This window comes from Carcharhinus amblyrhynchos, chromosome 22 (genome assembly GCF_965287045.1).
Source record: "Carcharhinus amblyrhynchos chromosome 22, sCarAmb.v2.hapA, whole genome shotgun sequence".
Taxonomy (NCBI): domain Eukaryota; kingdom Metazoa; phylum Chordata; class Chondrichthyes; order Carcharhiniformes; family Carcharhinidae; genus Carcharhinus; species Carcharhinus amblyrhynchos.
In genome coordinates, this window is record NC_137345.1 from 37,966,844 (window position 1) to 38,038,932 (window position 72,089).

The following is a 72,089-nucleotide window of genomic DNA, read 5'->3' on the forward strand; positions in this document are numbered from 1 at the left end:
TCAAACCTATACATCTTTGGACTGTGGAAGGAAACTGGAGCACCCAGAGCAAACACATGTGCAAACTCCACACAGACAGTGACACAAGGAGTTGAACCCGGCACTGTGAGGCAACAGTGTTAACCACTGTGCCAAAGTCTGTTCTGAAGGCGAGTGAAATTTTGAGCTGAATGTGCGACTGGCTGGCTGATTGCTCTGAAGCAGAAAATCTGCTAATTTAAGTTTCCTTAACAATGAATGTATTTTGTTTTTACTAAAAGATCTCAGACACTAAATTAATGGAGTCAGTGACCGAAGGCCATGTCAATGACTGCCATGCCCCTGCTGAGAGTGTCCTCAGTATGAAGGTGAGTGGTCTGAAGCCCAGGAGAGTGGTTGAAGTCTATATCAAACGCAGTTTAAGTCTGAGAGAAGGTGGTGCGAGGCAGAAGGAATTGAAGTGGCAATCTCTTCCAACAAAGATCCCAATAGGAAGGGTGATCCACAGAGAAGGGACTGTGACAAGTGAGCTGGCAGTCCATAGCAGTGTGGACCAGGCACGTGGAGATGAGCCAGACACTCCGGTTAGCAACACACTGACTGTTGAGCCAGACGTGGTGAAGGAAGCCAGCAAGGGAAGGAGCAAGGACAAGAAAAAAGGGAAAAAGTCGCAAACATTCTGGGGAAAGATTGCCAGTTTCCTGTGGAGAAAGAAAGGTGAGGAAAAAAGAGATGAGGGATATAAAATTTCAAAGGAGTCTGATCCTCAGCAAGGGGAAGGTCCTCTGGAAGAGACGAGAGATCAGCCTGACACCCAGGAGGCCCCTGAAGGCTTGGTCACTATTCACAAATCCAAGAGTAGACGGAAAAATAGTCTCCGGAGAGTTTTCTCCTTCAAGAGGAATAATCCTGAAGTTAAAGGCTTTGGATCTGGTGGCTCAGGAGCCAGCAAGAGTAAAGCAGTGCGACCCAAACATCTGGATCTCCGAGATGTCTCCAAGCCCAGGCCTAGGACAGCAGGTAGGACATGTTTGAGAGCGCTTCCTGCCGGATAAATATCCTGGAGCCAATCAACATCTAAAGCTGCTAATTAATCAAATGAACTTTTTTGATGATCTCTTCTAATTTGAAATATTATCCCTGGTAAATCATTCTCTGAGTCCTCTTGTGTTAACATTCAACCTAAGTTCCCTTCTGACTCCAAATGTTGTCCTTGTATCTGGTGTCCTTTTGTCCTCAGATAGTGAATTTACATTCTCTCTGAATTTCTTAGAATCTGGAAAAATTGGGTTTGGCCACAGGAGTCAGTCCCTCGAGACCGCATCTGTTGTTCAACCCAATCATGGTTGGTCTGTACCTCAGATCCATTTGCTGCACGTTCCGTCAATACTGACAAATATCTCTATCTCTGTCTCTCCTCACTGAACCCTCCCATCACCCCTTCCACTGCCAACACTCATAACCTTTGGAGAGAGAGTTCCAGCTACTGTTCCACTATGCTTAGCAGTCTAAATTCTGATGTCACATAGTTAAAATCCAAAATCTTTCCTTATCATTTAAATTGCTGATCCTTTCGCTTGATCTTTGTGGCTGTTGCCAATCTTTGTCACATCAGGTAGCCTCTGGTTTTCCCAGATCAAGAGCTTGCTGATTGATATCCAAAATATGAAGGGTAGATACTCTCCTGGGTTTAGTGTTGTCATTAACTGTCATCAACAGCCCAAACATTTGAGGGGAAGTGAAGCATTGCTGCATAACCACAGGATTTAAAAATACTAATCCTTCACACATGGACTTTCAAAATGTTAGCAAAATAAGGGTAGGTTTAAGGGATTTCTATTTCTATTGGTAAACAAAAGAAATAAGGCATAGTTTTAAGTGGATTTAATTTAATGTTTCTGTGCCTGGAAGGGTAAAATCTGTTGGATATGTGGGGGTTAGTTTCAATTCTAGCTATGATTCAATTGTGCTTGGAGAGGGCTATGGTGTGAAGAGAAAATAAACCAGCAGGAGATGCTTAGTAACTGGTGCCTTGTAAAATAGAGAAACTTTTAAGTTTTAGTTTGGCAATTTGATTGTAATTGGAACTAGGTAGTAAGAGAGAAGACACCTCTCACAGCTCTGCTATAAGCAGTTGGTTTTAGAAGGCTAAAAAGGAAGTGTCTCTCTCTCTCTGTCTCTCTCTCTCTCAGTCTTGCTAGAAGAAAAGTCATACTATGGAGTAATGGTTAAGAAAACAGAGATCAAGAAGGGGAGAGGGAAATGAATATCAGACCTTGGGACATAAACATCTTAAGGCACAATTTTCAATTGCAGAGGGCTTAAATTTAGAGATGATCCAGAGGCCGGATTAGCTCAGGGAGCTGTGATGCCTACAGAGAGTGAGGGAGAGAGAGAGAAAGATCATGAAAGGATTTGAGAATGAGGATGAAAATTTGTTAATGGAGATGTTGCTTGATCAAGGTCAGTGGGTTAGTGAGCAGAGGGGTGATGGGTGAATGGTCTGAGCAAGAACATCACCCACAGAGTTTCTGATGATTTTGAATTGATGGAGGTTGAATGGGGACTGGGAGGCTGGGAGAGACCTGAGCGAGTGCAAAGTTCAGGCAGAGGGCAGCATTAGAGGCAGTTTGGCCAGGTGGACAAGGGGAAGAGATGCAACTCATCAGATTGTCTCAAATTTAACAACAAAATAAATTAATTAGCCTCCTTGCCATTCCTGTTGGAGGTGAAAGTGGACAATGCAGAGTTGAGGAATTTAAGAAGGCAGATTGCAGAGGAGAATAGATGTCAGGGGTTATCTTGGCATTCCAGGATGATTCAGTTTTGGCAGGTAACAGCAGGTTATGGGAGTTAGGAGCAGGAGGAGTCAGATGTTGGCAGGAGATGGGCGGAAATTCTGCTATCCCTCCACAAATTGCATTGCCAGCCTCAATCACTAATAAACTATTCGCTCCCCGCTGATCCAATCCCAATACTAAAACTCCCGAGTCCCAGCCATGGCACCCGGTGAGGTTGGAGGCACGGAGTGGTTTTCTTATTTAAAGTGACTTATGAGTTTCTTTACATCTCTTTTTAAATAGAATGGAATGTAATATTTCAGAGTTCATCTGATCACATTAAATGCCTGAAGTCAGGGGTAAGCAAGGGCTTCTTTCCGAATAAGAAGTACTGTTGCAAAGTTATTTGTGCAAAATATGTCCAATAATATTTGCTGTCGGCGCCAGTGTGAACACCTCCCTGCATACAGAGGTTGTGTACTTTTTGAAACTCAGTCAAGCATTCATAAAGGACTTAACTGTAATAATGGCCCTGGATAAAAGTCAACAAAAGCCCATTGAAATTGCAGGAACAGATGGTAATTTTTAAAAACCACACCAGATGGCCTGTCAACAATGCACTCCAGCAGAGGATGTGTTTATATACTCTAACTGTCAGTCATAGCTTTTCATGTTTAAAGGCCTGGGGGTTTAAATAACTTCAGATCATGAAACTTAAAAATAATGAATCTGCTGTTCAAGAGTGTTTATGCCTCCTCAATAAATTTGAGACTCCCACACTGAGGCTTTCTTTGAACTTAGCACTAATTTCAAATGGACCTGCTGAGTTCAAATTTCCCACCTGTGTGATTTCCCTTCCCCTGTGGCCAAAAATGGGATCTGCAGGAAATTAGGGCAGGAGTTCTATGTCGAACCTTGTCCACCATTTTTAAAAGCTTCTGGAGTCTGAGTCTGATGCTAACCCAACCCTAATCCTAAGCCATAGTATTCCATTACAGAAACCTGACTGACTATCAGTGGCAATGTGGGCTCACTGTTCACACCCAGAAGGGGAAAGATTTACCTGTACAAAGAGTGTGAGGTGTTCATTGATTAGGAAGACAAGTTAACAAATTTCTTACGATTCACATTCTCCTTTTGACAGTAAGTTTATCAGCATTGAAATATCTTTGGATTCAGATCGCGCATTTTTACGTAGCGTGAATACACAATGTGCTGAACCATAACAGTTAAAGGAACAGTTTCTCTCAGTCTACGGGAAAATGATCCCTGCAGGGTGATGATGTTCATTTGTGAGGTTTCTAACAAAATCACTCATTAGCAATCATGTAACTAATGGCGACAGAATGCCTTCTGACAAGTTTGGAGACCTATCTTGGTGGGATTGTATCAAGTTTAAGATTTGATAGAAATATATTGTTGTGGGTGGATCTTTAAATTAAATCCATTGCGCAGTTCACTTTAACTGCAGAATCCAGCTGTTCAATTCATTCCTAAAGGATTTGCTTTCTGATTGAGAACACATAAGTTAGAAATATTGAGTAAATATATTGCATGATCTTTAAATGTTTAGCATCCGTGTGTGGAAGAGATTAATTTAAGTAATCTACAATCTTCCTGACAGCAGGAATCCTGCACTGACCTCTCCTACATCTTCTAATCCTGCTTTTCTAAGTGTTTCCTGTCAAACGAAAAGCCACTTTGAAGCCAGTGTGACTTTTGTGTGTTCCAGACCGAGACTCCGAGCACTTGTATGAGCAGGTGTCCGAGGAAGTGGACCGGTTTGTCCGGACATTGGAGTTGAGTGAGGAAAATGAGAATAATCTGAATGGAAAAAGCTTGGGAGTAGAATCCAGAACAGAGGAACAAAGAGAATCTGGTGAGTGTGTGACACAGTAAGAAGTCTGACAACACCAGGTTTAAGTCCAGCCAATTTATTTGATAGTTAACTCACAAGCATTCGGGGTTTGCCCTTCGTCAGGTGAATGGAGATATATGTGTGACATACCATCGTCACCAAATGGACAAACTGAACCTCTGGCTTGTACCCAGCAAATAACTATTCATTCACCAGAATAAACATCTTGTAGGAAGCTGTCCTCTGTGTACAGTTAAAGTTAATTTATTAGTCACAAGGCTTACATTAACACTGCGATAAGGTTACAGTGAAATTCTCCTATTCGCCACACTCCGGTGCCTGTTCAGGTCAATGCACCTCACCAGCACATCTTTCAAACTGTGGAAGGAAACTGGAGCACCCGTAGGAAACTCACACAGACATGGGGAGAATGTGCAGGCTCCACACAGACAGTGACCCAAGCTGGGAATCAAACCCGGGTCCCTGGCACTGTGAGGCAGCAGTGCTAACCACTGTGCTACCAATTCAGAATGGAACTAGAAGCAAGCTCTGCATTAATACAATTACAATTCAGCTACACAAAGGTCTCCCAGACAGACCCGTTACTTCATTAGCTTCTGATCGTGATAGGAACATGAACAAAGATGTTGAAAATGTAAACCATTGGTCAGCTTAGTGTATTGATTGTCCTGCAGTTGGACGCACCTCTTTCAATAAACATCCAAATGAAACTCTGTATTTATTCTAACCATATCATTTAGAGTCATGTAAAAATTGAATGGATTCACACATTTTTGCTGTCTTGGCCATTTGCCATGTTCAACTGTGGCAGCTGTGGCTTAGTTAGCCTTGTTTTTGAGTTGTATGGTTCTGGGTTCAAGTCCCACTCCAGCATTTGAGTGCAAAAATCAAGGCTGACTCTCCACTGAAGTACTGAGGGTGTGCTGCACTGTCAGAGGTGCCATCATTTGGATGAATGTTAAACCAAGGCTCTGTTTGCCTGCTTGGGTGAAGGTAGAAGAAGCTGTGACACAATTTAGAAGAAGAGCAGTATCTTTGGGGAGGATGGTGGTAATGTCATTGGACTGACAATTCAGCCATTCAGGCTAATGTTCTCGGGACATGGGTTCAAATCTCACCAAGGTCGTTGAAATTTAATTTCAATTTAGGGGAAACAATGGTTATGATTATCGCTAGATTATTAAACTCAGATAATGTTTTGGGGATCTAGGTTCGAATCCCGCCACAGCAGATGGTAGAGTTTGAATTTAATAAAAAAAATCTGGAATTAAGAATCTACTGATGACAATGAAGCCATTGCCAATTGTCAGAAAAACCCATCTGGTTCACTAATGTCTTTTAGGGAAGGAAATCTGCTGTCCTTACCTGGTCTGACCTACATGTGACTCTGGAATCACAGCAATGTTGTTGACTCTCAACTACCCTCTGAAATGGCCTGGCAAGCCAATTAGTTCAGTGCAACTAGGCATGGGCAATAAATGCTGGCCAGCCAGCAATGCCCATGTCCCATGAATGAATAGAAAAAATCACCTGGAATTGAAAAGCTAATCTGTGTTCATTGTTGTTAAGCCTGGCCTACGATTGCTCTTAAAGGAAAGAAACCTGCCATCCTTACCTGGTCTGGCCTACATGTGACTTCAGACCAACAGCAATGTAATTAACTCTTTACTGCCCTCTGAAATTGTGTGGCATGTCTCCCATTTAACGGCAGTTAGGGATGGGCAAACACCCAGAAACCATGAAACAATAAATTAAAACATTGATGCCTCCATTAACATCACTAAACAGAATATCTGGTCATTATCACATTGCTGTTTTTGAGCGCATGCTGTGTGCAAATTGGCTGCTGCACATTCTACATTACAAGAGTGACTACACTTCAGAAGTATTTCATTGGTAGTGGAGCATCAGTTGGTTGAGAAATCAGGCATCGGTGAAAGGTGTGATATGAATACAAGTTTGAAAAATCCCCATGGATTGAAGCAGTGTAAATGCCTAAGCAGTGAGTGTCCAGAACTAGATTTGAATAATTCGTTTAAATAGTTCCTGGTCTGGAAGTGCTCTGCCAATTGTGACACTGTCCAAAATTAGTCTAAAATTATTTGTTGTTTTTGTTTTCTGGCAGTTGTCTCCTGAAGATTTCCGCTTTGTGCAGTAGCTTGCTTCAGATAACTGATCATATTCAACCTTGATCATTAATGACAGCAGAAGTCGCCATAATCCAATCTTCTCTCATTGTATCCCTTCCCACCATTTCAATGCCCACTTTGGCACAGTGCACTGACTGGTTAAACCCCAGGACTCTGAGAGCAATTGTACCTCCCCAATAGCTCCTGCCACTGAGATGAGGAATAGGACAGGTCTGGGATTGAGCCTGGGGATGTCAGTTGTTCTTGGAGTAGGGTAAGGAGAGCGTAGCAAACAGGAATAAACCATGTTCCTCATCCCCAATATATAATAATGTGAGCAGTTTTCATTTTCTTTACAGATGGTTTCAAACATATTAAAGAATTACTGTACTCCAGTATTTACCAGAGAGAGAGATCAGAAAGTGAGATTACAAATTATTGCCAATATTTACTGCTCTTCACACCGACAATGTTCTGCTGATGCTCTCCACCACCCCCCGCCCCCCACCCTGTTTCCTGGCAGTGAGGGGTACATCCAAAGGGAACATAAAATCCTGCTGCCAGCAAGCAGTGCCCTGCCCTCCGTCACCACGAAATACCCCACAGTGAGAGAGAGAGAAAAATCCACCCGTAGTATAGTAACTACAAATAAAGAGAGGAAAAGCATAAAATAAACTAAATGAAAGAAAAGCCCTACTCTGAATGGATTGAATCCATTTAGAGAATTTACAGAGATAGTGGAGGCATTGTTGGATATTTGAATGACCTGTCAGGGAAAAGGGTACTGCCAGAGGACTGAGGGAAAACTAACATCATTCCTATTGTTTGGAAGGGAGATAGAACATGTCGTCATTCTAACATAGCTGGTCTGAAAAATAATATAATGCCCACTAAAGGAAACAATAAAAAGCATCCTAAAACCAAAAGTACAATAGAGTGGGGGCCTGTTACCACAGTTGATTAAGAGAGTGCTGCAGAGAGAGACCATTCGGCCCATTGAGTCTGCATCAACTCTCTGAAAGGGCATCTTACCTCCCCCCCCTATCCGCATACCCTTTCCCTGTAACTCTGCACATTTACCACAGTCAATCCATCTAACCTACACGACTTTAGAGACTAAAGGGCAATTTAGCAACGCACCTGCACAACTTTGACCCTTGAACTGAATGGCTTGTTAGGGCCATTTCAGAGGGCAGCTGAGAGTCAACCACATTGCTGTGGGTCTGGAATCCTATGTAGGCCAGACTGGGTGAGGATGACAGATTTCCTTCCCTATAAGCCAGTAGTGAATCAGATGGGTTTTTATGACAATAGTTTCATTGTCACTGAGACCAACGTTCTATTCCAGATTTTATAAATCGAATTCAAGTTCCTCATGCTACCATGGTGAGATTTGAACCTGTGTCCTCAGAGCATTAACTGGGCCTCTGGGTTATTATTCCAGTCATATCACCATTGCGTCATATTGTGTCAGTGACCAAAGCAAAACTTCCATGACTGTAAAAAACTCTGGAATTTCCTGAGGTCATAAAAAGTGCTATCATTGCAAGTTATTTCCCCATACTCTTTATCAGATTCTAGGCAATCAATACAAAAGATATGTCATCAACATTGTCAGCGAATATTTCAATCGCGGTATTTGCTTGCATTAGGAGATTTAACCTTTCACAATCCTTAATGAGATTATTTAAAAAAAGAGAATGAGAGTTCTGAGATTGGGGTGCTTCTCCCCTTTATTATTGGTGCACAAAACAGATGCAGCAATGGGGATGGTCAAACGTGTCTGTGTTTTTGATTTGATTCTAATCTGGATTCACCCTGGATGCGACCAATGACAATCGTCTGCTTTATCTTTCCAACAGAGGACAGTTCCATTTGCAAAATCATTGAAATACTGCAAAAGGTCGGAGATAGCGTTGATACTGAGGTAAGATGTGTGAACTCCCTCTGCTCACCTTTTGGATCTGGTCAGGAGCTGCTTTCTTGAACCGTGGCAGTCCATGCGGTGAAAGTGTTCCCACAGTGCATTTAGGTAGGGAGTTCCAGCACCTTCTATCTGCTGACAATGAAGAGATAGAGATTTATTTCTAAGTCAGGATGATGTGTGGTTTGGAAACCAGAATAGGAAAGCTTGCCAGCGTAAATCATATTCTGGACCATCTATCCTGCCCTCAGAAAAGAGAATGGAAAATCCCACCCCTTAGTTTTCATTAGCTTTTTAAAATTTATAGATTTGATTCTAACTTATAATTGCAGCTTTAGTTTCTCCTGGAGTTGCATTAGATAACCGGATACGTTGAGGTTAGCAGTAATTGGGAAGGATTTGCACCATGGTATGCTGCACCAGTTCCTGATTTCAGTTCTCATCTGTCCCTGCTAGCTCCAAGGAAACCCACTAGTCTCCACATTCTTCAAGGACATCAGCTACAATTCCTTCAAGGAGCTGGCAGACCAATATATAGAATGTGAAGTGAGCAGCAAGGTGACGCAAGAGAACCCCGATTTTGCCAAGTTTGCTTTCACGCTTGACTTTACTGCGAAGGTGGCGGGGATTTGCAACCATCAGATAAAACACATTACTGGCTTTGGGAGCCAGTATCTCCAGGAGACATGTTGGCAGCTTCTCAGTTTGAGTGAACAGGTGGGTACCATCTCTATCTCGCACAGCCAATCATCTGGAAATGTGGCAATAAATTCCGAGTTATCAAGGATTGGAATATATTCAGCATGAGATTATTTAGAATTATCTATAATCATTTTGTAGTACAGAGCTTGAGTATTGCTGAGAAAAGATGCACGCTATTGAAGCTTTTCATGGAGAGAGCATCAGTTATCATGTTTACGTCAGTCAGCAGTTAATGAATGCATTCTCCATGGCAACTCCCCTATCAATCAGAGTTCACCTGACACCCAATCAGCACTCTCTTCTTGAAGTATAAATTGTTGTTTCCTTCACATTTGATATTCTTTCGAATTGTCCTGATGAATGCAAGATGAAAAGTTTCGACAACTGTCTTTTTTCAGCAATATAATTAGCCATAGCATAGAAACAAGCCATTCAGCCCATCTTATGTCAATACTTCACAGAAGCCTCCTTTTACTGTAATTACGTCTTCCCACCCTGATCCTGTAAGCCTTCGTGACTTTGTCCCTCTCATATGTATCAAACTTCCCCTTAACAGCGTCAATGCCTAACCATTCTGGTAAGTCAGACGCTCTGAGGTTTTTCAATTGCTTTGTCTGTGGCAATCTCATATTTAAATCCCATTGTCTTGAACGCATTGATAATGGAAACAATTTATCTACGTTCATGCTATCAAAGCCCAATGAAGACTTCTACCAGGTTTCCACTTAGTTTTCCAAATGCCAATCTTTCTTGATTGTTGCATTCTTTCAACTCCTTGTAAATATTTCCAACACGATCTGCAGTAATTTGATATTCTTTTTAGTGTATCCTCCAATGCCCCCAGGGACTGGGAGTGCAAAGGTCCATTTGTGGCAGGCACAGAGTGAGGAAGGAAGGGGGCTGGAGAACCCTCGATGTACACATGGCACTCCCTGAAAAGGGGTTTCTTCTTCCTTTCTGCCATTTTTCACTCAGGCAGCCTGCCCACCCTCGCCTGCATGGCCGCCTCCATTATGGCGTGGGCTGTGTATAATGTTGCTCTCAGGCCTAATTGACCTTTCATTACTTATTTATATATGGCGGGTGGGCTGCGGATATTAGGGGTCAGCTCCAGGACAGGCGGAAAGGCGGGTGGGAAAGTGGGAGGGTGGGTGTGTGTGTGTGTGGAAGGGTGGGTGGGAAGGTGGGTGAGGGTGAGTGGGTAGGTGGGAGGGAAGGTGGGTAGGTGGGTGGGAGGGTACGTGGGTGTGTGGGGAGGATGTATGGGTGCAAAGGTGCACATTCTGCGTTTCACACTCCTGGCTGACCAAAACTTCATTTCAGTGAAAGCAGCTGATGATTTAAATGACCATCTGCCTCTGGGTAACCCCATCCTATTCCTGCCCCTGGGAAAATGGGAAGAGCCTCCCTGTCATGGTGGAATTCTGCCCCGTAGATTGTTAGCCCAGTAACATGACCACACTACTCACTTTGTGAAATCTGTCCATTGTTTCAGCAAGAAACAGCAAACAACATGGAGAACATTCCAAGTCCGGATTGAACGGATGATTGGTTTTCCTGCCTGGAAATGACTATCACCCCCTGATACTGTGGAATGGCACAGGCTGGAAAATTCTTACTTTGGCTGGCTCAGCAAGATTGATTTGGATTGAATCATCCATCATTTCCTATAATGACAGGAAGTGTGATCCAGGCAGCTGAGAAAATGACTGTTACCATCATCACTTGACCTCCAGCATTCCCCAGCCTCCACACCAACTCCCACAGATTCTGTGTTAAGTCCCTGTGTTGTGCAATGTGACCTTGTCAAGGCAAGAACTTACTATGTATTTGCTCTAATTATAATGTTCAGAAGGGGAATTTTCCCACCAGCTCTGAAGCCTTCCTGACCAGAGGGTGGGATTAGGTGCAGAATGGGCCTGGAATTTCATATTCCATCACCAACAAAAGCTGAGGCAGTCCAGACTGGATACTTGCTTTAAAACGTGGTCCTGCAGTATTAACAGTGGGTTGTCTGTATGTTCACAGTTTCTGCCGAGCATTGAATGCACGGTGGCACAGTGGTTCTCACTGCTGCCTCACAGCAGCAGGGACCTGTGTTCAATTCCCAGCTTGTTTGTGTGGAGTCTGTACATTCTCCCCGTGTCTGTGTAGGTTGCCTCTGGGTGCCCCAGTTTCCTCCCACAGTCTGAAAGACGTGCTGGTTAGATGCATTGGCTACGCTAAATTTTCTCTCAGTGTACCCGAATAGGTGCCGGAGTGTGGCGACTAGGGGATTTTCACAGTAACTTCGTTGCAGTGTTAATGTAAGCCTTCCTTGTGACGCTAATAAATAAACTAGGCTTCTCATTTTACTGAGGGCTGCATCATTCCTGTAACTCGCTATTAACCCACACAACACAGGCAACAGGTAGATAACTGCATTGGGACTGTTCAGTTATTAGGGGTTATTTAAGCTATGAGTGCAGTAGCCTGTACCCCCCGATCACATGGTTTACAGATGCAGGAGAAGCTGTGAAGCTGGAACTGGTCCCTGCATCAGCAGAGCTGATGTCCTGGGTCCATATCGCCATATCTCATCTCAATCATAAGTACTGTTTCTAATTGTGTGTGTGTGTGTGTGTGTGTGTGTGTGTGTGTGTGTGTGTGTGTGTGTGTGTGTGTGTGTGTGTGTGTGTGTGTGTGTATTGAGTGGAGGGTGTGTTATCCAAGATGTTTAAAATTCTTTCTGAAGTCTTTATGTTGGGTTATTTATTGTGTTTAGAAGCACTTTCTGTTTTCCTTTATCTTGTTCATGGCTGGTTTGTTCGGTATTTATTATCCATTTCTCATTGCCCCTGAGCTGAATGTCTCACTCAGCCATTTCACAGAGCAGTTAAGAGTCAACCACATTGCTGCGGCTCTGGAGTCACGTGTAGGTTAGACCAGGTAAGGCTGGCATATTTCCCTCCCTAAAGAGCCCCTGGCTTTACAGTCCAACGACATGACCAGTCTCCGTACTGAAGGATGATGTTGGTGGATTATAGATGCTGGGGTGGCAATGTGCAGGGACCTCATAGTTACTGTGTTTGTAGTGAACAGATAGAGATTCTGTGCTGGCGTCATCAATGAAAATGGGTGAGGAAAGAAATTGCAGTGGGTGGGATTCAGACCTAGATTGGAATTGTGACCAGGGATAAGAGATTGTGGGAAGTTTTTGGGAGAAAGGAGTGCAGTTCTCTTCAAATGTGTGTGTGAATTGAAGTAGGTGGAACTATTTGTTATTGAGCATTGGTATCAGGATATTTTACTCCCATTGAGTCAAATAAAGCTTTGAAGATTGGAAAAATGTATCAGATTCTGATAGTTACTCTCCACCTCATAAACAATCTTTCATCTCATTTCTAACATGACAGAGCCTTTGGAAGTTAGATTGAAATTCTAACAGGGAATTGCTGTGACCTGCTACTCAAGGTAAACTCACTAAACACAACAGTGAAATCGAGCTGAATGAACAAAGCAGTTTCAATATTCATTACTTCAAAATATAGGAATTGAATTCCAAGCCACCATATCACCTGCTTGGCCAATGTAGGAGGAGGAAGAGGGGGAGATCTGGGGCTTGATTTACAAGCTGGTGTAGCCACCCTGATGCCAGGTCATTTCTGCATGTTATATATTTAAATAGTTGTATGGTTATTTCAAGAGCTGATCACATGATTTGATGGAGGTGTGATTGGAGTGTTCACAGGCTCTTGCTTTCATAAGAACATAAGAACATAAGAAATAGGAGCAGGAGTAGGCCATCTAGCCCGTCGAGCCTGCCCTGCCATTCAATAAGATCATGGCTGATCTGTCGTGGCTCAGTTCCACATTCCCGCCCTCTCCCCATAACCCTTAATCCTCTCTCTTATCAAAAACCCATCAACCCGCATCTTAAAAATATTTAGCAAGGCAGCCTCCACCACTTCAACGGGCAGAGAATTCCAGAGATTCACCACCCTTTGAGTGAAGAAGTTCTTCCTCAACTCCGTTCTAAACCGCTCCCCCCTTTATCTTGAGGCTGTGCCCCCTAGTCCTACTGTCCTTTCTGAGCGGGAAGAGTCTCTCCACCTCTATCCTATCCATCCCATTCATCATCTTATACATCTCAATGAGATCTCCCCTCATTCTTCTAAACTCTAATGAGTACAAGCCTAGTTTATTCAGCCTCTCCTCATAGCTCAACCCCCTCAACTCCGGTATCAGCCTAGTAAACCTATTTCAATTGTAGTTTGTACTCTACAGACAAAAGCTCCTAGAATCAATCTGTCATTATTAGTTGAATATATAGGTGCAAACCACACCTTTTCTTCTTGTTAAAACTCACAATTCCTAACAAAGTTCAGACATTACACTGGAGTTCTGGTGCCATGTTCGATCCGCTGATGCAATGCTATTTCAAAATGCAGACCTCCTTATAGGTTGGAGGTGGAAAATAGCACTGGGCGCTTCCAGGCTTCAGCAACCAATCTGGAGTGCAATGTTCCAATTTGGTGACGACCGAGACAGGGCTTGGTGTTGCTCTGCAGAATAAAGCAGACGGGAGATCAGACAGGCAGCAGCCTCAGGGCTCAGGCAGGTGACTGAATGAAGAGTTCTATGTCAACAACCTCCACTTGCCCAAAACTTTGAATCAACAGAAAGAGCATTTAATGTCCTTCACATCATTCTGGAAACTGCACTAACACAGTTAAACATTGCACTAATACAGTTAAACCGTGCACTATCACAGTTAAACCATGCACTAACAGTTAAACTGTGTACTAACACTGTTAAACCATGCACTACTGGAAGTAAACCGTGCACTAATGCAATTAAACCGTGCACTAACACAGTTAAACTGTACATTAGCACAGGTAAACTGTGCACTAATGCAGTTAAACTGTACACTAACACTGTTAAACCGTGCACTAATACAGTTAAACCATGCACTAATGCAAGTAAACTGTGCACTAATGCAATTAAACTGTGCACTAACACAGTTAAACTGTACATTAGCATGGGTAAACTGTGCACTAATGCAGTTAAACTGTACACTAACACTGTTAAACCGTGCACTAATACAGTTAAACCATGCACTAATGCAAGTAAACTGTGCACTAATGCAATTAAACTGTGCACTAACACAGTTAAACTGTAAACTAACACAGTTTAACTGTGCACTAACACTGTTAAACCATACACTAACACTGTTAAACCATGCACCAACACTGTTAAACCATACACTAACACTGTTAAACCATACACTAACACTGTTAAACCATGCACTAACACTGTTAAACCATGCACTAACACTGTTAAACCATGCACTAACACTGTTAAACCATGCACTAACACTGTTAAACCATGCACTAACACCGTTAAACCATGCACTAACACTGTTAAACCATGCACTAACACTGTTAAACCATGCACTAACACCGTTAAACCATGCACTAACACTATTGAAACATGCACTTACACTGTTAAAATGTACACTAATGCAGTTAAACTGTACACTAACACAGTTAAAACTATACATTAACACAATTAAACTGTGCACTAACACAGTAAAACTGTACACCAACACAATTAAACTGTACACTAACATAGTTAACCTGTACGTTAACACAGTTAAATTGTGCACTAACACAGTTCAGACTCCTAGCTTACTCCCAACCTGCAATTTGAAAGTCTCCTTCTGGCCTCCTCCTGCCCATTAGCTACGAGTTTAGAGGCTGTTAACAGGAGGTGGATAGAACAAAGAACAACCCAGCACGGGAAACAGGCCCTTCGGCCCAACGAGCCCGCGCCGCCGCATCACCCTACACCCATTCTACCCTGCGTGTCTACGAATGGAACCCCTAACTTAGCCAGATTCAGGGGAGAATAGTGTCAATTTGGGAAACCAATCAGCCTAAGAGCACATCTTTGGGGTGTGGGAGGAAACCGGAGCGCCCGGAGGAAACCCACGCAACCACAGGGAGAATGCGCAAACTCCCACAGACACAGGCCCAAATCCATGTATCTGCACAGCCAGCAGTGCTAGTCACTGAGCTGTTGCGGCGCCCATCTACCGGTCCAGGATCAAGCACACACACCGACACAAAGTACTAGGCCACTCCCGGAACCTCCAAGAGCAGCCCACACACGACCCATCGTGTGCATGCCCTTCGTTTGACAACAAGGTGGACCGACACCTGTGGAATAAAAAGACAAAAACGTTAACATATAAGTCTGCATTTCCAGTGTCTCCCGAGGCTCTGACCCTATTTAATACCCCCTACTGTAACCCTCCATCCTTGTTTCGCTCATGTGTCCATCTACGTAAACCTTAAACGAGTCCAACGTTCCTGCCTCCACCACCCTACTCGGTAGCACGTTCCATACCCCCACGACCCTCTGCGTGAAGAACCTTCCTTTCACATCCAAATTATACTTCTCCCCCCTCACCCTTAGATCATGACCTCTCGTAATTGTACCCAGTCTAGGGAGCAGTCTCTCACTATCGACTCTATCTATTCCCTTCAGTATCTTATATACCTCTATCATGTCTCCCCTCAATCTCCGTCTTTCCAAGGAGAAAAGTCCCAGTTTCTCCAACCTTTCCTCGTAACTCAATCCCTCCATGCCAGGCAACATCCTGGTAAACCTCCTCTGCACCCTCTCCAGAGTCTCCACGTCCTTCCGGTAGTAAGGTGACCAGAACTGGACGCAGTACTCCAAATGCTCCAACGTTCTGTACAACTGAAGCATTAGACGGCAGCTCCTATACTCTATACCTCTTCCTATAAAGGCTAGCATTCCATAAGCTTTCCTCACAACCTTCTCCACTTGTGTCACAACCTTCATAGACTTGTGAACCTGCACTCCCAGGTCCCTCTGTATTTCTATAGTCCTAATGGATGGATGCTGTCTCGTCCTCGTTTTGGAACTGGCAACTGTGGAAAAGACTGATGCACCTTCCGGGAGTGGTATTCTCAAAGTGTGTCACAAACACAGTTAAACTGTACACTAACATAGTTAAACTGTGCGCTAACACAGATAAACCATGCACAAACTCTGTCAAACTGTACATTAACACAGATAAACTGTGTGCTAACACAGATAAACTATATACTAACACAGGTAAATCGTGCATAAACACAGTTAAATAGTACATTAACACAGACATACCGTGCACTAACACAGTTAAATTGTACCCTAACACAGTTAAGCTGTGCACTAACACAGATAAACTGTACACTAACACAGTTAAAATGTGCACTAACACAGTTAAACAGTGCACTAATACAGTTAAACTGAACATTAACGTAGTTAAACTGTGCACTGACACAGTTAAGCTGTGCACTAACACAGATAAACTGTACACTAACAGTTAAAATGTGCATTAACGCAGTTAAACTGTGCACTAATGCAGTTAAACTGTACACTAACACAGTTAAACTGTGCATGAACACAGTTAAACCATGCACTAACACAGTTAAAATGTACAGTAACACAGTGAAGAAGGTTAATGAACTTTGTAATACTTAAAGATTTGTGCAAATCATTGCAAAACTTGTTTGTGCATCCCTGTAACCTTGTATGCCAGTTGAGTGTTTGTGTGAGTTTGTAGCCTTGTATGCTGGCTAAACAAACTGCCGGTGTCGAGATGCAATAATGGCTAATCACACTAGAGGAACAAAATGGAGACAGTCGCAGCCTTGGGATTACTATGATTACAACGAACTACGCAAAGGACGAAACCACTGAGGCAGCAATAGCCACAGATGATGAACCATGACAGACATCCTGGAGAACTGCAGACGTAACTGGGGCAGGAACTGGGATGTATAAAAGTTTACTCTTATGTTCTGGGAGAAGTCTAGTGAACCGCTTTAGGAACCGAGCTTCTCCCAAAAGCTTTTGTAATAAACCTGCTGTACTTTGATTCACGACTAGTCTCAGAGGTATTATTTATCTACAACAAATTGGTGCTGAAACCCAGGATCTGTTTACGGGTCCAGTTGAATGGCCACAACCGGAGCTCCGGAGTAGATCACCAAACTAAATTGTGGGGTGGGGGGGGGGGGGTGGTCAAACTACAGTAAGTGATCATCTGTGATGAGAGTTTGTGCGTGAAAGACATCTGAACTGAACACATATGGGCAAGGAGGCATCCATCTCTAACACCCGACCTTAGACTGGTTATTAAGAGGGGTAACCCCACTCCCCACCCCCCACCCACCCCCCTCCACGTGAAGGTCAGGATTTTGAAGTGGATGTGGAAACTGGAGAAAGAGATGCCTGGGGTGTAATGTTCAGGCGTGAGTGAGAAAGAGATTATCTGAGTGATCGCTGGAGTAGAAGGAAAAGCTGGCTTAACTAGTATAAGCAGTGGTACGGAGAGATCAGATCACCCCGACAGGTATCACCGGGCTCTGGTAAGAGTGTCCTCGGAGGGGGAGAGTGAGAAGGGAGAACAGAAGACTCCAGATGGTGAGTATAAACTTATCTGTATTATGGCGGGATCACAAGGACAGTGGGGACCCCCCGGGATCCCTGAAAAACAAATATATGACTGAGAGGGACAAATTCATTAAACAGATGAGAAAAGTGGGGTGGGATCCATCCCATAAAAAGGGCATGAAAAAGGAGTTGTAATGGAACTGTGATGTTTCAAAGCTAATGAATTAGTAGAATGGGCATCTGGAATTAAAGATGGGCCAGATGAGAAACCATACCCATGAATAAGACAGGAAAATGTTAGTGCAAACAGTGAAGGAACTAAACCAAAGAATACATGCCATAATTGTGGACAGCCAGGCCACTTTGCCAGAAACTGTAGGGCTCTAAAGGAGGGTAGAAGGAAGGCATTTACCTCCCAGTTTTGCAATAGAGAGGGCCACACAGAAGCCAGCTGTTGGAGCAAACACAGACGACCTAGTCAGGCTTCCCCCGCCATCACGGAAGGGGCAATGTGATGAGGGGCAGCCCCCACGAGTTTGGGTAAGAAGGAGGGTAGAATCTATGTGTCTGCACTAGTAGGAGGCTGAGAATATGAAATGCTGGTGGACACGGGAGCCTCCATATCTATCACGAACCTATCCTTACCCATAACGAATAAAATGGTCTATGTAAAAGGAATTAATGGGCAAAGGACCCCTGCTTACTTAAGCGAAACACTGACTTACGGGACCACCCTGAGGTACACCTGCTCAGGGCTAAGTGAGCCATTAGTGAGACAGCACACTTCTTCATGGTAGCCTTACCCACAGTATGGGACGGCAAAGGCAGCACTAGAACTGATATGCATGGCCACGACCTTAGAGAGAATCACAAATGAGACTAGAGACGGGTTCAAGGAGGTGAGCACAGCCATTTCTGAGGTATCAGCAGAGGTCATAGCTATTTGGCAGTCGATTATGTGCTAGCCTCCCAAGGAGGGACATGTGTTATAGTTGGTTCTGAATGCTGTGCATATATATTCCATGCTTCGGAGAATATAACTCGCTTAAACATGTAGAGAAAACAATACAGGATGAGGGGAACCCTCTGGGCTGGCTGGGGCAATATTTCGGGTCATGGGTTCATACCCGATGCATGGATTGATTGTATTAATTGTAATTGTTATTGCTTGCTGTGTTGTATGACATTATTGACCATGTGTTGTAAAACAGTAACAGTAAAACAGGTTATACCAGGCGGAAGAGTACAGTCAGAGGGGGCCGACCTCCTGACAAAGGACCCGGGCCCGTATGCTGGTAACATTTGGTTCTAAATTGGTCATGGGGCCATTCTTTGGTGTGGCCCCAACCAAAAGGGGGGAATGAAGAAGGGAACGGGTTAATGAACTTTGTAATTCATAAAGATTTGTGCAAAACATTGCAAGACTTGTTTTTGTAAACCTGTAACCTTGTATGCCAGTTGATGTGTTTGTGTGAGTTTGTAGCTTTGTATGCTGGCTAAACAAACCGCAGGTGTTGCGATGCGATAATGGCTAGTTACACTAGAGGAATAAAACGGAGACAGTCGCAGCCTTGGGACAGCTATGATTACAATGAACTACACAAAGGACGAAACTGCTGAGGCAGCAATAACCATAGATGATGAATCATGACAGACATTCTGGAGAACTGCAGATGTAACTAGGGTCGGGAACTCGGATGTATAAAAATCTTACTCTTACTTGTGTTCGGGGAGAAGTCTGGTGAACCACTTTAGGAACTGGGCTTCTCCCAAAAGCTTTTGTAATATACCTGCTGTACTTTGACTCACAACTAGTCTCAGAGGTATTATTTACCTACAACAATTGTTAAACTGTACGCTAACACAGATACACAGTCCAGTAACACAGTTAAACTCTACACTAACACTGTTAAACTGTACACTAACACAGAATCACTGTACACTAACAGTTAGACTGTGCACTAACACAACTAAACTACACTAACGCAGTGAAACTATGCACTAACATAATTAAACTGTGCACTAACACAGTTAAACTATACACTAACATAATGGGCGGCACGGTGGCACAGTGGTTAGCACTGCTGCTTCACAGCTCCAGGAACCTGGATTCAATTCCCGGCTTGGGTCTGTGTGGAGTTTGTACATTCTCCTCATGTCTGCATGGGTTTCCTCCGGGTGCTCCGGTTTCCTCCCACAGTCCAAAGATGTGCAGGTTAAGTTGATTAGCCATGCTAAAATTGCCCCTTAGTGTCCTGAGATGTGTAGATTAGAGGGATTAGCAGGTAAGTGTGTAGGGATATGGGGGTAGTGCCTGGGTGGGATTGTGGTTGGTGCAGACTCGATGGGCCAAATGGCCTTTTTCTGCATTGTTGGGTTTCAGTGAATTAAACTGTACACTAACGCAGTTAAACTGTACACTAACACAGTTAAACTGTGCACTAACGCAGTTCAGGCTCCTAGCTTACTTTTGATCTGCAATGTGGAAGTCTCCTTCTGGCCTGCTCCTGCCCATTAGCTAGGAGTTTAACAGGCTTTTAACAAGAGATGGATGGATGCTATCTCCTCCTCCCTTTGAAAATGGCAACTGTGGGGAAGACTGATGCACCTTTTGGGAGTGGCATTCTGAAAGTGTGTTACATTCAGCCTTGTCCTGAATCAGATGGTCCCAACATGGCGAGCACAACACAAAGGGTCCTGCTTTCAGCAGTGTTTGGGTTACTGTTACTCCACATCATATTCTCTGCTACAAGCTCATACAGGCTGAGTTTTACACTCCCAGAATGGGGAGTTGGTTGAGGGGGGGGGGGGGGGGGGTGGTGGTGGAGGTGGGGGGTGGGTGGGGGGAGGGGGAGGATCCTATATAATTCCCTGGTTGCCTTCCCACTTGCACTGTCTGCAGTTTCCCAGAGTTACCTCGTGGCTGGCCTGCCCTTGTCCCAGTTACATCCCGAAGTGGACAATTAATGACAATTAGTGCGTTCCCCCCGACCCTTTGAATGATGGGGCGGAGAACACCACCATCTGAAAAATCTTGCCCTGGGATAGATAGGAGAGGAAGATGGAGCATTAGCAATTCACTGACAAGCGATCCTTTAAAATCAGTGCCCGGTCCATGAATAATGACCCTAACATGCTGGAGTCAATATTGGTACTCCCTACATGGGGATAGATCCACTGCTGGTCCTTGGTGTCCTGACCAAAATTAATCTCTCACTGAAAGAAAAATTCTGTTCAGCGATGTCATTGTTTGTGCAATGGAGTGTTGCAGTGTGTCCTTGCATTAAGTATTGAATTGGGATGCGTTGAGGTTGCTCGATAATGCTAATTATTTCAATCCTTGCTGAGATATGTTCCAATCAGAAAGGAAACTTCCCTAGGCAGCAGGCTTGCTGGATACCGCCTGAGCCTTATGGAGGGCAGAGTATATCTAACTTCAATCTGAATGGAAAGATTGTGCCTCAGGACTGCTATCTGACCTCTAATAATTCCGGGTCTATCAGCACTGTCCTTAGCTTTTATACAACAGTGCCTGAATGGTTGCCTTAGGAATCATTTGTTATTTTATCAGAAGCTATGTTTCAGGAGTAACCAAGGTCTTGGTTCCCTGTGCACCCACATACAAAACATACAGGAGGCAGCAGGACATGACTGTCAACATGTAGCCTTCACATTCCTACCACCAATATCTAATAATAGAAGGAGCTCAAGGGTGGAAATTAGACTTGGCCCATTTTTAGGCCTTGACCCTATAGAAGAAATAGGATCTCTGAGATAGGACTCCAAAACCCCACACCAGTTTCATTTTCATTGTTGTTATGTTATGGTTATACTTAGAATCAGTTTACAGAGGGATATTTTTCAGAGCAACAACATTTCTTTTGACTGAATATTTCTAACCCTTTAAAATATTAATTAGCAATAATTGAACGTTACTCAATACATTCCCCAGGTGCTTACGCCCTGGGTGCTATGGTTTCATTCAAAGTGCCTGGGAGGCTAAACACATCAAATATGCAAGTGGAACAATAGCTTCCCTTCGTGCTCCCACACCCTCACCTCTGAATCAATCCTTGATTCCTTATTTTATATCTCTACGCTGTATCTTGGCAATCTAAGACATAGTGTTAGTTTTCACAAGTCTGCCAGTGACAGCCAGGTCCACCTCGCCACCTCCCCAGACTCCTCCACAGAATGTCTATTCAATTTCCTCCTGTGAAGTATTGCTAAAACTGAAGCAATTGCTTTTAGCCCCCACTCAAATTCCAATCCTTAGTTACCAACTGCATCCCCGTCCCTGGCAACAGTCTAACATTAACCAGTCTGTTTGCAAACTTGGGGCCTGATTTTACCATTTTGATTCTAAGTGCTGAATCTGGGTGTGATTCAGATCCGACTTGTAAACCTGTTCTCAAGCACCCCCATAGGCACTCAGCCTGAAAAAAAATCAGCGATTATGAATCACGCTGCACAAACCTGTGGGCCAGGCTTATTGTGCCCAAAATCCCGCAGCTCTGGTCAGAGCCTTCAACTGCACGTGCGCAGTGAAAAAAATTTGGACAACGTTCCCCTGCTGGACAAAGTGGCCCGGAAGCGATGGTCCCCACAGACATTGCTCCATACCACAACATAACTGTCCCCCTTATTCCCTCCACACTTCCCACTACCCAGACTGGTTGTGGCCCCCTAGCCCCACTTCTCCCCCACCGAGTGCCTACAGAGTGGCAACAGAGCCCCCTGTTCCACCACCCCCCCCCCAGAGAACGATCTGACCCTCCTTCCTCCTCTCCCCCAACCAGAGAATGATCTGGCCTCCCTCCCTCCTCTTCCCCCTCCCACCAGATATCCATCTGCCACCACCACAACCACCACCACCCCCCCACACCCCTGCCTCCAGAGATCTATCTGGTCCACCTCCGTCTCTCCCTTCCCACCAGAGAATGATTTGGCCCACCTCCCTCCTTCTTGTGCCACCCACCGCCCCCCCCACCGCCCCACCCCCGGCCCCCCACACCACCAGAGAACAATCTGGCCCTTCGCCCCCTCCCTCCGCCAGAGATCCATCTGACTGCCTCCCCCTCTCCTCCCCCCGCCCCACCATCACTGCCGATGGAAGTTCTGAACTTGCATTCTTAGAAGCTGGAACGCCCAAAACAGACCTTTGCTGAGCATGTCTGCTGTTTCAGGCTCAGGCCAATGGCGACCGTTTTAGCTGCTTGGTAACGGGGGAGCGGGCACAGAGGCGGGCACAGATCGCGTTATTCGCCTCATGACTGACTTTACCAAGTTTTCACACTTGTTGGTAAAATTGAGCCCTTGGTGTCACATCTGATCCTGGGATGAGTTCCAGCCTCGCATTCATACTATCACTAAGACTGGTTTCCATAGAACCATAGAACCATACAGTTCAGAAAGAGGCCCTTCGGCCCACCGAGTCTGCACCGAACACAATCCCAGCCAGGCCCTATCCCCATATCCCTACACATTATACCCACTAATCCCTCTAACCTACACAACCCTGGACACAAAGGGGCAATTTCTTAGCATGGCCAATCAACCTAACCCGCATATCTTTTGACTGTGGGAGGAAACCGGAGTACCCGGAGGAAACCCACGCAGACACGAGGAGAATGTGCAAACTCCACACAGACAGTGACCCGAGCTGGGAATCGAACCCAGGACCCTGGAACTACTGTGCCACCCATCTCCATAACATCTCCTGACGTCCCCCTGACTCAGCTCAGCTCAAGTCAGGCAACACTGACCTACACAAGAAATCATGATGTGGAGATGCTGGCGTTGGACTGGGGTAAACACAGTAAGAAGTCTGACAACACCAGATTTAAGTCCAACTGATTTATTTGATAGTAAACTCACAAGCTTTTGAGGTTTCCCTCTTTGTTAGGCGAATGAGCTCTTCATTCACCTGACAAAGAGGGAAACCTCGAAAGCTTGTGAGTTTACTATCAAATAAATCAGTTGGACTTAAACCTGGTGTTGTCAGACTTCTTACTACACAAGAAATCCAGGTGTGGCCTATGGAGATCCATCAAAGATGCCAAAAGACAGTACCGGATCAAGCTAGAGTCCCAGTTTAACCACATGGACTCCCGCTGACTACGGCAAAGTCTGTAAGACGTATCAGGCTACAAGAGGAAGGCATGTAGAATCGCCGGCACCAATGCATCCCTCCTTAACAAGCTCAATGCATTCTATACCCATTTTGAGCAATAGGTCAGCGAGAGCACGGCCTCCATCCCAGAAGCCACGGATGAACCTGTATCTGGGACTACCAGCCTGTCAGAGCAGCCTGCTCGAAAGTCAACCTCTGGAAAACAACTGGCCTGGATGGGGTAACCGGATGAGTACTCAGGTCCTGCGCAGACTAGCTGGCAGGGGTATTCACAGATATCTATAACCTCTCTTCACACCAATCTGAGGTCCCTACCTGCTTTAAGAGGATGACCATCATCCCAGTGCCAAAAAACAGCCAAGCAGTGTGCCTTAATGATCATTGCCCGCTGGCTCTGACATCCATCATTATGAAGTGCTTCGAAAGGTTACTCATGGCATGAATCAATTCCAGCCTCTCCGACTATCTGGATCCACTATAGTTTACCTACTTCTGCAACAGGTCCACAGCAGACACTATCTCTCTGGACCTGCACTCAACCCTGGAACATCTAGATAACAAGAACACCTATGTCAGAGTCCTATTTATTGACTACAACTCAGCCTTCAACACTGTTATTCCTACAAGACACATCTCCAAACTCCGTGGCCTGAGGCTCAGCTCCTCCCTCTGCGACTGGATCCTAGACTTCCTAACCCAAGGATAGGCAACAACAGCTCCTCCATAATCATCCTCAACAAGGCTGTGCCCTCAACTCCCTACTCTACTCCTTATACACCAATGACTGTGTGGCCAAATTCCCCTCCAACTTCACTTTCAAGTTTGCTGATGACACAACCGTAATGGGTCGGATCTCAAACAGTGACGAGACGGATTATGGGAAAGAAATAGAGAATCTGGTGAACTGCTGCGACGACAATAATCACTCCCTCAATGTCAATAAAATGAAGGCGATAGTCATTGACTACAGGAAGCTAAGAGAGAACATGCTCCTGCCTACATAAATGGGGATGAAGTAGAAAGAATCGAGAGTTTCAAGTTTTTAGGTGTCCAGATCACCAACAATCTATCCTGGATTCCCTGACACTATAGTTAAAGAAGCCCACTAAGGCCTCTACTTTCTCAGGAGGCTAAGAAAATTTGCGTGCCTGCTACGAATCTCACCCACATTTTATAGATGCCGCATAGAAAGCATCCTTCTGATTATATCACAGCTTGCTTTGGCTCTTGCTTTGTCCAAGATCACAAGAAACTATGAAGGGTCTTGTACATAGCCCAGTTCATTGTGCAAACCAACCTCTCATCCATTGACTCTGCCTACACTTCATAAGAACATAAGAACATAAGAAATAGGAGCAGGAGTAGGCCATCTAGCCCTTCGAGCCTGCCCCGCCATTCAATAAGATCATGGCTGATCTGAAGTGGCTCAGTTCCACTTTCCCGCTTTCTCCCCATAACCCTTAATTCCCTTGCCTACCAAAAGCCTATCTACCCGTGTCTTAAATATATTTAGCGAGGTAGCCTCCACCACTTCAACGGGCAGAGAATTCCAGAGATTCACCACCCTTTGAGTGAAGAAGTTCCTCTTCAACTCCGTTCTAAACTGCGCCCCCCTTATCTTGAGGCTGTGCCCTCTAGTCCTGTTGTCCTTTCTGAGCAGGAAGAATCTCTCTACCTCTACTCTATCCATCCCTTTCGTTATCTTATACGTCTCTATAAGACCCCCCCTCATCCTTCTAAACTCCAACGAGTACAGACCCAGTCTATTTAGTCTCTCTTCATAGTCCAACCCCCTCATCTCCGGTATCAGCCTAGTGAACCTCCTCTGCACTCCCTCCAAGGCCAAAATATCCTTGCGCAAGTGCGGCGACCAAAACTGCACACAGTACTCCAGCTGCGGCCTCACCAGTGCCCTGTACAGTTGTAGCAAGACCTCCCTGCTTTTATATTCTATCCCCCTCGCTATAAAGGCCAACGTTCCATTTGCCTTCTTGATCACCTGTTGCACCTGCAGACTGGGTTTTTGTGACCCATGCACAAGGACCCCCAGGTCCCTCTGCACCGTAGCATGCTGCAGCTTTTCACCCTTTAAATAATAATCCCTCCTACTATTATTCCTGCCAAAGTGGATAACCTCACACTTGCTAACATTGTACTGCATCTGCCAGGCCCTCGCCCACTCGCTCAGCCTATCTAGATCCCTCTGCAGACTTTCCACACCCTCCACACAATTTGCTTTTCCACTTATCTTTGTGCCATCAGCAAATTTCATCACCCTACACTCAGCCCCCTCCTCCAGATCATCTATATAAATGGTAAATAGCTGAGGCCCCAGCACCGATCCCTGCAGCACTCCACTAGTTACCAACCGCCAATCAGAATAGCACCCATTGATACCAACTCTCTGCTTCCGATTAGACAACCAATCCTCTATCCACGCTAACACCTTACCCCCAACTCCATGCCCCCTAACCTTCTGAAGCAACCTTTTGTGCGGCACCGTATCAAATGCCTTTTGAAAATTGAGAAACACTACATCCACCGGTTCCCCTCTGTCTACCGCACTAGTCACATCCTCATAGAATTCCAATAAATTTGTCAAACACGACTTCCCCTTAACGAATCCGTGCTGCGTCTGCTCTATCAAACAATTCTTCTCTAGGTGCCTCGCTATTTCTTCTTTGATGACGGATTCAAGCATTTTTCCAACAACAGACATTAAACTAACCGGCCTATAATTCCCTGCCTTTTGCCTGCTACCTTTTTTAAACAGCGGCCTAACATTAGCACATTAGCTGTTTTCCAATCTTCTGGCACTTCTCCGGAATCCAGCGAAGTTTGGTAAATAATCACTAAGGCATCTACTATCACCTCTGCCATTTCCTTCAGAACCCAAACTTCCCGCTGCCTCGGAAAAGCAGTCAGCATAATTAAGGATCTCACAGACCCCATTCTCTCTTCCATCTTCTGTCAGGAAAAAGATACGAAAGTCTGAGGCCACATACCAACCAACTAAGAACAGCTTCTTCCCTGCTGCCATCAAACTTTTGAATGGACTTATCTTATATTAAGTTGATCTTTCTCTACACCCTAGCTATAACTATAATTCTGCACTCTCCTTCCTTCGCTATGAACGGTATGTTTTGTCGGTGAGAAATAATTCTTTTCACTGTATTTTAATATATTGACAATAATAAATCAAATCAAATCAACTCAAACCAGCTGTCACTGAAACCTTCACTCAGGCGTTTGTTACATCCGGAATTGACCATTCCAACACATGCCTTGCTGCTATCCCACATTCTACCCTCTGTAAACTCAAGTAGAACCAAATCTCTGCTCCACGCGTGGTAACTTGCAGTAAGTTCTGTTCATTATCACCCCTCTGCTCACTGTTTACATTGGTTCCCAATTCAGCAACTCCCTGATTTTATAAATCTCATTGATCTTTTCAATCCCTCCATGGCCTTACGCTTCTCCTCCAAATCTCTTCCAACTCCACAACTTTTGAGATATCCACATCCCTCAAATTCTGACCCATTAGTTTTTTCCCAAACATAATTCCTTGGTGGCTGTGCCTTCAATTGTTTAGATGGCAAACTTTGGAATTCCCTTCCAACATCCGTCCACATTTTGCTGCTGTTGTTATGGACCGCACTTGATCATCAAACCAACTTAGCTCATTGGCTCCTGTAGTTGTGTGGGAAGGCGGGATCATCTCCCAAGGACCATGTGATCAGTGAGGACCCTATGGAGCGTTCCAGTGGGAAGCTGTGCCAATTGGTAGGAGGGCATAGACTGCAGGCTGAGGAGGGATTGGCAGTTGGAGCCAGGGAGTGGAGTAGAGTGGTCACATTGTAATTCAGCCTGACCTTGGACATATATCATTCTTATTGTTGGAAATAAACCCTTTGTTGATTCAAGCCAACTTGAGTCACCCTTTGTTGATTCAAGCCACATTGAGTCACCTTCAATCTGTGAGACAAGCAGTATGCTAACTTCTCGCTGACATGGGCAATTGTTTCAAGTAGAGCGGAATGAAAATATACCAGCTCAATCTAGTCACAGGCTGTAATTTTCTGACCACAGGTGATGAAGAAATATTGTCAGGACAATGTTGTCTGTCTTCCTTTGTCATGGAACTGTTTGACAAGGAGCACCAGGGTTAAGTAGCTAATGAAGTCATTCTCAAGATAGTAAGAAGTCCAGGAAGGTATTTTTATCTGTATTTACACTGCTGTATCCATTGTTGTAAGATTTCTTATTGAAAATTCTCCATCCATCTGTTTTCTTCCTTTAAGACACTATGCCTCTTTGACCTGGGGAGGGGCGTGTGGAGGGGGGGGCGAGGGTGCGTTCCTGCTGCCATTCTGCAGTTGGGATCAGTGGGGGAAGGAAGGAGGCTAAGTGATCGGGGTGGGGTGATGAGGGGACGGCCGTGGGGAATGGTCAGCTTGCTGGGGGGTGTCAGCACTGTTGGGGGGGTGGGGGGTGGAGGGGGATGTCGGGACTGCAGGGGAGGAGGTTGGGGCTGCAGAGAGAGGGGTGGGGACTGCAAGCGGGGGCTGGAGATTGCGATGGATTGGGGGTGGAGGAGTTGGGGGGAGTTAGGGCTGAGCCTCAGAATGGTTGGGGGGGGGGGGCAGTGCTCATGCTGTGGAGGGGGTGGGATGGAGACAGAGAACTGTTGTTACAGAGGTCGCAGGGCTGGCCAGTGATTGGGAGGCCAACAGTACGGGCTTACTGAGTATGTGTCAGTCTTGGTGCTGACAGATTGGTGCATGCAGCACTCAGCATGACGATTTCAGCATCTCCAATGTGAATAGGCCCTGCCCCCTGAAATTTAATAATATTCATCCTGGAGCCATCTGCATTGTACAGAGCGTGGGAGGTTCTTGTCTGAAATCCAACTGAAAAAAAAACGTGAATTACTCCAGTTTTCACACAAATTCAATCCTTAGAATTTTTTTGGGAGAATTCTGCCCCCTGTGTCTTTGTGTCACACCTTGTTTTATAATGCCCCAGCAAAGGACCTTATGATGTTTAATTTAGTTAAAGGTGCAATATAAGTATAAATTCTTGTTGTTGGAACATGCTTGATCCTCAGTTACAAGTTCAAAGCTCATTCCAGAGACTTACACACAAACATTTGGACTGAGTTTCAGTATTGTTACTGAAGCAGCCTCTGACTGGGTGTTTATCAATGAAACTGTAAAGAAAGGTTCTGTCTGCTCTCCCAGGAGAATGGGAAAATCCCATGACTATGTTTCGAAGAGGGGCAGGGGAGTTATCCCTGGCATCCAGGCCAATATTTACCCCTTAATCAACATGGTCGGGTCATTATCAGGTTACATGCTGGGTGGAGACTGACTGCTGTGAAGAGTGCAGAGAAGATATCTGAGGATGTTGGCAGGGAGTCACCACAATTCAAAAAAAAACACTTCATTGACTGGAAAGAACTCTGCAATTTACTTCAATCGTGACAGGTTCTGTGGAAATACAAACATTTCTCTCTTTGCTCTGTGAGATCATAGTATCCATTGTATCCAGCTAGAGCGATAAGTTATGATTAACATAGAGTCATAGAGCAATACAGCACGGAAACAGGTCTGTGTTCCTAACTCCAAGGGTGGTCAGGTAAATGTCACGGTCCATGGGGAGATGCTTCAGCTGCGTTAGGTGTCATATGTGGGCATTCCTGGAGACAACATGTCTCCCGAAAGTCCACATCTGCATCAAGCGTCTGAAGCTGCAGCGTCTGAGGGCCCGGGTCAGGCAGTTAGAGCTGCGTCTTGACGATGTAGTTTTAGTCAGGGAGAACGAGGTGATAATGAATAAGAACCACAGTCAAGTGGAGATCCCAGAGCCTGGGGGCTGGGGGTGGGGGGGTGGGGGGAACAGGTGGGTTACCGTTAGGAAGGGGAAAAAGAAGTGAAGTCATGGTCCAAAGACTACCCCAGTGGTAGTCCCCCAAATATCAAGGGTAAGGCGACAACTGGGGTAGAAAAGGCAAGAGAGGAGGATCAGAATGCCTCAGAGGGAAGGAAGGGGTCTGGCAATGAGATAGTGGTGGGGGACGGGAGGGTTAAAGGAATTGATAGGCGGTTCTGTGGGCAAAAGCGGGACTCCAGGATGGTAGTCTGCCTCCCTGGAGCAGGGGTACAGGATGTGTCGGAGAGGGTAGAGGGAATTTTGAAGGGCAAAGGGACCCAGGCTGATGTAATTATACACATAGGAGAGAAGGACGTAGGAAGGAAGAGCAGGGGGGATATAGTAAGCAGTTCAGGGAGTTGGGGGCCAGGCTGAAGAGCAGGGCCTCAGGGTTGCAATCTCTGGGCTGCTGCCAGTGCCGAGTAACAGTGGGGCTAGGAATACTGAGATCCTACAGCTGAATGTGTGGCTGAAGGATTGGTGCAGGACAGAGGGTTTTACATTTATAGACCATTGAGGGAAGGGCACCTGTACAGGAGGGATGGGGAACATTTAAATAGGAAGGGCACAAATATTTTAGCTGGGAGGTTAGCTGGAGTGTTTTGGCAGGATTTAAATTAATATGAAGGGGGGGGTGGGGAGGAGACCGATAGCTCAGTAGGCACTGGGATTGGGAGCGAGTTGGGTGACAGGGTAAGTCTGGATGAGAGGAAAATTCCCCGGGAGAAGGAGGATCCGAGTGGGCCTGTAGATCTTCAGTGCATCTGTTTTAATGCGAGGAGTGTGACGGGTAAAATGGATGAACTTAATGTTCACAAGGAATTTAAATGTGGTGGCAGTGACGGAGACGTGGTTAAAGGAAGGCCAGCACTGGCAGCTAAATATTCCTGGGTATAAGTGTTTTAGGCACGACAGAGGAGGGTCGAAAAGAGGAGGGGGAGTGGCGCTGCTAGTTAGGGAGCACATCACAGCGGTGCAGAGGGAGGATAATATAGAGGAGTTAGGAATTGAGTCTCTGTGGGTGGAGTTGAGGAATAGGAAGGGAGCGATTACTATGCTAGGGGTGTACTACAGACCGCCCAACAGCCCATGGGCAGTGGAAGAGGGTATATGTAGAGTCATTTTGGATAAATGTAGGCAAAATAGGGTTGTTGTAGTGGGAGATTTTAATCTCCCTCATGTGGATTGGAAGGTGCCTAGAGCTGGGGGTTCAGACAGGGAGGAATTTGTAAAATGTGTACTGGAAGGGTCCTTGGAGCAGTATGTAGATAGCCCTACTACAGAGGGGGCTATACTGGATTTAGTTCTGGGTAATGAGCCGGGTCAGGTGGTTGAGGTTGTAGTAGGTGAACATGTGGCTAACAGTGACCACAACTCTGTCTACTTTAAGATATTAATGGAAAAAGATGAGTGCTGTCCTAAGGGGAGGGTGCTAAATTGGGGAAAGGTTAGATACAGCCGGATTAGGCAGGAACTTAGGGATACAGACTGGGATAGGCTGTTGGAGGGCAAGTCCACGTTCGGCATGTGGGAGTCTTTCAAGGGAAAACTGAAATGGGTGCAGGAAAGACATGTGCCGGTTAAGAGGAAGGATGGGAAAGGTAGGATTAGAGAGCAGTGGATTACGAGAGATATTGAGGACTTGGTCAGGAAGAAACGAGAGGTGTATGTTAGGCCTAAGCAACTGGGAACGGAGAGAGTATTGGAAGAATACAGACAGAGTAGGAGGGAGCTCAAACGGGGAGTTAGAAGGGCAAAAAGGGGGCATGAAATGGCTTTGGCAGACAGGATTTAGGGAAATCCAAAGGCGTTTTACTCCTATGTCAGGAACAAAAGGGTGGTTAGAGGAAAAATCGGGCCTCTCAGGGACAGAGGAGGGGAACTGTGCTTAGAGTCCGAGGGAATGGGGGAGATCCTGAATGATTACTTTGCGTCAGTATTCACGAAGGAGAGGGGCTTGATGTCTGGTACAGTCTTGGAGGGAGCTGTAGACCAATTGAAGGAACTATCCATTACAAGGGAGGAAGTGTTAGGGCTATTAGGTAGCATTAAAACTGATAAATCTCCAGGGCCCGATGGCATTTATCCTAGGCTGCTTAGGGAGGTGAGAGATGAAATTGCTGGGCCTCTGACGCAAATCTTTGTCTCTTCTTTGGACACAGGTGAGGTCCCCGAGGACTGGAGAATAGCGAATATGGTACTTAAAAAGGGTAGTAGGGATAACCCGGGTAATTATAGGCTGGTGAGTTCGACATCAGTGGTAGGGAAGTTGTTGGAGAGGATTCTTAGGGATAGGATGTATGAGCACTCAGAGCGTTGCGATCTGATTAAGGATACGCAGCATGGCTTCGTTACGGGGAAGTCTTGCCTTACGAATCTGGTAGAATTTTTTGAGGAGATGACAAAAACAGTCGATGAAAGACACACCGTTGATGTCGTCTATATGGATTTCAGTGAGGCTTTTGACAAAGTCCCTCATGGTAGGTTGGTTGAAAAGGCTAAGGCTCATGGAATACAAGGCCAGGTATCTAGATGGATTGATAACTGGCTTGGTAAGAGGAGACAGAGAGTAGTAGTGGAAGGGTCCTTCTCTCGCTGGAGGTCTGTCACTAATGGTGTGCCGCAGGGCTCCTCTTCTTTTTGTAATATACATAAATGACTTGGAAGAGGGAGTAAGTGGTGTGACCAGCAAATTTGCAGGTGGCACTAAGATGGCAGTGTCAGGCAATACAACAGGATATAGACAGGCTGGTATATTGGGCAGATAAATGGCAGATGGAATTTAATCCTGATAAATGTGAGGTGATGCATTTTGGGAGAAATAATGTAGTGGGGAGTTATATGATAAAGGGTAGACCTATAAAGAGTATAGAAACGCAGAGGGACCTGGGGGTGCAAGTGCACAAGTCTTTGAAGGTGGCAGTACAAGTGGAGAAGGTTGTAAAGAAAGCTTATGGTATGTTAGCCTTTATAGGAAGGGGTATAGAGTATAAGAGCTGGAGTCTAATGTTGCAGTTGTAAAGAACATTGGTTAGGCTGCATTTGGAGTACTGCGTCCAGTTTCCGGTAGTAACTACCGGAAAGACGTGGAGACCCTGGAGAGAGTGCAGAGGAGGTTTACCAGGATGCTGCCTGGTATGGAAGGACTGGGTTATGAGGAAAGATTGGGCAAATTGGGACTGTTTTCCCTAGAAAGACGGCGACTGAGGGGAGATCTAATAGAGGTGACAAAGAAGGGGAATTATGCTTAGAACCCAAGGAAGTAGGTGAGATCCTAAATGAATACTTCGCATCGGTATTCACAAAGGAGAGGGACACGTTGACTGGTAGTTGACCCATTAGAAAAAATCTCAATTACAAGGGAGGAAGTGTTAAGTTTTTTAGGAAACATTAAGACAGACAAAACCCCAGGGCCTGATGGCATCTATCCTAGATTGCTCAGGGAAACAAGAAATGAAATTGCCGGGCTTCTAACAGAAATCTTTGTCTCTTTACTGGACACTGGTGAGGTCCCAGAGGATTGGAGAATAGCAAATGTGGTCCCATTATTTAAAAAGGGTAGCAAGGATAACCTGGGTAATTATAGGCCGGTGAGCTTGATGTCCATAATAGGGAAACTGTTGGAGAATACTATTAGAGATAGGATATTTGCACATTTAGAACTGAATAATCTCATTAGCGATAGACAGCATGGTTTGGTACAAGGGAGGTCATGCCTCACAAATTTGGTTGAATTTTTTGAGGAGGTGGCAAAAACGATTGACAAGGGAAGGGCCGTGGATGTCGTCTATATGGATTTTAGTAAAGCGTTTGACAAGATCCCTCATGGCAGGCTGGTGCAAAAGGTTAAATCTCACGGGATAAAAGGTGAGCTAGCTAGATGGGTTGAGAACTGGCTTGGCCCTGGAAGACAGAGGGTAGTAGTGGAGGGGTCTTTTTCCAGTTGGAGGTCTGTGACTAGTGGTGTTCCGCAGGGCTCTGTACTAGGACCTCTGCTGTTTGTGATATATATAAATGATTTGGAAGAAGATGTAGCTGGTGTGATCAGTAAGTTTACGGACGACGCAAAGATTGCTGGAGTTGTGGATGGAGATGAACATCGCCAGAGAATACAGCAGGATATAGATAGGCTGGAAAATTGGGTGGAGAAATGGCAGATAGAATTTAATCCAGATAAATGCGAAGTGATGCATTTCGGTAGATCTAATGTAGCGGGGAGCTTTACAATAAATGGCAGAACCATCAGGAGTATAGACACACAGAGGGACCTGGGTATGCAAGTCATATAAAGGTGGCAGCACAGGTGGAGAGGGTGGTAAAGAAGGCATATGGTATGCTTGCCTTTATTGGATGGGGCATAGAGTGTAAAAGTTGGCATATGATGTTGCAGCTATATAGAATGTTGGTTAGGCCACATTTGGAATACTGCGTCCAGTTCCGATTGCTACACCACCAGAAGGACGTGGAGGCTTTGGAGAGAGTGCAGAAAAGAATGTTGCCTGGTATGGAGGGTATTAGCTATGAGGAGAGATTGGGTAAACTGGGGTTGTTCTCCCTGGAAAGAAGGAGGATGAGGGGCGACCTTATAGAGGTGTATAAGATTATGAAGGGCACAGATAGGGTGAACAGTGGGAAGCTTTTTCTCAGGTCGGAGGTGACCAACACAAGGGGTCACAAGTTCAAGGTGAAGGGGGCCAGATTCAACACAGATGTCAGGGGGACAGATTTTACACAGAGTCTTGAAGCTTTCAGAGAGAGATTTTGTGACAAGGGAGTAAGTTCTTTTTTGAAAGTTTATTTATTAGGCACAAGTAAGGCTTACATTAACATTGCAATGAAATTACTGTGAACTTCCCCTAGTCGCCACATTCTGGTGCCATTATGGATCAATGCACCTAATCAGCACATCTTTCAGAGTGTGGGAGGAAGCCGGAGCACCTGGAGGAAACCCATGCAGACACGGGGAGAACATACAAACTCTGCACAGACAGTGACCCAATCTGGGAATCGAACCCAAGTCCCTGGTGCTGTGAGGCAGCAATGCTAATTGACTCAGAGGACTGTGCGTCTTTGGGATTCTGTACCCAGGAGTTGCGGATCTTCCATCGTGGACAATGGATGAGGTTTTCAGCCCATTCCACCGGATATTTAAACCTGGGTGTCCTGCTCATAAGGATATTGCGTATTATGGACTGTAAGATCATCTTTTGTGAAAGTGGTTACAAAACCTGTTAAATGCTGCGGCTTAACATGTGACTGTGGTCAGTTAAACTATGACAGCATTCAACTCTGTGGGCAATACTTAATTAAACGTGAATCCACGTAAGGGCACTTCCCAGTTACCTGTGAAATTTAGACATCTCCTTGAGTAAGGGTGAACCAGCATTTAAGAAGTATGAAATCTCCAGACTATCAGGTGTTAGATCAAACCGGAGATCAGATGATATCTGCTCTTTTCAGCTTGTATCTGCTATGTCTTTTTAGTGGAGAACACGGGTGAGGCTCTCTGATCTCATTCGCCCCACCCCTGCTGCCAGCAAGAATGGAGAATTTGACGCTCAGCCAAAACTCTACTCACTGCAGCAGGACTGGAGAATCCCAACCACAGGCGAGGTTGGAGAATCCCAACTGAGGGTGAGGTTGGAGAATCCCGGCCACCAGCAAGGTCGGAGAATCCCAGCCGCCAGCGAGGTTGGAGAATCCCAGCCGCGGATGGGGTCGGAGAATCCCAGCCACCAGCGAGCTCAGAGAATTCCAGCCGCTGATGGAGTCGGAGAACCCCAGCCGCGGATGGAGTCGGAGAATCCCAGCCGCGGATGGAGTCGGAGAATCCCAGCCGCGGATGGAGTCGGAGAATCCCAGCCGCGGATGGAGTCGGAGAACCCCAGCCGCGGATGGAGTCGGAGAACCCCAGCCGCGGATGGAGTCGGAGAACCCCAGCCGCGGATGGAGTCGGAGAATCCCAGCCGCGGATGGAGTCGGAGAATCCCAGCTGCAGATGGAGTCGGAGAATCCCAGCTGCGGACAAGGTCAGAGAATCCCAGCCACTGGCGACGTTGGAGAATTCTGGCCCATGAATTGGATTCAGTTTGAATTGGATTTTGGAGGCAGCGGGGAGGTGATTAAGAGTTTTCCCGATCCACTCTGGCTTTGTAATTCTGAGAAAGAAATAACCTAAAAAAGAATGAAATCTCTAAACACTGGACCTCCAAGTCTCATACTGAATTGGGAAGACCATTTGAGCTTAGGTTGGGCCAGGTATAAGAGTGAGTGCCCATTGTCACCTGTTATTGTATCAGGATGTTCTGGGCCTCTGAGGGGTTAATGCTGCAATTATGTGACTGAAATTAAAATGTCTGAAGCATCAGGAACCATCAGAACTGAAAGCAGCTGAAGCACTGCACTGTTTCCACGGTGACCTGAGAACAAAGTGCTGGGCTATTTGTCTACAAGAGGCTTCGCAGCTTCAAGAGAATCCTTTGTTCCGAAGAGATCTTCACTCCAGTTAAAGTAACTCAGCCATCAAAGAAAAGTTAGAAATTCCATCTTTATCATCATGACTTTAACTTTGGGCAGAATTCTTTGATCTTATTTGCCCTGCCTCACCATCAGCAGGAAGGGAGAATTTGGCACTCAGCCAAAATGCCATTCATTGCAGCGGAACTGGAAATTTCCAGTTGTGGATGAGGTTAAAGAGTTCCAGCGTTCAGCCACACCCAGCCTTGTGTTTTTGATTGTGTGAATGAGGCAGCTGATCAAAATATTCAAATGTCAGGGTTCGTGTGTGATAATAAGTAACTTCCTTCATCCTTAAAAATCACCTGCAATCCCACCCGCTGCTAAGATTTATTTTAAAATATAGAGAAATCACTCTTTGGGTAAGAAAACATACTTTACACAGAAGTATCCAGATTACAGGCTAGAAGGGGCTGCACTGTCGGGGGAAGGAGGTGTAATAATTCTCATTTTTTTCTGAACAGGAAAGACCGCAGGGCAAACAGCAGGAAAGTGATACCAAAGTCAAAGGTCAGATATGATCACCTTTGCAGAACAGACTTGATGAGCCATGGGTCTAGTCCTTGTGTTCTTCTGCCATCTACTGACAGTGTAGCATTCCTTCAGTGTTGCACTGCACTGTCAGCCTAAACTGTATACTCAATTCCTTGAGGGAGGTTTGAACCCACGCCTTGTAACCCAGAGCATGGGAATGATCCCCCGAGCCGTAGTTCACAAGATAGCTGTAAACTTATGAACCACACCTTTTTTCTCAGTAAAGGTCATTGTTTTGAAAACGCCATAAGTAAGTCTCCCTTATTCCGAATTGTAGGGCAGATTTCACTTAAGTTCTATTCCATCTCTCTTCAGACATCCTGCCTCAAGTTTTCACAGAGTCGTACAGGCTCCAAAATGACAGCAGGACCTGGACCTCTGGGTCCTGCCCCTATTTCCGACAGATCCCATGTTTGCTGGGAGGGAAAAGGGGATGGCACACTTGACGTCTCACTATGCTTACCCCAGTCCAACACCGGCATCTCTACACTCGACTTGCTCATGAATTCAGTGCTGAATTCAAACAGACCCTATTTTTGCTTTCCCAAACTACAAACTTTGGATCCTCTAAAGAGATAAGTTATCCTGCAGTGTAGAAGTTAAAAATATTCCGAGTTGTTATAAATATTCTTGAAGGGCGAATACAGTTGAACCGTGAAGCTGTGAAATTCTTTAAATCCCCAGTCCTTTAACGTTTGGCTGCCTATGTCAGTGAAAGTTGTAAGGAATCTATTCCAGCAGTTACAATAGCCATTTGTTGCTATTATACAAGGACCATCATTATTAATGCTTGGTTGCTGTCCATAGCCTATCAATATCTCTTTAGGGGATCCTAAGTTTAAGGTTGATTTACAGCTCAAGTAAGTTCTTAAAGGATGAGTTGGGGGTGAAGTGTTAGCTTGGATAGAGGATTGGTTGTCTAACAGGAAGCAGGGAGTTGGAATCAATGGGTGCTTTTCTGATTGGCAGTTGGTGACTAGTGGCGTGCCGCAGGGATCAGTGCTGGGGCCTCAACTATATACATAGACAATCTGGAGGAGGGGACCGAGTGTAGGGTCACAAAAATTTGCTGATGACACAAAGATGAGTAGAAAAGCGAATTGCGTGGAAGGCGCAGAAAGTCTGCAGAGAGATCTGGATAGGCTGAGTGAGTGAACATAAAACATAGAACATTACAGCGCAGTACAGGCCCTTCAGCCCTCGATGTTACACCGACCAATGGAACCAATCTAATGACCCTCTAACCTAAACTATTCCAATGTTATCCATATGCCTGTCCACTGACCATTTGAACACCCTTAAAGTTGGCGAGTCCACAACTGCTGCAGGCAGGGCATTCCACGACCTTACTACCCTCTGAGTAAAGAACCTACCTCTGACATCCGTCCTATAATTACCACCCCTTAATTTAAAGCTATGTCCCCTCGTGTTAGCCATCACCATCTGAGGAAAAAGGCTCTCACTGCCCACCCTATCTAACCCTCTGATCATCTTGTATGCCTCAATACCTTCTTCTCTGTAATGAAAATAACCTCAAGTCCGTCAGCCTTTCCTCATAAGACCTTCCCACCATACCGGGCAACATCCTGGTAAACCTCCTCTGCACCCTTTCCAATGCCTCCACATCTTTCTTATAATGCGGCGACCAGAACTGTACGCAATACTCCAAGTGCGGCTGCACCAGAGTTTTGTACGGTTGTAACATGACCTCACGGCTCCGAAATTCAATCTCTCTACCATTAAAAGCTAACACACCGTACGCCTTCTCAACAACCTTATCAACCTGGGTGCCAATTTTCAGGGAGCTATGCACGTGTACACCGAGATCTCTCTGCTCGTCAACACTACTAAGAGTCCTTCCATTAGCCCTATATTCTGTATTCCTGTTACTCTTACCAAAGTGAGTCACCTCACACTTTTCCATATTAAACTCCATCTGCCACCTCTCGGCCCAGCTCTGCAGCTTATCTATGTCCCTCTGCAAACTGTAACATCCATCCTCACTGTCTACAACTCCTCCGACTTTGGTGTTGCCAGCAAATTTACTAATCCATCCTTCTACACCCTCATCTAGGTCATTTATAAAAATAACAAACAGCAGTGGCCCCAAAACAGATCCTTGAGGTACACCACTTGTAACTGATTGTAACTGAGTGGGTGAGGATCTGGCAGATGGAGTATAACGTTAGCAAATGTGACGTTATCCACTTTGGTAGAAATAATAGTAGGACGGATTATTATTTAAAAGGCGAAAAGCTGCAGCATGCTACGGTGCAGAGGGACCTGGGGGTCCTTGTGCACGAATCGCAAAAACCCAGTCAGCAGGTGATTAAGAAGGCAAATGGTATGCTGGCCTTTATAGCGAGGGGGATAGAATATAAAAGCAGGGAGGTCTTGCTGCAACTGTACAGGGCACTGGTGAGGCCGCAGCTGGAGTACTGTGTGCGAAAGGATATATTGGCCTTGGAGGGAGTACAGAGAAGTTTCACCAGGCTGATACCGGAGATGAGGGGGTTAGCGTATGAGGAGAGACTGATTAGACTGGGCCTGTACTCGTTGGAGTTTAGAAGGCTGAGGGGGGATCTTATAGAGACTTACAAGATAATGAAGGGGCTAGGTAGGGTCGAGGTAGAGAGATTCTTCCCACTTAGAAAGGAAACCAGAACTAGGGGGCACAACCTCAACATGAGGGGGGGACAGTTTAGAACGGAGTTGAGGGGGAACTTCTTCGCTCAAAGGGTGGTGAATCTCTGGAATTCTCTGCCTGTTGAAGTGGTGGAGGCTACCTCGTTGAATATATTTAAGTCACGGGTAGATAAGTTTCTGACAAGGGAATTAAAGGTTATGGGGAGAAAGCAGGAAAGTGGAACTGATCCACTTCAGATCAGCCATGATCTTATTGAATGGTGGGGCAGGCTCGAAGGACTAGATGGCCTACTCCTGCTCCTATTTCTTATGTTCTTATGTAATTGTTCTTGATGTGGGGTTGTGCAGACAAATCTGTTTTTAAAAGGGGATTAAGTTCTTGACAGGATTTAATGTGAATGGGTTTTCATGAATGGGAGTGTTCTTTTAGTTGGGCCGAAGGGCCTGTTTCCCGTGCTGTGTTGTTCTTTGTTCTTTGTTTATAGTGAAAGCTGTAACAGATATTTAGACCTGTGTTGTATTTCACCACAACATGGCTATTGGTGTCTGTTCATGCTACATATTGGTTAGGCTGGCATGGAAGCTCGACTACAAGGGTAAAGGGTGGTGGGTGGTTTGGTATGATTTGGTTTTAAATTGAGTAGGACTGTAAGGGGCTATTGGTGTTGGGTGGGGGGCATGGGTTGGCATGAGTTGGTGTGGATGGGGCATCAGGAGCAGGTGTGGGACTGAGGATATGTGAGGGATCAGGGCTAAAGGGCCTAATATTTGACAAGATATTGGCTTGCAGTCCCAGAGAACCAAGGCAGGCCTTTTTCAACATCTGGCCTCAGGGTGTGGCCACCTCTGTGGATGCCTATGGATCCATCCTACTATTCAGCACCACCCCAGAATGAAGATTGCAGCATGCGGGGAGCGGGGAAGTTTTTCCTGAAGTTGATATGATGAGCAGAGAAATTTCCTGATTCTGTGATTCTGAGGAGCAAATATTGAGGCCTCGGTTCCCCTCAGAGCCGGGTGAATGGGGTTATTATCGTCGCACCAATTTAACTTCAAGCTGAACAAAAGGATTTTGTGGAATCTGAGTCAGGTGAAAGGATATCAATCACAATGAAGCACACTGGGCCTGATTTTACCATCACTTTGTGCCCGTTTTCAGGTGTGAAAACTTGGTAAAGTTGGGTGTGAGGTGAGTCGCGTGATCCACGATCGCCTCCGCGCCAGTTCTCTCTTTACCAAGGGCCTAAAATGGCTGCTGTCTGGATTGTGTCTGATTTAAATACATTTGCATGTATTTGAATTGGCTTAATGAGCTGCATGCTCGACCTTACCGGCACTTCCCTCTTTACCACCATGTTTGTCCATCCAGATTCAGCGCTCCAGCTTCTGAGGAGGTAAGTTCAGAACTTCTGGTGACCCTGTGACTCAGATCGGGGTGGGGGACGGAGGGGGCAGGTGATCTCTAGTGGGGGGGGTAAGCAGAGGGGGGAAGGAGGCGGGTCAGATGGCTCTCTAGTGGGGGGGGGGAAGGAGGAGGGTCAGATAGTTACGTGGCTACGATGGTTATAGAGGGATATGGGCCAAATGCGGGCAATTGGGATTAGCTTAGGGGTTTATAAAAAAGGACAAGTTGAGCTGAAGGGCCTGTTTCGATGCTGTAAACCTCTATAACTTTAAGACTCAATTTGACGTTCCCCTGGTAGACATTCTGTGTTTGACAAGATGTTCTTTTCCTAACACCTTCTGAACCTGCAAATGGCAAATCAAGTTTCTCATTAACTGAAAACTGATTTTTAATCTTTGCTGTTTTGTTAGAGGAGCCCAATGCATACATTTCATCCTTCAGCAGACTGGCATCAAATTCAATTGCCATTAATGTGTAACTTCAAATAGAAATGACACCTGGCTACTTTTTCCAACCTAGTTTTGTTGGTCTTTTGCCTCAATATGAACATTAGGGTGGCACAGTGGCATGGTGGCATGGTGGTGAGCTCCTTTCTCACAGTGCCAGAGACTTGGGTCCAATTTCCCACTTAGGTCACTGTCTGTATGGAGTTTGCATGTTCTTCCTGTGCCTGAGTGAAACCAATGGAAACAAGCCAGTCACTCCTGAGCACAGCTAAAAACATCTTCATTTGGTATTTCCAATAACATTTCTGTCCTTCCAGCAAAAGCATCAAAAACAAGAACTGATGGTCTCTGGGTTTCCTCTAGGTGCTCTGGTTTCCTCCGCAGTCTAAGGATGTGTGGATTATAGGATTAGTGAGGTAAATATGTGGGGTTGTGGGATAGGGCCTGGGTGGGATTAGTATCACTGTAGACTCGATGGGCCCAATGGCCTCCACTGTAAGGGTTCTATGATTAATACTTACCATGTACGCTCACCCATGTCCCAGATCTTAATATTCCTTTCCCACTCAGTCATCGATCAAGATTATTCTTAAATATTGACAAGAACTTTATTCGAGAAGGCCATCTGTGTGAAATAATCTAAATTTATTACGTTCAATCTTACATCAGTTCCACATATGCTTTAGCCTATGAACATTGGAGACATTAGGAGTTGATCAATAGACCAATATTCAATACCAAACACTCTGCATCAACCTGCATGTGTAACGTAACTAGGTACATAAGAGTCAGCCACATTCAGTGACCTAATATAATCAAAAAGGAAATTTCGATAAATGGAATGGGTGGCACATTGGTTAACACTGCTGCCTCACAGCACCAGGGACCTGACTTCAATTCCGGTCTTGGGTGACTGTGTGGAGTTTGCACGTTCTCCCCATGTCTGTGTGGGTTTCCAGTTTTGTCCCACAGTCCAAAGATGTGCGGGTTAGATGGATTGGCCATGTTAAATTGCCCCTTAGTGTCAGGGGGACCAGCAGGGTAAATAAATAGGGTTACAGGAATAGAGCCTGGATGGGATTGTTGTTGGTGCAGACACGATGGGCCGAATGGACTCGTTCAGCACTGTGGGGATTCTATGATTCTAAACATTCATCTAATGCTGTTTCTACAGAGGTATCCCTGTTTAAATAAACCTACCTAATTTAAACTCAGATATCCCTCTGATATATAAGGACTGTAAAACGAAATACTAAAAGGACAGGAAAATTGAACTAGTTTAAACTGAGAAGTGGGATGAAATAGCAAAATGCAATGCAAGTATTAGGATTGGAGTATTGAGAAACATACTGAGAATGTGGCCAGGGAGACTGGATTAGAATAGAACTCCCACAGACTCACTGCTGACACTCAGATACCAGCTCCATGCCGAGTTTTCCAGTGCTCTCTACTCAATCCTGTTAGCACAGGAATTGCAGTCAAATGTATTCACAATTCCCCTTCACTGTCAATCACCCCTGACTGTATGTTTAGGGATATTATTGTTCCAAGTTTCAGCTAGATTTTGGGGGAACAATTTCAAGCTGTAAAGCTGTGAATTTCAGGGTCAGGTGTTAGCTCTCAGGTTGGCAGATGAGCTGGCCCCAGCTTATGTTTTCTCTGGGCTGGGTGAAAGTCAGACCTGACGCTGTTCTAATGAGTGCAGGGGCTGTTTATGCAGATACCCGCTGGCTGGAGGGCTGTCCCTGTACTCTGGCATGTGTTCAATCAAATGAAAAAAACCAAAAATACCCCTCACTCCACTCACCCCCTCAACATTCCCCATATCCATTCCATGTGAAACCTCGGCCACCTCATGCCCCCATTGACATTCCATGAGCCCTTATAATCATTGAAGGGCATCCATGCTCCTCTACTACCTCCCACATGGCCTCTCATACCCGTTATGTCAACCCACACCTTTCTAAATATCCTTATTGGCTCCGTTTACCTCCTATGTCTGCCACACCCAAAGAACAAAGAGAACAAAGAAAATTACAGCACACAAACAGGCCCTTCGGCCCTCCAAGCCTGCACCGACCACACTGCCCGATTTGACTAAAACCCCCTACCCTCTGGGGACCATATCCCTCTATTCCCATCCTATTCATGTACTTGTCAGAATGACCCTTAAAAGTTACTACCTCCCCCAGCAATGAGTTCCAGGCACCCACTACTCTCTGTGTAAAAAAATCTGCCTTGTGCATCTCATTTAAACCTTCCCCCTCACACCTTAAACCTATGCCCCCTAGTAATTAACTCTTCCACCCTGGGAAAATGCGCCTGACTATCCACTCTGTCCATGCCTCTCATAATCTTGTAGACTTCTGTCAGGCCTCCCCTCAACCTCCGTCGCTCCAGTGAGAACAAGTCAAGTTTCTCCAACCTCTCCTCATAGCTAATGCCCTCCATACCAGGCAACATCCTGGTAAATCTTTTCTGTACCTTCTCCAAAGCCTCCACATCCTTCTGGTAGTGTGGTGACCAGAATTGAACACTATATTCCAAGTGCGGCCTAACTAAGTTTCTATAAAGCTGCAAGATGACTTGCCAATTATAAACTCAATACCCTGGCCAATGAAGGCAAGCATGCCGTATGCCTTCTCGACTACCTTCTCCATCTGCATTGCCACTTTCAGTGACCTGTGTACCTGTACACCCAGATCCCTTTGCCTATCAATACTCTTAAGAATTCTGCCATTTACTGTATATTTCCTATCTGTGTTAGACTTTCCAAAATGCATTTCCTCACACTTGTCTGGATTAAACTCCATCTGCCATCTCTCCACCCAAGTCTCCAACTGATCTATATCCTGCTGTATCCTCTGATGGCCCTCATCGTATTCCGCAAATCCACCAACCTTTGTGTCATCCACAAACTTACAAATTAATCCAGTTACATTTTCCTCAAATCATTTATATATATTACAAACAGCAAAGGTCCCAGCACTGATCCCTGAGGAACACCACTTGTCACAGCCCTTTATTCAGAAACGCACTCTTCCACTGCTACCTTCTATCTTCTTTGACAGAGCCAGTTTTGTATCCACCTTGCCAGCTCACCTCTGATTCCATGCAACTTCACCTTCTGCATCAGTCTGCCATGAGGATCTTGTCAAAGGTCTTATTGAAGTCCATGTTAACAACATCCACTGCCTTACCCTCATCAATCATCTTTGTCACCTCCTTGAAAAACTTGATCAAGTTTGTGACACTCGATCTCCCCTTCACAAAACCATGTTGCATCTCATTAATACGTCCACTTATTTCCAAGTAGCAATAAATCCTGTCTTGAAGATCCTTTCCAATAATTTCCCTACCATTGATATAAAGCTCACTGGCCTGTAATTACTTGGATTATTCTTGCTACCCTTCTTAAACAAAGAAACAACATTGACTATTCTTCAATCCTCTGGGACTGCCCCTGTAACCAGTGACGATACAAAGATTTCTCTCAGGGCCTCAGCAATTTCCAACCTTGCCTTTCTCAGTATGCTGGGGTATATTCCATCAGGCCCCGGGGAATTGTCTACCTTAATGTTTCTCAAGAATCCCAATACCTCTTCCTTTTTGATCTCAACATGACTCAAAGTACCTACACATCCTTTCCCCGACTCATCATCCATCAAGTCTTTCTCTTTGGTGAATACTGACACAGAGACTCATTTAACATCCTGCCCATTTCCTCTGGCTCCATGCATAGATACCCTCCCTTGTCCTTGAGTGGGCCAACCCCTTTCCCTGGCTACCCTCTTGCTCTTTATGTACATATAAAAAGCCTTGGAATTTTCCTTACTCATGCTGGCCAATACTTTTTCATGATCCCTTTTAGACCTTCTTACTCCTTGCTTAAGTTTCTTCCTATTTTCCTTGTATTCCACACTTGCTCCGTGTGTTCCCAGCCTCCCAGCTTTGACAAATGCTTCCTTTGTCTTTTTGACTAAGCTCACAATATCTCTCGTTATCCAAGCAAGGCAATGGTGTGGGGGTGAAACCCCAGCAAATCTATGTAAGAATGTCACACAATAAGTCAGTGTGCATTGGTTTAAGTAAGGTTTTATTTTACTGTGTGTTCAGGGTCAATGTTCTTAAAAACAGCATTGATGCCAAAACACAACTGACAGATCAGCAGCACCGTCATTGACCAGCTTTCTTATAAATGGCCACAAGTCCAGCGATGTACTCTGAGCTCAGCTCCGTGGGCCCAACAACCTTTTGCCAATGATTGATCTTCTGCTTCACAACTGGGATCCACAGGCCCTTCTTCTCCAGGTCTTCCATGGACACCAGGAGCTCCTGCATGTACTCACTGTCCCTTTCATCCTTTGCTGATAAACAGAGAAATGCGCCTGGAAAAGGGGAAAACATTGACCCAATATCTCCTTATTTACAAATTCCCAATAAATTATTGTTCCGACTCAATGTGTCTCCCTGTAAATGTTGGTGAAAGGGATTGAAAGCTGTGTTAAAAAGCATCACTTAGCAAACAGCAGTGTTAGCGCTCACATTCTTACAGACAAGTGCGAAATACTGACAGCAGAGGCTGTCAAATTGCAGCCCAAAGTCTTTCATTACGTTACTTTCGGGGAGGCAATGGCCTAGTGGTATCATAAGAACACAAGAAATAGGAGCAGGAGAGATTTACCAGGATGCTGTCTGGTATGGAAGGGCTGTCTTACGAGGAAAGATTGAACGAACTTGGGCTGTTTTCCCTTGAGAGACGTCGGCTGAGGGGGGATCTAATAGAGGTTTATAAGATTATGAAGGGGATAGATAGAGTAAATGGTGGTAAGCTTTTTCCACTATTAGAAATGGATAGAACGAGGGGTCACGGGCTTAGGGTGAGGGGGGCTAGGTATAAGACAAATATTAGAGGGCAGTTTTTCACGCAAAGGGTAGTGGGGATGTGGAATGCACTGCCAAGTAAGGTGGTGGAAGCAGGCACGCTAGGGTTGTTTAAGAGTCACTTCGACAGCCACATGAGCGGGCTACATATAGGGGGATATAGCAGGCCTTACTAAACATTGTAGGCTTGGGATTACGTTTTTGCCTCAGGGATGTTACAGTCTTTGCCTGTTTAATAATGAATTTTTTTGTCTCCACAGGCATTTAAGTCCAGCAAGGGGCATGCATGCGGCAGGTTGTAGTGGGCTTCTCTTGGACGTTGCTTCGGGAGTTGCCTATTGCTTAATGTCGTTAGTGTGCTTAAACTGGACCATCTCGAGGGCAACATGACAGCTCAGAGACTATCTCTGTTGCTGTGCGGACACATGGATTTGGGCCTGTGTCTGTGGGAGTTTGCACGTTCTCCCCGTGGTTGCGTGGGTTTCCTCCGGGTACTCCGGTTTCCTCCCACATCCCAAAGATGTGCTTTTAGGCTGATTGATTGGGTACTAAATTGTCCCTAAATTGGATCCTCGCACATTAGGCGTAGACTAAAATCATGAATAGGTCACAGACAGTGGGATGGCGGCGCGGGCTCGTTGGGCCGAAGGGCCTGTTTCCCATGCTGTGTTGTTCTTTGTTCTTTGTTCTTTGTAGGCCATCTAGCCCCTCGAGCCTGCCCCGCCATTCAATAAGATCATGGTTGATCTGAAGTGGCTCAGTTCCACATTCCCGCCCTCTCCCCATAACCCTTAATCCCCTTGCCTATCAAAAACCTATCAACCCGCGTCTTAAAAATATTTAGCGAGGTAGCCTCTATCACTTCAATGGGCAGAGAATTCCAGAGATTCACCACCCTTTGAGTGAAGAAGTTCCTCCTCAACTCTATTCTAAACTTCTCCCCCTTTATCTTGAGGCTGTGCCTTCTAGTCCTACTGTCCTTTCTGAGCGGGAAGAACCTCTCCACCTCTATCCTATCCATCCCATTCATCATCTTATACGTCTCAATGAGATCTCCCCTCATTCTTCTAAACTCTAATGAGTATAAGCCTAGTTTATTCAGCCTCTCCTCATAGTTCAACCCCCTCAACTCCGGAATCAGCCTAGTAAACCTCCTCTGCACTCCCTCCAAGGCCAAAATATCCTTGCGTAAGTGCGGCGACCAAAACTGCACACAGTACTCCAGCTGCGGCCTCACCAGTGCCTTATACAGCTGCAGCAAGACCTCGCTACTTTTATATTCAATCCCCCTCGCTATGAAGGCCAGCATCCCATTCGCCTTCCTGACCACCTGCTGCACCTGCAAGCTGGGTTTTTGCGACTCATGCACAAGGACCCCGAGGTCCCTCTGCACCGTCGCCTGCTGCAGTTTTTTGCCACGTAAGTAATAGTCCTTCCTACCATTATTCCTACCAAAGTGGACCACCTCGCACTTGCCAACATTAAATTCCATTTGCCATTTCCTGGCCCATTCGCCCAGCCTATCTAGATCCTTCTGCAGACTCTCCACACCCTCCACACAATTTGCCTTTCCACCAATCTTGGTGTCATCTGCAAATTTCGACACCCTGCACTCGGTTCCCTCCTCCAGATCATCTATATAAATGGTAAATAGCTGAGGCCCCAGCACCGACCCCTGGGGCACTCCACGAGTCACCAAAAATTGCTAAATTATAAATCCAGAAACTCAGCTAATGTCCTGGGGACCCAGGTTCGAATCCCGCCACAGCAGATTGTGGAATTTGAATTGGATAAAAATATCTGGAATTGAGAATCTACTGATGATAATGAAATAATCGTGGATTGTCGGAAAAACCCACCTGGTTCACTAATGTCCTTTAGGGAAGGAAATCTGCTGTCCTTACCCGGTCTGGCCTACATGTGACTCCAGAACCACAGCAAAATGATTGACTCTCAACTGCCCTCTGGAGAATGGCAACTAGGGATGGGCAATAAATGCTGGCCAGCTGGCGAGGCCCATGTCCCACGAATGAATAAAAAAAAACTTGATGGGTTATTAGGGGTGAAAGGGTTGGGAAAACAAAAAGGAAAGCTTTTATTAGCTGGACAGGAAACAGTTTTGCAGTGTGTGATACTCAGTTTCTACACTCATCCTAAACCACATCCGCCTTACAGCAGATGATATTCATAAACAGAATATCAGGATCCTGGAATTACTGCAAGGTGGAATCGCTATCAGGTTTTAATTTTTTGACTGATTATGTGGAGGAAACGCTATGGGCCTGATTCTCCCACATCGACACACTAATTTTTTGGCGTGTCAAGTTGGGAGATGCGTGTATTGGCCAGAGAGCAGTCAAGACCACGTTGGAAAGTGGTGGAAAGATCAGTAAATGATTTTAATCTATTTGTAATGTAATTTAAATGTCATTCTTGGGCATGGGACTGAATTCTCCAGGCCATATATCTGCTGCCCTTGTCCTTCTAGATGGTAGTGGTTGTGAGTTTGGAAGGTGCTGCCTAAGGAACCTGGGTGAGTTCCAGCAGTAAATCTTGTAGATGGCACCCACTGCTGCCACTCTGTGTTAGTGATGGAGGGAGTCGGTGTTGAAGGAGGTGGATGGGTCCCAATTAATCTGTGTGAAGAAAGGAAGCTGCAGGATAGCTCCTCAACCTATAAGGTTTTAAGGATTGGAAATAAAGAGCAGAATGACTGAGGAGGGTGAATGAGGCTGGATGAATACAATGGTGAATGAGAAATAGAAAGAGAAATTGAGGGAGGGAAGGAATTGGATGATGAGAGAAAAAAAACAAGAGATGAAAAAGGTGGTGGGTGAGTTTTTAGTAACAAGACTGTGAGGGTGGGTCACGCTCAGAGTCAGACATAAGGGAGCATAGACCCTGAGTGAATTCAGAGTCAGAGGAGCTTTTTAAATAGCAAACCTCAGGGAGTTGCCCTCAGCCAGATAACGTAGAGTTAAAGAGCAGAAATAACACACAGGGGAAAGAGTGACCTTGTGTCGTCAGCATAAGGAGCTAGTTGGTGAGGAGAAGATTGGAATCTTGATTCACATCAAACCAACAACAATCTTAAAATTTACTTCAAGATTCTAAATTCTAAATTCAAATAGTTGTCTAATCAATGGAGGTACCTAAAACTTGCAAAGTCTCTCACAGCTATTTTCTAGCTCAATCTTCTGAGCACAATCAGAGTTTGTAACAGAAAAATGGAAACAGAAGGAAGAATCACATTTAAAATGCACTTCTTGCAACCTTGCAATGTTGCAAAGAACTTTACAACAATTAAATTGCACAATCATTTATTTTAGATGTTGGCTGAATGATAATTATTGGCCAGGGAAGTTATCCAGATCAGAGGAAGCAGATGGGAGCTTTCAGGGGGATCATAGGGTTGGAGATGACAGATAAAGGGCAGGGTCTTGGCACCTTTGGTAATTAAATTTGAGGTTCTGGGGAACTGACAGCCAGTGTGGGTTAGCGCAGGGTTGATGGTGTTGCAGGTTAGAAAATAGACATCAGAATTTGAATGAGTGGATGGAGTTTTGGCGGTAGCAAAGGCCATGTTGTGTTTGTGTTTGAGCAGATGTGAACTGGGACACTCAGCTTAGGATGGAAGTGAATGTAATTCTATTATATTATTTTATATTCTATAAATAGTCATGTCCAGCTTGGGACGATGACCAGACAATGCGGATGGTGACATGGGCATAGAACTTGTGGGGAGGCTTGAAGACAATAGCTTTTGTCTTTTCAGTGTTGTGTTAAAGGATAACACTGCTGGTCTAGGACTGGGTGACAGCAAATGGCAGGCTTGAAGGAAGTGGAGGGGAGGTTGAGCTGGATGTCACTAGTGTAATTGTGAACTGTGATCCCATGTCCGTAGACATTACTGAGGGTCAGTGTGTAAATAAAGAAGATGGTGGGCCCATGCATATCGCTGTTTAAAAGGGGAGGGAGGCAGCAGATTGGAAATTATAGGCTGGTTAGCTTGACTTCGGTCATTGGCTAGATTTTAGAGTTCATTATTAAAGATGAGACCATGGAGTACTAGGAAGTGCATGATAAAATAGGACTGAGTCAGTATGACTTCATCAAGGGGAGGTCATGTCTCACAAATCTGTTAGAGTTCTTTGAGAGGTATCGAGGAATTTAGATAAAGGAGAACCAGTGGGTGTGATTTATTTAGATTTCCTGAAGCCTTTGACAAGGTGCTGCATAGGAGATTGTTAAATAAATGAGGTGCCCATGGTATTAAGGATAAAATCCTGGCATGGATAGAGGATTGGCTGACTGGCAGAAGACAGAGGGTGGAGATAAAGGGATCTTTCTCAGGATGGCAGCCGGTGACTAATGTTGTGCCTCAGGGGTCAGTGCTGGGACCACAACTTTTCACAATATACCTTAACGATTTGGAAGAAGGAACTGAAGGCACTGTTGCTAAGTTTGCAGATGATACAAAGATATGTAGAGGGACAGGTAGTATTGAGGAAGCTGGGGGAAGGGTCTGCAGAAGGACAGGTTAGGAGAGTGGGCAAAGAAGTGGCAGATGGAATACAATGTGGAAAAGTATGAGGTTATGCACTTTGGAAGGAGGAATGGAGGCATAGATTATTTTCTAATGGAGAAAATGCTTAGAAAATCAGAAACACAAAGGGACTTGGAAGCCATTGTTCAAGATTTCTTACAGTTAACATGTAGGTTCAGTTGGTAGTTTGGAAGGTAAACGCAATGTTAGCATTTGTGTCAAGAGGGCTAGAATATAAGAGCAGGGATGTACTTCTAAGGCTGTGTAAGGCTCTGGTCAGAACCCATTTGGAATATTGTGACCAGTTTTGGGCCCCATATCTAAGGAAGGATGTGCTGGCATTGAAAAGGGTCCAGAGGAGTTTCACAAGAATGATCCCTGGAGTGAAGCGCTTGTTGTATGAGGAATGGTTCAGGACTCTGGGTCTGTACTTGTTGGAGTTTAGAGGATGAGGAAGGATCATATTGAAACTTACAGGATACTGCGAGGCCTGGATAGATGGACATGGAGAGGATGTTTCTACTAATAGGAAAAACTAGAACCAGAGGGCACAACCTCAGGCTGAAGGGACGAGGTTAGAAGGAATTTCTTCAGCCAGAGAGTGGTGGAACTCTTTGCTGCAGAAGGTTATGGAGGGCACGTCATTGAGTGTCTTTAAGACCGAGATAGATAGGTTCTTGATTAATAAGAGGATCAGGAGTTATGGGGAAAAGACAGGAGAATGGGGATGAGAAAAATATCAGCCGTGATTGACTGGTGAAGCAGATTCAATGGGCTGAATGGCCTAATCCTGCTCCTATGTCTTTTGGTCTTATGTATAATTCCAGGAATAATGGTATGGAAGAGAAACCATTGGTGTTCTTGTTGCAATTGGGTGAGGGAAGTTCCACTGAGATGGCCAATGACAATCAAGAATGATAGCCGAACAGAGAGTAAGGAGAGAAAGTGACCATTGTCTTGACTTTGTCTATCTCTGTTTGAATTTGCGTGACCATGTGTCCCTTCACCCCCTCTTTGTGTTGAATGTTTACCAGATTTAAATGACCACATTGCCTTACGGTCTTGCATAAGTAAAGTTTTCTGCTCACCTGGCTTAGCGACTCTCAACAGTTCTGGAAGGACATCCAAAGACAGTAGTCCACAGGACAGAGCACCAGTCACTATGACTAAATCATAGGTATCTGCAACATTACAAAACAAAAACCCCAAACTGTCAGCAGCTTCCACATCTTTCCCTTGCGCAAGATTAAAAAAATTCAGAACACAATGTTGGGCAAGCTTCACATTACAGCAAGCATGAATTCCCTTGATGATGTTTTCTAGGGCATTGATTATTGATTTACTAGTCTGACAAATGATTAAATGATACTACAATGGAAACAACACTGGAGACAATGCCACAATCCTTATTTTGATGTGCAACTGAAGTAAATGTGACTCAGTCTGCAGCTTCTACGTTTGGAAAGATTCCTGCTGATATTTCTGAGCAAACACTTGATCCAATGTGCAAAATAACAAGAACTGAAACACGAGAACTGCCTGTCAGGATGAACTCACCACCAGGTGGGGGTTGTATTCAGCAAGTATCTAACAATAGAAAATGGATAAGATGAGATGAGAAACCCAAGTATCAGGGAGCATTGTTACAAAGCCCACTGATGTGAGAGTGTCCCAGCTTGGAACACTGTTTCACAGTGATGTATATTTGTCTGGATGAATTTGAGGAGCCGTGTACAACCCAGTGAGAAAACTGAACAATCTCTGCTTTGTAAAGGGGAAGTCTTGCCTTACGAATCTGGTAGAATTCTTTGAGGAGGTGACAAAAACGGTTGACGAAGGACGAGCCGTTGATGTTGTCTATATGGATTTCAGTAAGGCGTTTGACAAAGTCCCTCATGGTAGGTTGGTACCGAAGATTAAAGCTCATGGGATATGTGGTCAGGTATCTAGATGGGTAGAGAACTGGCTTGCAAAGAGGAGTCAGAGAGTAGTAGTGGAGGGGTCCTTTTCTAGCTGGAGGTCTGTCACTAGTGGTGTGCCGCAGGGCTCGGTACTGGGACCTCTTCTCTTTGTAGTATATATAAATGATTTGGAAGAGGGAGTAGGTGGTGTGATCAGCAAATTTGCTGATGACACCAAGATGGCTGGATTGGCGGGCAGTGAGGAGCAGTGTCTGGCAATACAGCGGGATATTGATAGGCTGGTTGATTGGGCAGTTACGTGGCAAATGGAGTTTAATCTGGATAAATGTGAGGTGATGCATTTTGGCCGGAATAATGTAGGGGGGAGTTATATGATAAAGGGTAAGCCTGTAAGCAGTATAGAATCGCAGCGAGACCTGGGGGTGCAAGTGCACAAGTCTTTGAAGGTGGCAGTGCAAGTGGAGAGTGTGGTGAAGAAAGCCTATGGTATGTTAGCCTTTATAGGAAGGGGTATAGAATATAAGAGCTGGAGTCTAATGTTGCAATTGTACAGAATGTTGGTTAGGCCGCATTTAGACTACCGCGTCCAGTTCTGGTCGCCTTACTACCGGAAGGACGTGGAGACTCTGGAGAGAGTGCAGAGGAGGTTTACCAGGATGTTGCCTGGTATGGAAGGACTGGGGTATGAGGAAAGATTGAAGAAATTGGGGCTCTTTTCTCTTGAAAGACGCCGACTGAGGGGGGATCTAATAGAGGTATACAAGATTATGAAGGGTATAGATAGAGTAAACAGAGGTAAGCTATTTCCTATGATAGAGACACGTAAGACAAGGGGCCATGGACTTAAGGTGAGGGGGGAGAGGTACAACACAGATATTAGAGGGAGGTTTTTCACACAGAGGGTAGTGGGGGTATGGAATGCTCTGCCAAGTAAGGTGGTGGAGGCAAACACACTAGAGTCATTTAAGAGTAACCTAGACAGGCACATAAGTGGGTTGGAGATGGGTGGATATAGGAGATTGTTTTAAATAAGGGTCATTAGCATTGGGGCGTCCCTGGTAAAGAAAATGGATATGGTATGATAATAATGTTTTTTCTCTTTTCGTTCACAGGTTTTAAGTCGGTCCGCCTTGTGTCCAACGAGGGGCATACAGGCGATGGCTCGTACTGGGGCTGCTTTTGGTTGTTCGAGATTGGCCTAGTGCTTCATGTCGTTAGTGTGTGCCTAAACTGGACCAGATACTGGGCAAGACGACAGCTCAGTGACTATCGCTGATTGCTGTGCAGACACATGGATTTGGGCCAGTGTCTGTGGGAGTTTGCGCATTCTCCCCGTGCTTGCGTGGGTTTTCTCCGGGTGCTCCGGTTTCCTCCCACACCCCAAAGATGTGCTGTTAGGCTGATTGGCAGGAATAAATTGTCCCTAAATCAGTTTCCCTCAATCTGGATGGCCATGAAACATTAGACAAGGGTCGTGGGTGGAGGGGGGGACTGGTGGTGTTGAGATGGTGGCGCGGGCTCGTTGGGCCGAAGGGCCTGTTTCCCAGGCTGTTTTTGCCCTTTGTTCTTTGTAAAATACAAGATAAAAACTACAACAAGAAAGACTAATATGCACAATGACTCTTAATAACCAAACACACTGTTTTATCTGAAATTACAGCTTATCCCCAAAATATACCCAAAGTACCTGAACTCATTAAGACACACCTTTTCCCAAACATCATTGTGGTCAGGTGACCCATAGCTCCCAGGATTGTTACAGAAATATTGATATTTTTCATGAACATGGATGAAAACTCCAAATGTAGAAGCCGAGTTTAAACCCAGTCCAACTGCAATTTGCAAATTACAGAGCTGGAATAAACTGTTTTCATGTAGACAGGCTTTAGGCAATCAACTGCCTGTTGAAAACAGGCAAGCCTGGAACTGCCTGGACTGGGGCTAATGGCCACACTGTTTCAGAACAAACCATTGTTCACACCTCCAGTGAAGCTTGTTAAAAGGATGTGACGCAGGCACCCAGCTCAGTAGGCAGCCAGAGGCAGAGCATGACAAGGATGGCGCTTGACAGTTCAAGATTCAAAACCATGTTCTGCAATCTCCAAATATGGAAAGAAGGAGCCTAATTGGATTTTCCTCTCCCTGCTGGATGCTAACATTGGATACAGAATCTTTGGGAAGGACGTGAAGAGCGAGATAAAAGGGGCAACCTGGAGTCGCACCTTTTGTACCTTCAACTGACAGCTGAGCAGCACAGCACCTCCAGCTCCTTCTACCTTGTGGTGGGCATCATCGGACTGACCAGAAATGGAAGACCACCTTGGTGAGATGCCCAAAGACCAGAACCAGCCCTCAAGAAGAGGGGAAGCCCAGATCGAGGACTGCATATCTTGAAACATTAGCCAACCCTCAAAGATCGAGGAACAGCCTGAACCAGCCTTATTGAATGGGTAATATCTTTTCAGGCAAACAGTTCAAATGCAGTGATAGGGACCTGTGGATACGGTGTAGTGAATCCTAGGGAATATGTATCAGAAGTAAAAAGCTAGTGTAGATTTGAGACTGTTTGCTTAGGGACTTAAGACTATTTACTGAAGAGTCCTGTGAGGATATTGATAGAGTTTGATAGATTTTGGTTAAAGTACAATAGTAAAGTCTGATCAATATTGTTTTTCTTTAATGAAGCATTCAATAAAGTTGTGCTGGACCTTTACTTTGTCCCCTTTGTCTATCTCACTGTGTAAGGCATCTGAGTTAAAAAGAGTTATTGCAAACTGGTCAAGGTTAGTCAGGATACATTTGCCTACCTTTCACTTCACCACACCATCCACTTTAGTAACTCCACTTAAATCCAGCTCCCAGTTACTGTACAATACAGCTTAGACACACAGGTCTGGGAAACTGTCTTTTGCTGTTTCAGTGAAGGCACAAAACTGCATTTTTAGAGGAGAATCATTCTAACTGTAGGGCGTAACTAGCCTCTTGAACTGTTGGATGTAAGTAGCCTCTCAGGATGTAACTAGCCTGCTTCTCGGTAGGGATGCAAGCAATTACCATTTAGTTGCTTTGATATGACATCCTGTGGATTTGGTTATCTATCTCATTTGCATAGCTCCACGGACCTCTGGTCAACCATTTTTACTGATATGGTCATTCACATCCCAAGTTGTCTAGACGCTTGCCAATCTTGTTACTGGGTAAATCACATCTCATTATTCCTCCAGACACATGTTAATCTTGTTACTTGTTTGTTATTTTGTTTTCATCTCAATATCAGCTGTTAAACTGATTAACTTCCCCAAATTCTTAATAGCATCGAGGCAATAACATTTATCATAGAAAAATACTAAAGAAGTTGTTTGAGAAAAACATAAGATGAAGACTAAAAAAATGGATCGGATGAAAACTAAAAGTGAATGAAGATGGAATTAGGGCAGATAAGCTAGGCAGAAATGATATAACTGCAGTAGGATATATTTAAAGGGTAATTGATAAAGTTTAGGAGCCTTCTGTCCTACTAAAAGCAAGAAAAGTTAAGTATTAAAGAGAAGAGTACATTGGGAAGTTTCCTATCAATCCCTCCTAACCCCCATTGACATCAGGAACCACTGCCAATCTCTCCCTGTCAGGCTCCCCCACCCACCCAGACATTGACGTCCAAACCCCACACCCCCCAGACATCAACTGCCCCCCCTCCCCACCGATTACCACTCCGGACATTGCCCCACACTCCTGATTGCCACCCTGGCTGAGCAATCCCGCCCGATTGCTGCCCTGGTTGATTCATTGCCACCCTGGAGAGTTCCCCTGTTCTTTTGCCCATACAGAGCTCCCCCACCTCCCCCGTCGTTACCCCGGCTCCTCAGTACCTATTCCTGCCCATCAGCCCCTGCCCTTATGGCCCACACCCTCAGTACCCGCCTCCTTGGCACTGCCTGGTGAGGAGTGCCAGTGGGCAGTGCCAGAGTGCCAGGCAAGCAGTGCCAGGGTGTCAGGCTGGCACTGCCCAAGGGACACTACCCAGCTTTGCTCCCGACCACCCAGAGGGCTTCAATGGTCTCTGTTCCCAGTGATGATATGGTTCCATTAGTGGGGACCAGATATGATCCTTGCCGTGAGGACTTTGATCAGAGAACGGGTAAGGGTGTCCAGGACTCACTTATACATTTCAATTACTAATGAATATTGAAATCGGTTTGCATCTTTATGGGTGTGGAGCTGATTTGGCCAACGAAACAGAGCGGTAAGTTTGCAAGAGGCAGAAAATCGGGACTGATCCTGATTTTTTGCCTTTTGCCCAATCTTACCAGCTTGCCACGTGGAATGACCAGCACGACAGCTCAGCAAGATTGCTCCCAATGGCTCCAGCTGGTCACATGTTGGCTTCTGGAAGTTTATTAGCCATTTCAAAGTGAATAAAGGCTAATAGCTCAAACATCTGGAACGTAACTGTAACTGGCCGTGAAGAATTGATGAATCACAAGGCAGATAAACAAACAAGAGGTGTATTTGGAAAAATAACTATATATACAATGCCAGGGACCAGGGTTCAATTCCAGCCTCAGGTGGACTGTCTGTATGGAGTTTGTATGTTCTCCCCGTGTCTGTGTGGGTTTCCTTTGGGTTTCTGGTTTCCTCCCACACTCCAAAGATTTGCCCAAGTTTTTCAAGGGGGATTAGTGGGATAAACATGGAAAGTTACAGGGCCAGGACAGGGAGTGGGCCGAGGTAAATTGCTCTGTTAGAGAGTTGTGCAGGTAAGGTGGGTCAAATGGTCTTCTGCACTGTAGGGATTCCATCAAGAAAAAGGTTGTAAAATCAATGGCTCCTGGACTCCAAATGACAATTCCAACTGTCACCTAGCATGCCACCACAGTATCATTGTAAGTAACTCATAAACAATTCAGCCAAAATAATTGTCGAATCATAGAATCTCTACTTTGCAGCAAGAGGCCATTCTGCCCATTGAGTCTGTACTGACTGTCCAACAGAGCATCTTACCCATGTCCTAATCCCATAACCCCACAAATTCCCCTAATCTAAACATCTTGGAACATTAAGGAGCAATTTAACAAAGAACAAAGAACAACACAGCACAGGAACCAGGCCCTTCGGCCCAACAAGCCAGCACCACCATTATAACATTCAGTGAATGTTATAATGGTGACCCAGTTCGGATCTCTGACTTGGATTGGTGTCTGTGGGAGTTTGCACATTCTCCCCGTGCTTGTGTGGGTTTTTTCTGGGTGCTCCGGTTTCTTCCACACCCCAAAAACGTGCTTCTAGGCTGATTGGTGTTAATAAATTGTCCCTAAATTAGACCTCCCCAAATCTGGCATAGAGAAAAGTCATAGGTAGAAGAAGGTAGATGAGGCATTCACTGCATGTTATAATGGTGGCGCGGGCTTGTTGGGCCGAAGGGCCTGGTTCCTGTGCTGTGTTGTTCTTTGTTCTTTGTTAAATTGCTCCTTAATGTTCCAAGATGTTTAGATTAGGGGAATTTGTGGGGTTATGGGATTAGGACATGGGTAAGATGCTCTGTTGGACAGTCAGTACAGACTCAATGGGCAGAATGGCCTCTTGCTGCAAAGTAGAGATTCTATGATTCGACAATTATTTTGGCTGAATTGTTTATGAGTTACTTACAATGATACTGTGGTGGCATGCTAGGTGACAGTTGGAATTGTCATTTGGAGTCCAGGAGCCATTGATTTTACAACCTTTTTCTTGATGGAATCCCTACAGTGCAGAAGACCATTTGACCCACCTTACCTGCACAACTCTCTAACAGAGCAATTTACCTCGGCCCACTCCCTGTCCTGGCCCTGTAACTTTCCATGTTTATCCCACTAATCCCCCTTGAAAAACTTGGGCAAATCTTTGGAGTGTGGGAGGAAACCAGAAACCCAAAGGAAACCCACACAGACACGGGGAGAACATACAAACTCCATACAGACAGTCCACCTGAGGCTGGAATTGAACCCTGGTCCCTGGCATTGTGTATATAGTTATTTTTCATTGATAGTCACTGAGCTGTCGTGTTGTCTGTCAGCTGGTCCAGTTTAAGCACACACTAATAGACGTGAAGCACTGGGCAACTCTCGAAGCAACGTCCAAGAGAAGCCCTTGCACGACCCATCACGTGTATGCCCCTTGTCGGACAACAAGGCAGACCGAATCGCCTGTGGACGTAAAAAAAAAGACATCAATAAACATACAACAGCCTATACAGACATTCATGGAATCCCCAGTAGCTCCAACGTGAGAGACAGGTGAGCCATATAATACGTTGGACAGCCCATAGGAATCTATTGATTCCCAGGACTGTCCCGAGCCTCTTGATCCTTAACTAGAACATTCTTTTGTATCCCTCCATCTCTAGTCTGCTATGTGCCTATCTAGGTAAGCCTTAAACAACTCCAGCGTGCCTGCCTCCACCACCCTACTTGGCAGTGCATTCCAGGCCCCCACCACCCTCTGTGTGAAAAACCTCTCTCTAACATCTGAATTATACCTCGCCCCTCTCACTTTGACCCCTTGTGATTTTCACATCCAACCTGGGAAAAAGCTTCCCACTGTTCATTCTATCTATACCCTTCATAAACTTATACACCTCTATTAGGTCTCCCCTCATTCTCCATCTTTCCAGGGAGAACAACCTCAATTTGCCCAATCTACTTAACTTGCACATCTTTGGACTATAGGAGGAAACTGGAGCACCCAGCAGACACCAACGCAGACATAGGGAGAACGTGTAACGTCTACACAGATAGACATCCAGGGCCAGAATCGAAGCTGGGTAGCTGGCTTTGTGAGGCAGCAGTGCTAACCACTGTGCCACCATGCTGCCCTTAATGGGCCAGCAGATAGTGGGTCTGTTCCATCCAACCGAAACCAGTATCACATGATTAAACTTGGGTTGTCTGAACTCCTTTAATTATACAGTCATTGGACCTTATAGTCAGTTACTATTTAACCTCCGATGAGAACAGAACTCTTGGCAAACAGCTGGTGCTGTCTACCATCAAGCAGGGGGCAGCTGGAAGAACTCTGACCTTCATAAAAACTGGAAACTGCTGGAACCATGGAACTCATGTCTCCCAGACTCACTCAGTCTACACATCTCCCCACAGAAGTCTCATTCTGGAAAGACAGATCACCCTACAGTCAATCAACCTCCCCAAGGAACAAACCTTCCAACGGTTTTCTGAATCGAGCCTCTGGATACGTGTAAAACCCGAACTGGTGTTTTATTGTGGTCCTGACCTGAATCCTCTTCCTTTTCCTTTATCCCCCGTTACTGTGGGTAAACATTGCAAAACTCTGTGTGTGGGTGTGTGCAAAATAAAGCAACCGTTTTTATTTTGCCCTACCGCAAGTTTGGTAGGCATACTTTTCATAGAGGATTGGATCATTCTGAATGTAAGGGTTTGGGAAAACACACCCTGATTTATACAGGGGGGAATCAGAATTAAAAAAACCTCTTCCGTTTACACATGAGTAGTGAGTGGGAAATGAGCGCAGTTTTAAACTGACTCTCTTCTGTCTGTGACACACGGATAATGAAGAAATGAAAGGAATTTTGAAACTAAAGGCAAAGACAGTCAGAAATTACACAGACATGAACGGAGAGAATGGGAAAAAGAAAGAAAAGAGATTTAAAAACAATTATGAAGTCAGAGAGGAATGAGAAAACTGAATGAAAAAATCGTAAAATAAATATTATTTTACTGATACATAAAGAGAAAAATAGGATAAAAATATAACAAAGAACGTCTTTGGACACATTCACTGTTTACCAGGGAGAATACAGTAAGAAGTCTCACAACACCAGATTAGAGTCTAACCAGTTTATTTGATAGCAATCTTACAAGCTTTTGGAAACGGTGTTCCTTCGTCAGGTGTACAGAGCGTAATCCCCAGCGTAATGTCCACACACCTGACAAAGGAACACCGTTTCTGAAAGCTTGTAAGATTAATATCAAATAAACTGGCTGGACTCTAACCTGGTCTTGTGAGACTTCTACTGTGTTTACCCCAGTCCAACGCCAGCATCTCCACATAATGACCGCCAGGGAGAATAACAGGTGCTGCTGACATTCAAGTAAAAGACCAAAAGAAAGATGTCCACATTCGAGATCGAGAGGAAGATATAAATTGCTGAACTGATCAGACATGGAGAGAGGAAAACTCGGTGATTTGATTGACTGCACTGAGGTACACTAAAGATTTACGTGGAAGAGATAGCAGTGTGGGGGGGGGGCGCTGTAACATGTCTAATGTAAATGTTGACAATGTATTAGAGAATTGAATAATGCTAGAGGCCTGTTGGACAGCTGATATGATCCTTATATTTCATAATAGACACAGAACAAGACCAATAAACCAGTCACTATTGGGAAAATAGTGGAATCCTTACATGAAAACATTTTTGATTCTATTGGGACGTTTGATTCTATAGGGATATTGATAACATTTAAAAGGCATTTGGACAGATACAGAGAAAGGTTTAGAGAGATATGGGCCAAATGCAGGCAGATGGAGTTAGCCTAGATGGGGTTTTTGGTCAGCATGGACCTGTTTGGGCTGAAGGGCCTGTCTCCGTGCAGTAGGTTCTGTGATTCTACAATAACAGGAAAATATCACAAAAAAGAGCAAGCCTAGACTTCACAAGGGAGGGTCACTCAATCAACCTTTTTGAATTCTTTGAAGAAAAGTGTTTGCACTTGTGGGCAGCTCAAATCTTGGGGTCATCAAAATCAGACAGTCACTAATGATTGTAATTAGAATTGAGGAGAAACCTCTTAACTCAGTGAGTGGTCAGAATGAGATAATCAGGGAGTAATTGTGGTGAATAGCACTAGTGCATTAAAAGAAAATGTAGATATATGTGCAGAAGATATAAAAAGAAGAGAATGTTGAAAGGGTTCGATAACAGAGTGTGCAAAGAGGCTCATGTGGAACATTAGTGAATCCCCAGCCTTTCTGCTTTGAAATGGGTGATCGGTCTCCCAAACATTGCTACTGGGGAGGCAGGAGAAGTGCTCCTTATCTGTGAAGTTCATAGATGTATCGTACTCTGTCACAGCTCACAACCCAAGCAGACTGTCTGCAGCCTGCAGGTGGCGACACTATTCACCATTCACTGCCAGCTGGGAGGATTAGACCATAAAACCATAAGACAAGGAGCAGAATTTGGCCATTCGACCCATTGTTTTTGCTTCCCCATTCAATCACGGCTGATATTTTTCTCACCCCCATCCTCCTGCCTTTTCCCCATAACCCCTGATCCCCTTATTAATCAAGAGCCTATCTATCTCTGTCTTAAGGACACTTGACCTCCACAACCTTCTGCGGCAAAGAGTTCTACAGATTGCAGCACTGGGATCCATGGAAACACAGTGAGTCCTGAGGTAGCAAATAGGGATGAAAACAGAGAAAAAGAAATACAAACCGGGGCTGGGAGAGAGAACCACAAACTGTTGAGGGAGACAAAGAGCGACACACTGGGAGAGGGAGAGAGGGAATCACTGTGTTTCCATGGGTCACGGTGCTGCAATCTGTGGAACTCTTTCCCACAGAAGGTTGTGGAAGTCAGGTCAATGAGTGCCTTTAAAACAGAGATAGATAGGTTCTCGATCAATAAGGGGATCAGGGGATATGGAGAAAAGGCAGGAGGATGGGGTTGAGAAAAATATCAGCCATGATCGAATGGCAGAGCAGACTCGATGGGCCGAGTGGCCTAATTCTATTCCTATGTCTTATGTCTTATTGGGGCAGAGAGAGAAAGAATGACATATTGGGAGAGGGAGGGAGAGAAACAAACTAGGAGTAAGAGAGAAATACAAATTGTGGGAGGGAGTGACAGTGAGAATAAGAAACAACTGAGAGAGAGAAAGAGAGAGAGGACCACAAATTGGGAAGGAAGGAAGTTTGAAACTTAAATTGTGGGGAGCGAGTGAGCGAGAGAAAGGGTGGAATTTTTTGTCTGCTGCTGGGATTGCTCGTAGCCACAGATTGGTGATGTAGCATTGGCTGAGCTACTAAATTTCCTGTCGTGATTGGGCTGGAAAATCCCAGCCAAAGAAACATGAAGAAGAGGGAATGGAATTCCTGCACAGTGTGCTATTATACCTGGAGCAGCTTTCTGCTGAGGACACGGCTTCCGTGGTGAGATGAGGGAATGAATTAAGTTTGGTTTTGGTTTAATTTAATCATTTTCTGTCTATTGTAAAAGCTGTAAAATTGCAAGAAAATTTATTTACCCCTTGCTTATTAATGTATTTGGTGAATTAACGAATTTACTCAATGGCTGGAATTTTACCACCCTGCCTGCCAAGGGATTGGGAGCGAGTGAGGGCTGGACAATGAAAGGTCCGCTGACCTCGGGCAGGATTTTACAGTTTCGGAATGAGTGAAGCTGTAAAATCCCACCTGTGGATGATGTTACAGAAATATCACAATTCCATTTACATCAAAATTATTCTTAAATTTTTTTTGCTTTATGTTGTCCCTTTAATTTATAAATTCTGATATTCATTTCATTATAAAGCAGGAAGTTTTAACTTTGTATCTTGATGGCAGTGGGATACTCAAAAAAAGTAACATTTGCAAACAGTGGGCAAATCTCATGGAAACAAAATGTCATGTGATTGAGCATGGTCATGTGATTGTGTGTCATGTGATTGAGCATGGTCATGTGATTGTGTGTCATGTGATTGAGCATGGTCATGTGATTGTGTGTCATGTGATTGAGCATGGTCATGTGATTGAGCGTGGTCAAGTGATTGAGTATCATGTGGTCTAATGTCACGTGATCAAATTTCCAGGGTTATTCCAAACCAGACCTGGCAATGTGTGGAGCCAGCGGTGAAGTGGAATTGTCACTTGGCTAGTAATCCAGTGATCCAGCGTAATGTTCTGAGTTCAAATCCCACCACAGCAATATTTACATTAAGTTCATAAATCTGCAATTAAAAGCTATTCTGGTCACCATGAAACCACTGTCATAAAAATCTGGTTCACTAAAGGCCTTTTAGAGAAGGGAATCTGCTGACTTTACCTGGTCTGGTCTACATGTGATTATAGATCTACAGCAATGTGGTTAACTCAGTAAATGCCCTCATCTACCACACAAACTGCTGCAAAGTCAGAAAGAAATGAAACTGGTGGACAACCCAGAATCAACCGAGGCACCTTCGCTGTCACTGGGTCAAAATCCTGGAACTCCCTCTCTAGCTGCACTATGGGAGTACCTACATGATGGGCGTTTCAAGAAGGGACTCAGCTCCACCTTCAATAAGTGAACTTGTGGAACTCTTTGCCACAGAAGGGGGCCAGTTCATTGAGTGTCTTTAAGACAGAGATTGATAGGTTCTTGATCAATAAGGGGATCAGGGGTTATAGGGAAAAGGCAGGAGAATGGGAATGAGAAAAATATCAGCCATAATTGAATGGCGGAGCAGACTCAATGGGCCGAGTGGCCTAATTCCGCTCCTGGGTCTTATGGTCTTATGGTCTAAATGCTCGTCCAGCCAGCGATACTCATGCCCCTGTGAAAGAATAAACCATTTTTAAAATCCCCATATCTGCACCATCATTGATTGACCATGTAGAATAGTCTCTTTCAGTGCTTTACTCTGTGTAACTCCATGAAGTGGATTTGTTACCTGAAGACACGGGGAGCTGTTGATCTGGAACAATCAGACATCTTTTCAGACTCTGATACAGGCCTTTGGATTCAGCCAACTTCAACATGCCTTCGCTGCCGTCTATTCCATGGAAATTCTTAAATCCCAGTTTCTGCAGCTAAAAAAAACAGGAAAATATTCATTGGACTCTTAATTTTCTGTCGTCTCTCTTTTATTTTGTAAGCCTATCCATGAATGATACAGAATTTACTGCCTTTACTTCACTCAGAAACATGGGAGCCAGAGAATGGTGATCAAACCCCTCAAGCTGGCACCAATCTGAATCTTAACTCCGTTTACCCACCTTACTGCTGTAACTCATAAAAAATCTATTAATCACAGCTCTGTGATTATCCCAACCATAACCACCTTCTGGGAGAAAGAGTGAGATAGAGAGGGATAGGGATAGAGAGAGAGATAGAGAGAGTGAGATAGAGATAGAGAGAGAGAGAGATAGAGAGAGTGAGATAGAGATAGAGATAGAGAGAGAGATAGAGAGAGTGAGATAGAGATAGAGATAGAGAGAGAGAGAGATAGAGATAGAGATAGAGAGAGTGAGATAGAGATAGAGAGAGAGATAAAGAGTGAGAGAGATAGGGATAGAGAGCGATAGAGATATGGATATATAGAGAGAGATAGACATAGAGAGATAAAGAGAGTGAGAATGAGATAGAGAGAGATAGGGATAGAGAGAATTAGAGATAGAGAGAAATAGGGATAGAGAGAAATAGGGATAGAGAGAAATAGAGATAGAGAGAAATGGGGATAGAGAGAAATAGAGATAGAGAGAGAGTGAAATAGGGATAGAGAGAGATAGAGAGAGAGTGAGATAGGGCTAGAGGAAGAGAGAGAGATATAGAGAGAGAGACAGAGAATGAGGGCAGGATTTCACCAATATTTGTCAGAGTGTCAGGCACTGACTGAAATCTGGCCTGTTTCTCTCCAGATTCACAGCCGTGTTTTCAGTCCGCACCAGAATCTGGGGGTGTGGTTTACACCATCACTCCGTCAGGGTGGGGTCTAATAGAACTGACAAAGCTGCCTCCACCGAGATCGGGCACCATTTTTAAAGGGTGCACCAATCAGTGCTGGAATTAAACTCCCTCAAAGCCCACCATGTCGTGGGGTCTTCAGCTGCATTAGGCAACCCACTCCCAACCATCCACCCTACAGCACGTGTATCGGGGGCACTCTTCCCCCCACCCCACCACCCCCGCCCCCCCCCCCCCCCCCCCGCCAAACAACCAGGCAAATGTCGGGTCTCTTTGTCCCCAGCCTCCCCCTCCCACTGCCTCACCCCACCCACCCCTCCAACTGCTATAGCCATGACTTCATTGCCATTGTCTAACCCACAGGCATCGCCAGCCTTGTCTGGCATCTGCCCAACACATCAGGTGAATCCCACCCCAATGAAGGGCCAACCCCTGGTACTACTCCTCTGCACAGGTTGGCATTTCCAGGTTGGCACTGCCCACCTGTGCCATGATACTGCATAGGCACGTCTCTCTCTCTCTCTCTCTCCCTTCCCCAGGGGTTTTACTTACCTTGGCAACCCTTGCGTTGGTGAGGGTGGGGGCAGTGGGAGGTGAGGATGGGGGGAGTGGGAGGTGAGGGTGGGGGTAGTAGGAGGTGAGGGTGGGGGCAGTGGGAGGTGAGGATGGGGGGAGTGGAAGGTGAGGGTGGGGGTAGTAGGAGGTGAGGGAGGGGGGAGTGGGAAGTGAGGGTGGGGGGAGTGGGAGGTGAGGGTGGGGGTAGTAGGAGGTGAGGGTGGGGGCAGTGGGAGGTGAGGATGGGGGGAGTGGGAGGTGAGGGTGGGGGTAGTAGGAGGTGAGGGAGGGGGGAGTGGGAAGTGAGGGTGGGGGCAGTAGGAGGTGAGGGAGGGGGGAGTGGGAAGTGAGGGTGGGGGGAGTGGAAGGTGAGGTTGGGGGGGTGGGAGGTGAGGGTGGGGGCAGTAGGAGGTGAGGGAGGGGGGAGTGGGAAGTGAGGGTGGGGGGAGTGGAAGGTGAGGTTGGGGGGGTGGGAGGTGAGGGTGGGGAGGTGGGAAGTGAGAATGAAGGGAGTTGGATGTGGGGTGAGGATGGGGGGGTGATTAAAATCAGTGATGCCAATGAGGTCAGAGTTAGAGGAATACGGATATCTCTGAGGGCTGTGGGGCTGGAGGAGATTACAGAGATGGATGGGGAAAGGCCATTGAGGGAATGGAAAACAAGGAGAAAATAAAAATGAAGGTGTGACTTCACTAAGGGTGAGAATAGTTTTGTGAATACAGGGATGATGGGGGAGGGGGGAATGGAACTTGGAGTAAATAAGGACACAGGTGGGCATAGTTTTAGATGAGGCCAAGTTTAGTGAGTAGAATGAGAGAGGATAGCAGGGAGTGTGTTAGAATAGAATCATAGAACCCTCCAGGGCAGAAAGAGGCCCTTCGGCCCATCAAGTCTGCACCAAACACAATCCCACCCAGGCCCTACCCCCATATCCCAACATATTATACCCACTAATCCCTCTAACCTACGTATCCCTGGACATTAAGGGGCAATTTCTTAGCATGGCCAATCAACCTGACCCACACATCTTTGGACTAGGATTATATGTTCAGGATGTTCAGGTCTAGAAATGGCAATGATTGGATAAGGTGGTAATCCAGCTGAAACTGGTCCACGTTACAGGGTGGAAATGGGCAGCCTGAATGGTGTTGTGTGGGTTAACAGCTCTGTGACAGACTATTCTGCACGGCCAGTCAATGCTGCTGAGAGCAGGGGATCTTTAACAATGATTTATTCTTTCACAGGATGTGAGTATCGCTGACTAGTAAAAAGTCTGACAACACCAGGTTTTAGTCCAACCGATTTATTTGATAATATACTCACAAGCTTTCGAGGTTTCCCTCTTCATCAGGTGAATGGAGAGTTCTGGCCTCAGACAGAGCATATAAAGCACAGACAGTTTAGAGATTACTGATTAGAATGTGAATCCTTACTCCTAACCTGCTGTTCAAGACCTGAAGTGGCTGATAATGTGAGTGGAAGGAGCACTGATCACAGGTTAAAGAGATGTGTATTGTCTCCAGACAGTACAGTAAGTGAGGTTTTGCAAACCCAGGCAAGTCACGGGGGTTACAGATAGTGCGACATGAACCCAAGATCCCTGTTGAGACCGTCCTCATGTGTGCGGAACTTGGCTATCAGTCTCTGTTCAGCGACTCTGCGCTGTCGTGTGTCGTGAAGGCCGCCTTGGAGAATGCTTACCTGAAGGTCAGAGGCTGAATGCCCGTGACCACTGAAGTGTTCGCCAACAGGAAGGGAACAGTCTTGCCTGGTGATTGTCGAGCGATGTTCATTCATCCGTTGTCGTAGCATCTGCATGGTCTCCCCAATGTACCATGCTTCGGGACATCCTTTCTTGCAACGTATCAGGTAGACAATGTTGGCCGAGTTGCAAGAGTATTTACCGTGTACCTGGTGGATGGTATTCTCACGTGTGATGATGGTATCCATGTCGATGATCCGGCATGTCTTGCAGAGGTTGCTGTGGCAGGGTTGTGTGGTGTTGTGGTCACTGTTCTCCTGAAGGCTGGGTAGTTTGCTGCGAACAATGGTCTGTTTGAGGTTGTGTGGTTGTCTGAAGGCAAGAAGTGGGGGTGTGGGGATAGCCCTGGCGAGATGCTCGTCTTCATCAATGATATGTTGAAGACTCCGGAGAAGATGTCGTAGCTTCTCCGCTCCAGGGAAGTACTGGAGGACGAAGGGTACTCTGTCCACTGTGTCCCGTGTTTGCCTTCTGAGGAGGTCAGTGCGGTTTTTCGCTGTGGCGCTTCAGAACTGTCGATCTATGAGTCGAGCGCCATATCCTGTTCTTATGAGGGCATCTTGGTGAACAATCACTGAAACAACTATATGATGATATTAACAAATTCCACCCCACCATCAGACTCACCATGGACTATTCCCCAGAATCAGTTGCATTCTTGGACACACGCATCTCCATTAAGGACAGTCACCTCAGCACCTCACTGTACCGCAAGCCCACAGACAATCTCACAATGCTCCACTTCTCCAGTTTCCACCCTAAACATGTTAAAGAAGCCATCCCCTATGGACAAGCCCTCCGTATACACAGGATTTGCTCAGATGAGGAGGATCGTGACAGATACCTCCAGACCCTGAAAGATGCCCTCATAAGAACAGGATATGGTGCTCGACTCATAGATCGACACTTCCGATGCGCCACAGCGAAAAACCGCACCGATCTCCTCAGAAGACTAACACGGGACACAATGGACAGAGTACCCTTCGTCGTCCAGTACTTCCCCTGAGCGGAGAAGCTACGACATCTTCTCCGGAGTCTTCAACATATCATTGATGAAGACGAACATCTCGCCAGGGCCATCCCCACACCCACACTTCTTGCCTGCAGACAATCACACAACCTCAAACAGACCATTGTTCGCAGCAAACTACCCAGTCTTCAGGAGAACAGTGACCACAACACCACACAACCCTGCCACAGCAACCTCTGCAAGACATGCCGGATCATCGACATGGATACCATCATCACACGTGAGAATACCATCCACCAGGTACATGGTAAATACTCTTGCAACTCAGCCAACATTGTCTACCTGATACGTTGCAAGAAAGGATGTCCCGAAGCATGGTACATTGGGGAGACCATGCAGATGCTACGACAACGGATGAATGAACATCGCTCGACAATCACCAGACAAGACTGTTCCCTTCCTGTTGGCGAACACTTCAGTGGTCACGGGCATTCAGCCTCTGACCTTCGGGTAAGCGTTCTCCAAGGTGGCCTTCACGACACACGACAGCGCAGAGTCGCTGAGCAGAGACTGATAGCCAAGTTCCGCACACATGAGGACGGTCTCAACAGGGATCTTGGGTTCATGTCGCACTATCTGTAACCCCCGTGACTTGCCTGGGTTTGCAAAACCTCACTTACTGTACTGTCTGGAGACAATACACATCTCTGTAACCTGTGATCAGTGCTCCTTCCACTCACATTGTCAGCCACTTCAAGTCTTGAACAGCAGGTTAGGTGTAAGGATTCGCATTCTAATCAGTAATCTCTAAACTGTCTGTGCTTTATATGTTCTGTCCGAGGCCAGAACTCTCCATTCACCTGACGAAGAGGGAAACCTCGAAAGCTTGTGAGTCTATTATCAAATAAATCGGTTGGACTAAAACCTGGTGTTGTCAGACTTTTTACTGTGTTTACCCCAGTCCAACGCCGGCATACCCACATCATTGCTGACTAGGCCAGATTTACTAAAGGTGATGCTGAACTGCTTCTTGAACCACTGAAGCCCATTGTGTAGGTACTCCCACAATGCAGTTAGTACCAGGATTTTGACCCGGTGACAGTGAAGGTGCCTCGGTCGATTCTGGGTGGTATATCCAGTAACATTTCCAGTAGCAGTTTGGGTGCTAGCTGAGGGCATTTACCAAGTCAGGCTCAATCCTGGCACCAAGGTTGTGAACAGTCTGGTTTGTTCAGAGACAGCCTGGCAGATCAGTAAGCTTTCAGTTAACCTGCATTGTACCCCTTCCAACATCAATCTATTCTTCCTGAGGACTGGTATCCAGGACTGAATGTGGAATTCCAGGTAGAATTCAACCACGTTTTATAAACCTGTTTATTCCAATCCCACTGAGAGAGGTTTTGGAATTATTTCTGTATGTGTCCATTGGTTTCTGTTGATTAGTCTGCATGGAGTCTTCAATCTCTCTGCCCCTCCACTGCTCCGAGCTTCCCATCATCCTTTTTAGATCCAGACATCCACATTTTCCTGAATTCAACAGCAATTGTGACAATTTAGCCCGATCACTTAATCTATCAATGATCCTTTGCAGCTTTCTGCTCTCATCTACATTATTTTCTGTGTCAACTAACCTGGAGCCCTCAGGGTGCCCAGCTCCCTATTTCCTTATCCCAGTTTTGTGTTGATACAGCGATTGCGGAGAAAGCAGTACAGATTCCTGGGAACCACAGCTGGTGAGTGAGAAAGGAAGGAATGTCTGCCACACGCCCCCAGTTTAAACTGAGCAAATCACATAGAAGAATGTGACTTCAACTTTAATTCAAGTCAAATTGCCCCTAAGCAACGATACCCGACTGTCAATGTGATTGCTGATCACCTTGATACCTGTTCAGCAGCTTTTCCTGTTCCACAGGCAACATCCAGGACTAGGGCAGTGTCTCTCTCTCTGGGAAACACAGGATCCAGAATATCAGCAGCAAAGGTATGAGCTTGATAATTTATCACTGCCACGTCCTTGGAAAAGAAAATGTCACTTTTTTATTCATTTCATTTTATTCCACTCCCTTCTGACCGATTTGCAGCAGTAGTGAGCACAATTGTTCCCAATGTGTATTTGTGTAGAGCGTCAGATATGTTGCAATCTAATGTGACTGCCAGAGCAGTCTCCCACATTTCAATCCCATCGGTGTGTAAGAGGGGATTCACCAACAAACAGGACGGAAAACGCTCCCGACTCCCTGTGGAGGCCACATTGAATATCCTGATCTTACCTCATTTCATCAGTTCTGCAGAATGTTACTCGCCGTCTCCTCACATCCCTCTGCCAACAGGTTGGGAGCTGGTGGCGAGTGAGGGGGAGGGGGGGAAGGTGGGGAGTGAGGAGGATAGGGGGGAAGGAGGGGAGTGACAGAGAGGGCAGTGGGGGAGGGAGGAAGGTGGGGAATGAGGGGGAAAGTGGTGGGCAGTGAGGGGCTGGAGGAGGTGATGGAGATGGAGAGGGGCACTAACATTTCCAGTCTGATCATCTCACCCAAATCTGTCTGCAATGTTCCAGAGGAAATGTGAGGCTGAACCCACCAGCCTCTGACAGGGCAGGGGATTTTTTCAGGAGAACTGGGTGGGACGAGTTGAAACACATTTGAAGCACTACCAGCAGCTACAGGTATTCTTGAAAAGGAGCAAGTTTCAGAGATCTGGAGAATGAACAAGAGTATTGCACTAATTGGATTACATTCAAAGCACCAGAACAGGTATGATGGACCAGATAGCCTGCGACTACGCTGAATGATTGTGTAACTGTTATTGGATGATTCTTTACAGCTGGATGATTTAGTGAGTGTTCAGTTGCTGTCTGTGATTGATTGACTGAAGGAGCAATTAGACATTCCCCTTGTTTAAGATTTATTTATTAGTGTCACAAGTAAGCTTACATTAACACTGCAATGAACTAACTGTGAAAATTCCCTAATTGCCACACTCTGGTGCCTGTTCGGGTACACTGAGGGAGAATTTAGCAAGGCCAATGCACCGAACCAGCTCGTCTTTGGACTGTAGGAAGAAACCAAAGCACCCGGAAGAAACCCACGCAGACACGGGGAAAACATGCAAACCCCACACAGAGAGTGACCTGAGCCAGGAATCAAACCTGGGTCCCTGACACTGTGAGGCAGTAGTACTAATCACTGTGCTACCGTGCAGCCCATTTGATTATACTATCCTTTGATTAAATATTTCTGGGTTTAAATTCAGAGAATCAGATAAACTCTGTTGTAATTACACATTATTTTAATGTTTGAATTACTTGGTGTTGCAA

General features: G+C 45.4%; 2 protein-coding genes across 3 annotated transcripts in view; one reads left to right on the forward strand and one right to left on the reverse strand.

Moving 5' to 3' along the window:
* The first annotated feature begins 264 nt into the window (after positions 1 to 264).
* LOC145356873 (uncharacterized) lies at positions 265 to 12,027 on the forward strand. The gene is made up of 5 exons (XM_080209840.1): positions 265 to 999; positions 4,492 to 4,638; positions 8,630 to 8,694; positions 9,148 to 9,408; positions 10,889 to 12,027. The coding sequence occupies exons 1-5, from the start codon at positions 279 to 281 to the stop codon at positions 10,931 to 10,933; spliced, it is 1,239 nt and encodes a 412-aa protein (XP_080065966.1). The 5' UTR covers positions 265 to 278; the 3' UTR covers positions 10,934 to 12,027.
* Positions 12,028 to 45,545: 33,518 nt separating this feature from the next.
* LOC145357073 (methyltransferase-like protein 27) overlaps positions 45,546 to 72,089 on the reverse strand; it is a 30,274-nt gene continuing 3,730 nt past the window's right edge. The window contains exons 3-6 of one of the 2 annotated variants that reach the window (XM_080210160.1): positions 70,661 to 70,789; positions 64,477 to 64,615; positions 51,974 to 52,066; positions 45,546 to 45,843 (exon numbers count right to left, since the gene is read on the reverse strand). In XM_080210160.1, coding sequence (XP_080066286.1) covers positions 45,632 to 45,843; positions 51,974 to 52,066; positions 64,477 to 64,615; positions 70,661 to 70,789 — 573 coding nt within the window. In that variant the 3' untranslated portion in view covers positions 45,546 to 45,631. The remainder of the gene's footprint in view (positions 45,844 to 51,973; positions 52,067 to 64,476; positions 64,616 to 70,660; positions 70,790 to 72,089) is intronic. The other variant, XM_080210161.1, reaches the window with a different exon arrangement.

Excerpts from the sequence above, each read along its gene's own strand:
- LOC145356873 (XM_080209840.1), top strand. The coding sequence starts at position 279 with ATGGAGTCAGTGACCGAAGGCCATGTCAATGACTGCCATGCCCCTGCT. Across the intron at positions 8,695-9,147 it reads GAGATAGCGTTGATACTGAG|CTCCAAGGAAACCCACTAGT; the intron begins GTAAGATGTGTG and ends TGTCCCTGCTAG. Across the intron at positions 9,409-10,888 it reads TTCTCAGTTTGAGTGAACAG|CAAGAAACAGCAAACAACAT; the intron begins GTGGGTACCATC and ends CCATTGTTTCAG.